This window comes from Diadema antillarum, unplaced genomic scaffold (genome assembly GCF_040938485.1).
Source record: "Diadema antillarum isolate AM-2024a unplaced genomic scaffold, OU_Dant_1.0 seq00000636_RagTag, whole genome shotgun sequence".
Taxonomy (NCBI): Eukaryota; Metazoa; Echinodermata; class Echinoidea; order Diadematoida; family Diadematidae; genus Diadema; species Diadema antillarum.
Window position 1 is genome coordinate 289,924 of NW_027271553.1, and position 72,089 is coordinate 362,012.

Sequence of the window (72,089 nt, forward strand, 5' to 3'; positions counted from 1 at the left end):
AATACTGCCATTTCCCCGATGGTATAATCATGACAAACAGGATGTTATTTCAAAGAAAATTTTACAGTTTTTCTGATGGTGATAAACATGCATTGATCATTACTAATAGAAGGGAAGCATAATAGAGGAGATTCAGATTTCCCGGTTTTTATAAGGAGTTAATGTATGATATAGTCATATATTTATGAATTTTTGAGAATGCTTGGAAAATTTTGGGACTGATTGGCAGGGATGAAATCTAGACATATAGTCAACTTTCTTTGTGTCTCCTTCTCTTTAACATCTCTTCACATCACAGAGGAATATGATGAAACAAATCATCGCGTTGATACTATGCGTTGTGATGGCGACAGTCACGTCAATGTCGCTTGAGCACGCAGAGCGCACAACAACCTTTCCTCGGCGCTTTGTCGCCTTCCAGAAAATCAACGCTACCACCAACCTGACAGAAATATCTTACGCCAGCTCCAGCTCTGAGGCGGCGCGCGAGCGTCTCGAAGGGCTGATATCCGCCGAACATGACCTTAGCCGGTGCCCTACCGGTCCGGCGCCAGTACACTGGGTGAATCAGGACGCCATCAGTCTCTGTCCGTGGTTCTTCGTTGCAGAGGAAGACCTAAACCGCTTTCCCACGATCATCCACCATGCTGTTTGCAAGTGTGAAAACTGCCATTTGCAGCGGCTTGACATGGGTGCCAGCGCACCTAGTCTCTCCATTACCTCTCGCTGCCGAGAGGTCTACCAAAAGCGTTACGTTCTCCGGCGTTCACGCCCTGGGGCAGTCTACGTTTCTGATATAGCCTGGGTCTCTGTTGGGTGTGTCTGTCAGCGTTTATCCATTTATGACGCCATGTATTAATCTGTAAATAGGCCTATGAAAAGAAATTAGATTTCAAGAACAGGGTATGTAGTTTCATTGTGAGGAACGTAACTGTATTTCATATTGAAACACGTCGTATTCAGTGACAGGGATTTAGTTAATCTCCCTCTCCTTTTTTTTCTCACGAACCAAATGTTATATTTTGGTAAGTGTTAGTAAGTTATACAGTTAGTAAGTCTCAGAAAGTCATGGTCATGTTATACACTCAGCTTTCGTGAATTAGAATGGATGGCATATCAGCCAGGTAAACCGGTTGTTAACATGTGTTTTCAAGTTTGTGTTGGAATGTAATTCATGCCAGAAGAGGGTAAGAGTAAGGAATGCACAAAACATACATTTCAACATTAAAAAGGAACAGAGCTCTATGTATTTCTTCTTCTGGTCACTTGGAAAGATCTTAAAATCCCCTTTTTCGTCTTACATTGTATTTCCTGTCTCCATTCAAAAAGTGTATTTCGATTGAAATTGCAATGTCATGGTAACATGATCCTTTTTTTATGTGTGGAATTCCTTCACCATTTACCAGTTTTCCATTGTTTATCTACAACAAAATTGTATATACCCATATCTCTGTGTCCACAGGAACACATGGGAGCCTAACAGTGACAAAAAAAATCAATTTCTTGTAACACGTAAATAAACAAAATAACCAAACGAGTGCATAAACTAACAACTTTACAAATAAATTGTAAATGAACAAAACAAGAAAGGAATAATGAACAATTAAATGAACGAATAGATAGATTAGAAAAAGGTGGCAACTTTCCAGCTGTTGTGATTCATGTGGAAAAGATCGTGGATTTCAGTCATGAGGTCCATTATTCATACCTCTTGGCATGGCAGCGGTACAGTAAATGGAACGTCAAGGAACATTATCGCTACCACCATAGCTCTAGATAAATTCACAATAAATTACATATGAATGATTATATGTCTTTACCAATGTAAATGGAATTGAAATAAGAAAAAAAAATATTGCACTATACACTGATATATGTGGCACTAAAACTCTTAATGAAGAAACCATATGTGTATAACGTGCCCACGCGCATCGACGTCCCTATAACTTTATCACCATTCTGTTGTCGAGATTATGGCTCTTGGGATGAACTTGAAAAAAAACCTTAGCATACACTGTCTCAGTCTGCACGAAAGTTGAAACAATTAAAGATATTATTTTTATGGGTATATAGAATGCAGTTACAAATATTTCTCCGTTTCTCCCATCCCCTCCACCCCCCCCCCCCCCCCCTCTCTCTCTCTCTCTCGTTACAACTTGACATTTTAACCATAACCATGTTCGTTTAAAATGCTAAGACAGGATGAAATATCTTATTTTACATAAGTGTGGAATTTGCTTGTGGTCACGTTGGAAAGATGAACAAAATAACCACGTGAAGTGTTTGAAGTTTGAAGTTTTCAGGGTATAATTCCACAACTTATGTTAATACCGAAATCTAATACATTGTATTTAATTGCTTTTGCTAAAACCTTGTGGAATTAATGTTTGTGAAATCGTTTATAAAGACAGTCCCAAAAGCAGCTGATTTAATTTCTTATATAATCGTGTACTAATGTCGCATAAATTTCAATCTTAATTTCACTTAGGTTTATTTTCTAGAATGAAACAACAACATACAAGAAAGAGAAGCATATATTGACATATAGATACAGAGAGTTAACCGGTGAAAAGAAAGTATCAATATAATATTATATTCTCAATTTTATGATTTATGTCAAAATATCAAAACCAAGAAAATGTAAAATGTTTTGTTTCGTTCACTGTGATGTTGTTCTGTTAATTCATGCTTACATTACGTGTATGTATAAGGATTTTAGAATACTATGAGTGTATCGTAGATAAACAATAAATGTATACCCGATATAACACATATCTTACTGGGAGTCCTTGAGATTTCAATTTTGCATTAGCAGGAAATTAAAGAGCATCAATAAAATAGGAAAGAAAGAGACACTTGATGTTATCCTCACTGTATATTTTTTCATATCATTCGCGAGGATTTTAGGAATATACTTAAATGTTTCCTTTCCTTTTGTAGTTGGGTAACCTTCACTTGGCTTTGTATGACGCGTGTGAAATTCTGTTTTGTTATTAATTAATATGTTATACATACAGCTACATTTGTAACATTTGGTTGTTGTTGTTTTTTTTTTTAAATTTTAGTACGATTACTTGTGTTACAATGTGTTATCACAGCACACAACGAAAAAGGAAATTATGGTGTTAATTCGTTAAGTCATATCGGTGTCTTTTGTGACATTACGATGTGCTTGGTTTATACCTAACGCGATGAATTGTTTGGTCATAATGAGTCCAAGCCATATTACCTTTTACATAGCAAATTGCTTTTTTTTTTTTGTTTCAGTTCTACATTATTCTTAGATAAATTAAAATGAATCAACCGGAATTGTCTGGTTTGTAAAGAGTGCGTTCATTTCATCAACTACCATGAGCTTAAGGCATTCATGGACCTGTGGTTATATTTTGAGACTTTATTGTTTGAAACTTAATATTGATATATTCCCCTTTAAACGTTGTAAAACTTTATTCTAGGCAAAGCAAAAAAAAATTCACTGAATACAAACACAGTGCAAACAAACAGATTAAAGGGAAATGAAATCCAAATACACATATCAATTGAGTGAATGCAGCGATGTTAGTAGAACACATCAGTGAAGTTTGAAGAAAATCAGACAATCATTTAATATGGTACGAATTTCAGTGAAGCCTTCACTGGATGGCATGACTACTACCAGACTACAGTTCGTGAAGTCATGTATGTACAACGATATAAACATAACAAATAGAATTCCGCAAAATTGCATAAGTTCAATAAAAAGTACACATTCATTTGACTTGGTAACGACATAATGTTTTAAGGGTAATTTATCATTCTCTCTGCTTTCTGAAAGAGATAAGTCCAGTAATCTGTCATTGCGCTTTAAAAGTGAAAATATGCTAAATTTTCTTTATATTGTCTTACATCGTTGTCCATAATGACGGTACAAATTTTGAATTCTTCTCACCAGCGATGTCTGCAATAAAATTCTCGAACATCCTGGATGTGTTCTTCTAATACTGTTTCATTTCCTCGATTCAAGTAATTTATATTTACGTTTCATTCTCCTTAAGGTCGTATTTACAAACGTCACGAATTTTTGCATGGTTGAAGAATAATGTATCCCAACATCATTGTGTGAAATCTTACGGTAATGTGCCTCAAAGTAAAGAGAGAGAAAGAAAGAGAGAGAGAGAGAGAGAGAGAGCAAATAACCCATTATCATTCGAGAATACGCTCCCCTTTTGTACCGAGAAGACCGGCTTGATTTTTTTTTTCAGCGTCCGAATAAGTTCACTGAAAATCTACCGTATTGTATCCTCCTCCATCATAAAGAAGTTTCAATTTTCATTATTGCGAGAAAAGGTCTGATTTAACGCTGTATACAATATACCAGCTTGTGAAAGTAATCTAATTTTTACTGTTGTAAACGGAACACACGCACTTTAAAATGCGACTGTCACATCTTTAACAAAAGCGCTCAATGTAATACACGTTTAACAAGACAAAAATATATAATTAAACAAAAGGACAACAGCAGTAATTTTCCTTTTCCTCAGTCATCGCCCATGCTGCTTCTCTTCCCAACCAATACCAGAAGATGGTTAATGAATTCAAGTTTACTGTTTTATAAATGTTCGAATTTAAGTAACTCACATGACGTCTCATCACATTAACGCTGCCTCCAAGACGCATTATCTTTATCTAAATATATCTCCTGCTCATGGTAGTGAAGTTTTAAATGAAATTCAGTATACGTCAAATAAGACTCAATTGCTGTTAACTGGATCTCAGTGGAAGTCAGAAATGAAGCCATTAGCCTAATCAATCATAATGCCTGGTAGTTCCGCAAAAATGCAAAGTTTAAATCCTTCAAATGCGAAAAATTTGATACATCTATACATAACCGCTGTAGGTCAATACACTTTGCTATCCTTATGGTTTATCAAAGTTCTCTAAGAGTGTATTTCTACAACTGTTGGTTTAGTACGCAATTATGAGATTACTCCCAGGAGAAATAAATGTTGATCTGAGTCACAGATTTCATCAAGTATAGCATGAGAGATGAGTCGTTTCAATCGCCGCGGCACGGCCAGGGCGCAGATAAAGAGGGAGGGGAAGGGGAATCTGGGGGCCATCCCCTTTTTTGCTTTGATATAAGAATGTGTGTGGTTTTACGTTTTGCCTTTGTGTTTATCCATTTGCCTTTATTGTGACAGAAATAAAACTGACAATACAATATATGGATTTCTTGTTTTCACGTGATTCAAAAGATACAGTACCAGGTACTACTTCATTTCCTTAGATAGACATTCCCAATTTGGTAGCAAACCACGAAGCTGAAACACTTTCACTAACTGTAGAGCCTTATCTGCCCGACATGACCGTAATCTTGATATGAAGCAGCAGCATTAATAAATCATCCTACTGAGGCACTGAATACATGCACACACAACAGAGAAGTCAGATTGTTCACACAGGTTTATATTTAGTTCTGCTGCCTTTACTCTTTGAAAGATGGCGCTATAACATTTTTTGATCTGAGACATTGAATCCAGTTGATACTCAAAGACACACATGGGGCTTTAGAAATAGCAAAATTCTAACAACAGGTATGTAACTTTCGGTACCAACTGGTGAAGGCAAAAAAAAAAGAGAGAATATTTCACACATAAGACATGTCAATGATAATGAAAAGACATTAAATCCAAATCAATCAACATGGGATATCTTAAGAAAACTTTATAGTGTAATCAATGCAAAATGATGAGGACCATGTAATCATAATATAATTGTAACTAGGATGACGGGAAGTAGTTTAGGTTTATAAAATCTTCAAATTTGACAAGAAATGAAAGCGAAAGATATTGTATTATGGGTGAAGATTTCCACAGTGTCTGCTGTATTTTGTATTTATCATGCAATATCAACTCAATGCATTAACAAAGATTTTTTTTTCATTTATATTGTTGTAATATATGCGTCCATCTAGTCAAGCCGTAAAAACACTATTGCTTGTCAGGGGCGCACACTCCCCCCCCCCCCCCCCCCTCATTTTGTTTTCTTTTCATTTCTTTTGTTTTAACAAATATTACAGGGGGTGCGCGCCCGGTGCCCTCCCCCCACCCCCGCGTGGATCCGCCACTGCACCACTTTGTATAATTATTATTATGTAATTTTGCGTATATTTCATTATACTCATGAAAGGATTGTGACTAGCGAATTGAATTGAAATGTTCTCCTTCAACACAGGGACATTTTGAATTCCACACATACGTTGGCTTATACATGCATACATATGGCAAGTTAACTTCTTATTATAATGTTTATGGCAATGTCCTATATTTTCCGCCAAAGTCCTTTTGTTCTCTATCAAGGTTTTCAGCTACAATATGAAAATAATGGGATTCAATCGAAAAGAATAAAAAAAAATAGTGTAGATTTGATTTCCTCTAATGTCACAAGTCGTCATCAAGTCTAAGAAAATTATTTAGTCACTGGCACTGTTTATCATCACTCAAATCTGACCGTCAAATCAAGTACAGGGGACAAAATAAGTTCAAGTAAAAACAGAGGATTTGTTTTATTTGACAAAAAACAGCAATCACTTCTTACAAATTAATTATCCAATTCAATCTGGACATATGCATTCTACAGCAGAATGAATACCTTCAATGGCTGAGTTCATTCCACATGTTTGAAAACTTGAAAATCATTACAAAGAAAATAAAACAAATATTACCTTTTTTATTGTAATTATCCATCAATTACCTTCCACGCATTTGTTTATAGGGCAATAATGTGAGAAAAGAGAATTCGCCGATTATTCTTTGAAACTACGATGATAACAGTTGTGAGTTTCTTCAATTTTTCTCCCTCTACAAATGAAATAAAAAAAAAGATCGCAATTGCTGATCTGTAATTTGACAACCATGTCGGAGAATTGAAGATACTAACAACTGAACCTTTACCCCTTTGAATAATATCTTGCTTTCATTTACGATGATAACAATTGCAAACAATATTCATTCTATCAGCTATCACAATTACCAAGTAAATGGTGCAGTCACGTAAAGCATTGTTGACCTATTCTCGACCTAAGCCAAAAGCAAAAAGTTTCTAACCAGAGAAGAAGCATCTACGCAAGAAAACTCGTCCTTCCATTCACTTATCAAGCACATCAGACATGATATAATAAAGAGATAATGACACAGTGAAAGCAAACTTGTAAAGATGTCTATGACAGTGACTTTCACTGGCCGGTATCCCAACTGCAAAGTTGTGTAAGTTTGTAAATTAAATATAATCTGAACTAAACTATGCTCCTGCATATTATGTATTACTTCTAAAAACAATTTCCATAGTATCTCTACAATCTGGAATAAACTATGATGTAATTACAGATAACGACCCAGCGTCTCTTTTTGATCTCACCTTATCTCCTGGGCTCTAGTATCAACAGAATTGAATTCGACAGAGATGAATAAGTAACTACTGATGGTAATGTGCTTCTTTGTTGATGAAGAACACTTCTTACAATACCGACTATTTGAAAGGTCATTAATGACTATACTATGCACGCACGTTTCATCCAATATCAAATAGGCTAAATACCGCCTATTAGGCGTACATAATAATCTTGACTTTATTCAACATGCTTTTTACAATTTATGTGCAATTTTGCCACTTGAACGTGGCTTACTATTTCGTCCATAACTCTGGAGTTTCTTTTTCATGTATGTATATAGTATGTCTGAGACAGACATGACTGCGCGTTAAGATACATATAATAAATTATGAGACATAAGTTTTACACAACAAAAAATAGCTGCACAGACAACGAATACAGAATACTATATCAAATTTGACTTAAAATGTTGAAAATTCTTCAATTCATAGACTATGTTCTTTCATTCTCCTTTGGTATCTCAAAGATATCTGCGCAATCTACGCATCCTAGCAGGATATTCCTACGCTTCTTTGTGTTGATATTTGCTGCAAAACGAATCGACTGTAATGTGATTTCAACAGGATCTATGGCGTCTTTGAGTGATATTCCATTAACCTTGCAACTTTGAACGTATTCTACATATTAATTCAAGGTACTAATATTCTTCACAACTACACATCTATATCAGATATCTAACAAGATTGAGTTTTAGCGTCAGTACGCTTATCTATAATAGTCAAGTTCTGATTTGCAACTGGATCTGTTCGTGTTTCAACGGAGTTTGCACACACTCTTTTAACGTTGTCTAAACATGTCAATAGAACTGATTACCAAGAGTTCAACTCCAGGGCTAATGCCTGTTTGTGCAGTACCATTGAGAGACTGAATACTAATGTTGACATGAATACAATTTTGAACCTTCTTATTGCAAGGCAACAGTAAATTACAAGGAATGTAACACATTTCACTACATGAAAATATTTCTTTCTGTTGGTCCCATCCACTTTTTCTCGATTTTCACATACCCACACAAGCACACACACACACACACTGACTCACACACACACATTTATACAAAGAAACACGTTCGAATAAGTTAAATAGATACATTGAATAACAGAATACGAGCTGAACCGAATCCCAATATGAGACATGGTTTTCAAGATGTTATAGTACTGATAAATATCCCTAGAGCAAGCAGTGTTTGGAACACAGAGAACACAACGAGACATCTCCCCCTTCATCCCCATGGGACGTTAAGTTCACATGCGCAGCCCACAGAGACGCGCACCTCGTCCCAAACGTAGTGGTACATGCCATCGACGCACCCATCAGCAGCGCGGCGCAACACTGGCATAGTTCTCATTATCCGTTGACAAGTGCCATACGGCACAGTGTCCTCCTCTGCAGTGGGGCACTGCCGGTCCCTGGCAGGAAGCGGGTCAAGTGAACAACTATTACATGCACAGTCGTACTCTTTGATATGCTTTGGAATTCTGTAGGGGTCGCTGTTAATGAAATATCTGTGCAAAGAAGAAAGGGAAGAAAAGGCAAAGACAATCAATAGCAACGCTGACACGGTTCATTATTATAGGCCTATAAATAATCACAAAAATGTCATACTCAATACTGCATAATTACAACGTTACAGGTAACGTTGTACCGCTGAATGTCATTCAGTTGTCCCCCCCCCCCCCCCTAATAGAAGTACTACACGTTCCCATTTGGTATCACACATTCAATTGAATCCCCAACTGATGAAAGCAAAGGGGAAAAGTCAAACTGGAAGAAAAGTTAATGCAATGCTTTTCTCCTGCCTTGCGACATCTCCCCTCTCCCCTCTTTCTCTCTCTCTCTGAACAAACTGGCCTGGGGTTTTCCCTTTTTTGTACAACCGCAACAAAGCGAGGGGCGCAGTTTAACTAAAGAGCATGGTTGAGTGCACACTCTATTGTGAGTTCAATACTGTAGTTGCAAATCAGGAAGTCACGGTGACAAAAGATTTACTTCAAACCATTCACGGGCTATCGACCTCTTCTTATCACGAACGAGCACACAGAGCCTCTACATACTTGCAACCCTTTCCGTAGTAAGTGAGATCACTACCAAAAATCCCTTTGCTGTCCCGGAGATAATACGTGTATGATGCATTACACTAAACACAAAAAACATTCAGCTCAAAAAAGTACTCACTGTTGGTCATCTAAAATTTAGGTGATGTTCCTTGTGATATAGCCCTCCCCCCAAAGGATTTAATCATTTTTTATGTAGAGAAACTTGAAAGCATTAGTTTATTTCGTTTGTCCAGCCAAGACAGATGCTCATGGATAATTTTGATAAATTGGCTCCTTGCCAAGCAATACGAAGGTGGTTCATACCAAAGAAAATAATGTGTTTGGAACAAACAATGGTTATGCTGTTGATGAATACCGGGTGCATTTTTTTTCCTTCTCTTAATGGGGGGGGGGGGGGCAAACTGAGACGTTGAGATGTTCCATGATACTGATTTCGAATCAACGGCAATGACACACATTAGACAACATTTACCAAGACAAGATTTAAACAAAAAAAAATTATTTTGACCCATCTGTTACAATTAGTATGGTAAGGTTTAAGCTTATAGAAAAAACGTTATCACGCACATTTTTTTTCCTGAATTTCCGAATATTTACTTAAAGGAGACCTCCGGGTGATTTTCAGATTTTTACATTTGAACAACTGTAAATTAGTTATGCTGAGGACAGAGCTTCAGAATTTGTGATAGTTGGGATGAAGAATAAGAATATTGTCAAAATTTAGAACATATTGCAATGAACAAGGATGATGACATGGCAGAGTCACCATAAGAATGCATGAGTTGGGGCTCAAGGAAGCAGGACAAAAGAAGAAGGCATGCATAGATTATACACAGGTGAACTCGCAAGCAAGCGGTATTGTAATGGAATTGCACTGCTACATTTCTGAAATATGTGAACCTCCTATGTCATCATGCTTGTTCAGTGTAATTTGTTTAAGGTTTTTCAAACTATTTTTTCTCTGCTCAAGAATCACAATAAATTCCACAAATCTATACATGGTGTTGTCGATTTATGTACTACATGATGTGAAATTATGAAAATCGTCTGGAATGTCCCTTTAAGGCAACAGAGTGGATCCACTTCATGAATCCGTGGAGCAAACATCAGCCCAGGATCGGAATGCTTGTCGAGAGTAAACTTTACGTTTATTCTTGTCTGTCCTCATGAAACCATTGGTAAATAAAATGCACCCATGGTAACCAATTATCTAAATACCAAATGATCTGTCTCGTGCCTTCATGCTTAACTCACTACGTATACGATCGCCATGATTCTCTCGAATCATGACAGTCGTTAATAAAGGGAGTAAGGGGAAGGACGAAGACAATACTAAGTAGTCATGATGTGGTCATGTTGCTTTCTTCAAGAACGAAAGCCACTGACGAAGGACGCAACCATCAGAAATTGCTAACGGGTGCGATGTGTAAAGGTATAGGTAGTAGGTGATATGTACTTACGTATGTGGGCAGCTGAATTTGCCGTTTCGAGGCTCTGGGGTGTTTGGGACTGCCATCGACACTCGTGAATCCTGTTCGTTGTATTGGTCCTTGAATGGAACCATGGCATACCCAGTGAGGTTTTGACGTTGCCATCGCCTGTAGTGGAGGGTTAACTTTCTCATCGGTGGGTCGTGGCATCTTTCCTGAGCATCTTCCAGAGTTGTACTTCTCATCCTCTTTCCTTGCCTGCCTGCCTCGCAACCAGACATTACCAGTAGCACTATGACAACGACTAAGGCCTCGACACCCATCGAAGTTAAACTCTTCGGTGTCTGTAAGTGCACAACAAGTAAGAAAGCGGGGTTATCAATGCATGTATCACTAAATGCCCACTCGGGCTGAACGTCATTCGCCAGTTTACGAGGAGAATTATAGCTACAGAGATTGCTGTTTGTCACTGCCGAGATGCAGATAGTACAGATGACAACTCCGTTTGTTGATGCCTGATATTCCTTGACAAAGCAAACTTTATTTGTCCCTTTACAATGCTAGCAGATCGGACAAAAAGTCTATCGTTTATTTCCATCTGAGAGGATGGCAAGATTGCCCATATTTAGCTACAATAGTTGGTCTTCCATCAGGTCCAGTTATATGTAAGACAGGTCCACTTCTCCGCCTTAAACACACTGCTCATTGCGATGAATAAATGAAGTGAGATCTTTTACGGGCATGAGTTGTGACTCTCTCATACACGGGACCTCCATTTTATGTCCTATCCAAGGGACAGTGTTTATCTCTTACTAGAGGGGACGGTATGATTACACACAACATTGCTCGGTGGGCATGGTGGGACCCGGGAATCGAACCGGGGTCCCTTGGATCGTGGTGCAGACGCGCTAAAGACTGAACTAACTCACCGCCCTGATTCTGATCATGATTATGTTGATTTATCGCAAGTGAGAAATATACACTGTATATCTACAAGAAAATGTTTTACAACGACTGTGTCCACACCTTTTACGTGTCTGTGCCCACCCTTTTTACGTGTCTGTGCAAACGGAATGAATATTGACACTAGGTAGCATGAAACGAAGAGCTGAAGATTATAGCGCTCTGAGACTATAACATCTTGAAAGCGACTCAAATGTCTTAGAGGATAGTAATGACATGACAATTCAATTTGCTTTTGGCAAATATATCTCAATAGTTTCTAAACGCTTGCCAACCATTTCAAAAGTAAAGTGCTCCGTATTAAAAAAAAAAAATCCTCAACCAAAAATACAAAATATATGTAGGAATGATCAGATAATGAGAAAACAATGCAAACTTTGAAATGGTGACGAAAGAAAAGAATGATAGTAAAGGAAAGGGGTGATCTACTGAAAAAAAAACCCCAACAACGATAGTATCTAGATGGAATACTGAATGTCAAGCTTCAACAGACTGTGGATAATACTATGTATAGGATGTAAAAACTCTGTAGTGTAAAATCTACGTGAATCATGATCAACTGGCTACTAGGAGGAGAACACTTATGAGACATAACATACCAGCAAAGACACCATCTTCTCGTTTCAGTGCAAAAGGACTGTGCTGCTCTCTTGAATACCAAAGCGCTAGTAACGAGATCCCTCGTGCAGGTTGCCTTTTGGTCATAGAGGTTGCATTTTTATTCCCTATAGGCGTAAGGAACTCTATTTTTGGTCGATGTCGTCATGAAAATAATCCCCTAGATAACCAGGTACAACAGGGCAGAGGTATAGGCGAATACCCTTCCCTTCCGGCAGGCTCTACTTGTTCAGAGGGGAAAATCCCTCGACTAGACGTGTCCACAGGCGTTCGGCATTGTAAATTAAAGCACTGTATGCGCTTCATGGGTTCTTAGATAGGCAAAAGGTTGTCAGTCACGAAGTTCACGCATCATTGCAAGAATAGCGTAAAACGTCATACTCGCAAGTGTGGACTACTGTTAGCATAGCTCCAATGGAGCCGATACAGTTATGAAGTCTAAAAATAAAATGATAAAACCTGTAATTCACGTAATAGCTGGACTTGTGCATGAACTTCTGTTTATCTTATTATGTAAAATCTGCCCTTGAGAGTGGATAATGGAAATGCAGTTTATTCTCAGCTGCACTTTATTCGGATCATCATGCACATTTGTCTACGATGCATGGGGCTCACTATTGGCTACGCTGAAATTGTGATTATGCAGTCTAATATACCCATTGCCTTCATCAGTCCAAGGAAAAAAAACCCAAACTAATGATGATGATAATGATAATGATAATAATAATATTGATGATAATAATATGATAAGGATAATAATAATGATAATAATAATGATATTGATAATAATGATAAAAATAATGATCAGAAGAAGAAGAAGAAGTAGAAGCTCGACAGCTTTCACTGATAATATTTTGACACACAGCCGCGAGTATAGGTCTATACAGAGAAGCCGTTGTGGCTCAGTGGATAAAGCAACGGATTGTCAATCGATGTTCGTGGTTCGAGTTCCCTTTTAGCGCAGTTGTGCCCCTAGGCAATGCATTTTATCATTCAATTCAATTCAATTCAATTCAATCCAATTCAATTCAGTTCAATTCAATTCGATTCAATTCAATTCAATTCAATTCAATTCATTATTGTTTGGTCCTTTGACACCGTCGGTCCTGTGCACGTTGCTTACTAACAAACAAACATACTATCATGGCCTCATTAGCAGCCATGTATAATAAACCATGATACAAATAGTTACTTTAAAAGGATAAATATGGAATTCGGATCTTCGAGTATACTGGTTATTTTTGCATGAACTTTTTTTTTTGCACCCTTTGCAGTCGCTCCTCATAGTTTTCATAATATTTCGACATCTTTCTTCTCCAGTCGTGGAAAATAGAAAAAAAAAATCATCTGCAGTGGAAGCATAGAGGAAACATTATCGCATCTCACATTTCACATAGTAATAGCCCATGTCTTAATATTGGTGTGTAATTAATATCCTCAGTATAATTACGAGCTCTATTAATATTTGATCACATTTCTCAGTTGGTGATGGGTGAAGGTTTGACAACTTGCATAAAAAGTCATGAACTATGCTCGCTCGGGCCATTGTCGGGCCATTGTCACTGCAACTTAAGTCACAATACATTCGAGAGATACTTTATTCGATCTAAATATGTATACCAAACAAACAGAGGCTATGATAAAAGCACAAGTCTACAGGTTTTTATCATTTCCAAGAAGACGACATTTACCTCCCAGTAAATGTTAAAGTAACCTTATCAATGATGACTTATCACATCAAAATGACTTTCCGGTATTATCATTAATTAAAGAATTGCAAAATTTACCCTCTTTTTTGTTACTTGCCACTTCATCCCTCGCGAGGTAAATGTATCTGTTTGTATCTTTCCTCCGTCTGTATGGCTAGATATGAATAATGCTCATCTTTTATACCTTATTCATCGCCTTTAGGTTTGAAAGGTTCAGCAATATGTCACAGATATCACCAATAATGCAACGGCCAGCTGCTCTATCCTGAATAAAGCTAACCCCACAAACGAAGAGAAGGGTAGATTCGTTAAGTCTGTCGTTGAAATGTCACATTTAGATTTGAAGGCTGCTCTGAATTGCCCCCCAAAAAGCAAAAATATTCGAGGTTTTCAATTTGAATGAAGGCCTTGATCGCAAACATGTCGATTCAATTAGAAAGAGTATCTAAGCAAAGTCTTTATCTTTCTATATCTATCTATCTATCTATCTATCTATCTATCTATCTATCTATTTCTCTATCTATCTATCTTTCTATCTATCTATCCATCCATCTATATTTTCTATCTATTTATCTATCAGTTATTATTACATCATGAGTGGTATTCCTAATAAGTCATAAATATTGTTGTTCGGTAGACCACGAATCAATCACAAAACTGCAGTGTCATTGCTGCCAAAGCTGCTCTGCCCGTTCACATTGACCACAGAGTAAAACACACAATGTTTTGACGACAAGATAATTAGTTATGGTTTGCAACCTGTCAATGTCCTACCTTGGGAGATAGTTCGTACAGAGGAGCTGGAAAATTACCGACGCTAAGGAACTATTAAAAAGGCCACGGAAATTTACTGCGTCCACTGCCGACACGTGTCAAAATATTCCAAGTAAAACATTGTGCATAACTTTATGAAGTGCCCAGGGAAGTGCCTGGCTTTTTCCTATCTGTGCGCGTACGTATGTATACCATGCATACCCATTATTGTTACGCATCTTTGAAACGACTACTAGTAATCTAGCATGAACAAGGGACTTCCCCAGCCGGTCAGATATTCACTCACAGACACTGCGATTTCTTAATGCTAATGCTATGGATGCCAAAAAGGTACTCTTTGGGGATTGTGCCAATTTTATGGCAGACCTGGAAAGGGAAGCACAGGGCGACTTTGCTGCCTACCTTACATCATATATCCATGCTTACATGGAACCAGCTACATGCCGGTTGCCCACGGTGTTTAATATTACATAATGTACATGCAGGTCTGAATTCTCATAGAGCCCATTCATTCTGAAAACACAAAACACAAAATCCTGTTGACGCTTTTTAAAGATATTCGCATGGCGGAAAAGTTGATTTCTGTGGCAGTAACGCAGGAAACAAAAGAGTATGCTCATCTGCCACCTATATAAGACCACACTTTTTACTTGAAAAGGAAGAATGATAAAAAGAAAGTGGCGCTATAAAAATAGAGATTGACAAGTGTGGTCAGAAAACTGTGAATAAATGAATGTTGGACCACATCGAGCACTAATGGAGTACTGGCACGTGGTTGCAGACACTCTAAAACTATTTCATATGAATGATAAAATTCTTGCGTCAATTTGTTTGTAATTGTGAGTATTTGACGAGCTTTGACGAATTATTCACGTCGATGAAGGACAAATGTTTGTCAATCACTACAAAAAATAAAATGATTCAGATGTTGATGTCATTGTCCGGTCGGCGAACACTTGGTAAATTGTTAGCTTTATCAATCTTTATCAGTCTATATCCGGATTTGTCAGTTGCCAACTGAAAATCTTCATACCAATTACTAGCTGGAAATCTCTGTAGACTATCCCTAAAGAGGTAAGAGACAGTCGGCAGACTTTTTCAGGACCAATTAAAGACCCTTCTGCCGACCAGTTTTCCATGCAGCATCGAAAATCGATCTAAACCGGTCGTCGACTAGCTGGCAACCATTTGCCAACTTCTACACACACACACACACACACACACACGAATACATTGTAGGACCATTGACAGCCAACTGCTGACCATTGATATCCGATTGACCTGGGTTAACATGAGCTTACATTTGCTTTTCTTCTTTTCTTTTTTTTTGGTAAGGTCGATTTTTATTAGATCTTCAACCATTGCAAATCCCCCGGTGGAATTGGAATAATAATAGTAATAATAATAATGTCAATGATAATAATAATAATAATAATAATAATAATAATATTAATAATAATAATAATAATAATAATAATAATAATAATAATAGCAATAATTTATTCATATTATTATTATTATTATTATTATTATTGTTATTATTATTATTATTATTATTATTATTATTATTATTATTATTATTTTTATCATTATCATTATTATTAAAGGGACTGTACAGTTCTGGTTGAGGTGAGGATTTAGCTTTTAACGTTTTGCGAGATATTCAGAAACCACTCTATGAGATGTCAAAGAGCATGCAATTCTAAGGGGTATATCAAAAGCTTATTTGATGAAAATCGGTTTTGAAATGGCTGAGATATCAAAAGACGAGGTGAAACAAGAGATCATGCCTGTCGCCTTTCATTATTATCACTTTTTTGGATATCTCAGCCATTTGAAAACCAATTTTCATCAAAATAAACGTTGAATCCTTCTTAAAATTACATGATCTTTCATATTTCAGAAGAGGTTTCTCATTATCTCACTTAGAAATGTTATAAACCTTAATCCCCACCTCAACCAGTACTGTACAGTCCCTTTAATATTATTATTATCATCATCATTATGACGGAGGAGAGGAAAAGGTGATGGTAACTCAACATGTCAAAGGTATCATTATTGACACAAAACAGATCACCCCCATACCAAACTTTCTTAGAATGAATATCAACCAAAACAACAAAAAACAACAAAAACAAAACAAGCAGCTGCAATTAATGAGTTTAAGGTCAGGTTATAAAGTCATCTCTTGAAGTATGTTTGAATTATGCATGTTATTTTGTAATGCGCAGTAGAGTATATTATTATAGTAGTTGCGCAATGTAAATGTCCTTTATTGTTATCTTTATTATTCCTCCCCTCGAGCGCCATATCGTGGTCCCAAGAGTCACGATTCTTCTTCTGCCCCACGTGGGCTGCAGAGGTACTAGTATAGTTCCTTACAGAAATCAGGGGGAGGTGAGACGAACCTCCCTGCATAAATGCATATTCATGACAATATATATATATTATATTACATATATATATATATATATATATATATATATATATATATATATATATATATACATATATACATGTGTGTGTGTGCGTGTGTGTGTGCGTTTTTTGTGTGTGGTGTATTTTAGGTTTTTATCACATAATATTATATATTTATACATCATGTCATTGTGATGGCTTCGGTTTTAGAGCTAACCATTTGATGTGATTACCTCACTTTTATTTCGCAACAAAACTCACACCTCATTATAGTGTTTGTTTCTGCCACGGTTGCTGTTTACGTTGCTTTCATCAATATGTTGGAAACCATCCGTGATTATTTCTGCTTGGATACAGGTTCCATCTGCTTAGCAGGTTCTCCACCTGCCTACGAGGTCACCAGCTCCCATGACAACACATGACTCATGTTGTGTCATACAGCCGTACATGCACTGAACCCACGAATATGACTTAATTTTGTACCGATCAAAGATTCAGTGTTCGTTCGTTCACATTCTATGCGCCAATAATTATAAGACAAAGAATTTAGGGACAACGTTTGTTTGTTTGTTTGTTTGTTTGTTTGTTTGTTTTTGTTCAGGTTACTTCTGGAAAATAGCGCAGTAACATTTGGTTAAGGAGCATAAGAGCAATTCTGCTTTACCAAGTTAAAGGTGTGTCCTACGTAATCATTCACGTTTTACCATCATTAGTACTTAACGCTTTTTCTAATTATATTACTCAAGCCCAAAGAGGACTTTTATTGTTAAAATCGTAATATTCATAACTTATTAATTTGTTGTTTTTTTATTGTGTGATTCTTGAGAGGTCAAAGACCCCACGACTTGTCTTCAACTGTGGTTGAATCAACTTTGCAATTTGAGCTGCTTTAAACTTCCTCTACAATTTCTGGCGAATGACGTCACATGGCTTGATTGTTAAAGAATTGCAATGAGCAATGTGAAATAAGTTTGGCTTGCTCTACTGGTCAAAAATGATTGTTACTTTCAAACTTTGAATTTTAGTCACCAAAAAGTGAAATTTGTAATTATCGTCTCATCACTGCGAAGAAATCTCATTAAGTCGTTAACAACGTAACAAAACACCACGCACGCATTTTTCCTCTCGATGGCTCACTCCCGTATTATAAAGTGGAATAGGTGTGTTTTGTTTACGTACAAGAAGGAATCAGGATAGCTGCTGTGTATAATACTTTGGACCCGGATCTTTATCCCACTACCTTTGCATTCCCAAACACAAAGCAGATAAGTCTCCCTCCAATATAGGTAAACACACAGCTACCTAATTCGAAGACAGTCTTTCCTCCAGGCATCTGTTACTATCTTGTAAGTGTTCTTGCGGAATCAGAATGAAACCTAGTCAAAAGATTTATCAAAGTTGAGTGTTTTTAAATGGAACTTAATGTGATCCCAAACCCTAAAGAGGACAGATGACCTTACGGATTATGACCATGCGAATTTTAGACAACGATTCATGACAGCCTTGAACATAGACTATCAAACACGCAGTCGGTGACTTGGACTGTTCCCCAACCCCTCCCCGTCTAGTCTTGATCGGAGTACTCGCTTTAGCATCGTTTCGTCATGCATGTGCGACCCTAATGTTTAATTCTTTTTTGAGTACACAAACAAGAGGGCAGCCTCTGAAAATTATCGGGAAAGCCCATCCTGGTTGTTGAGTCATCTTGTGTCATAGATTAGTGGTGACATCATAAACTGAATGGTCTCCCAATATACCGGCGGAAAACACATGGTTTTGCAGGGTCGTTTCTAGCCTTGTATTTCTCGATGTAACTTACCCGTCACCTTCGATACATGGTAATCAACACTCGCTGTATCCATGACAATGACACTTACGATTCAGAAAAACAGCGCGAATAGAGTCACATCATACAACATAAAACAAAAGCAATACAGTTAAGCCTGCCTTAACAACCACCTGTCTATAGTGGCCACTTGCTTGAAGTGGCCACTTAAAAATTCCCACAAGAAATTTCTTTATCATCTAGACTCTTTACATAGCTGTCACCTGCCTAACGCGGCCACTGGCCAGTCATTTTGTATCCCGTGGTGAATATCTAACTGCGTATAGCGGCTACAAAAATTTAGCTTGAATTTAGTCCTGAATACGTTAACTTTTATGTTCATTGCGTGAATTCTACGGAGTCCTATCAAAAGAACAGAAGTAAGCTAAATGAAAATCCGAAATGAAGTATATTGTACAAAAAAAATCCCATACCACATCTGCTCATGCAAACTTATTTGCTGATTTTGTTTTTTTTTGTTTTTTTTTTAAAGAATAACGTGCCGTATTTCATGCTAAAATACAATGAAGTGCTGAAATTCAAAATGGTCGCCGACTTGTCTATCGTGGCCACCTGTCTATAGTGGCCACTTTTGTCGTTTTCCTTGGGTGGCCGCAATAGACAGGTTTGTCTATATACATATCCTGATTGATTTTTTAAAACATTTACCTAAAAGGGTCTGCCATGTGACATTTTATTGAGAAGAAAATAATGATACAATTTGATAAGGTTCCGAAGCAGAACCAAAAAATTACAGATGAATGTGAAGGGCTTCTTTCACTTTATATTGTTCGAGCTGAAATTCAATTGTTTAGTAAGATCCATTTTGTGCAATGCATTTCACGAAGGACAGTTAGAAGGTCTGCTGTAGGAGTATAACTGATTATGCTCGTAACTTGTTTCTTTTCTTTCTTTTTTTTTTTTTTGGGGGGGGGTAAATTTTGTATTCATTTATTTTGTTTGAGACACATATTTTCCTCGTTCGCTCATTCAGAGATGACTTCCTATCAATAAAGACAATACTTTCATATATTCGTATTTTTTCTTTCTTACGGGACTTTTCAAGCCTACATTTGTGGATACAACACCATCATAAAAAATACTGTAGCCTTTTTTAGTTTTTGGCGATTATCTAATCCCTTTCAAGATAAACGTTAGTGAATCATAATTTTTGAATGATTTGATGCAAAGGATGATTATTATGTGTCTTGTGTAACTTCACACACAAAAAAAGGAAAAGATATGGGAGATTTCTGTGCACAAACCCACTGAGCACATGGGAAGCGATGACATAGCGTTCGTGAAGATTCAGTTCCTATTCCAATTCCGATTCCTATGAAATGTTAACAATGTGGCAGGTTCGTCTATTTTTGTCACCCGTCTACATAGAAAACTTTCCCTTACTTCCACTTACAGTTTTACCTGATCAATAATGGATACTTCCGAGCCATAAGCCTAACAATTGGGAGAATGATAAACGAACGAGGGACCCCGCAGGTTCCCCAAACTCCCCTTTCTTCGGGAGGGGATGGAATCTTTTACGTCAAGCCGAAAGAATGCGTGCTCAAAAAGAAAAAGAAAAAGAGAAATCACGCTGCACATGGTTCGATAGTTGTTAACAGTTGAAATTTACGGCACATGCCAACGCCTAAACTCCAAAGGATACCATAATCGACACAAAACGTAATATCTTCGGAACGCGTTCTTCTCATGCATGAGGGACGAAAGTCGGTGAACCGTGAGGATCCTTTCATTTCACCGCTTGCCTCGAACAAAAACGAGGAAAAACTTCAATGGGACGTCGATGCAAATATTTGAGAAACAAGGAAATCAAAAACAATAAACATGGGACTTGATTTCTCGCTCTCTCTGTCTCCCTCTCTATATGTCTGTCTGTGTGTATAATGCATATCTTTCTTCTCATAACTTAAAACAAAGACAAGGTGGGTATACGGAGGGATAAATTTGCTTGAGCAAAATTATTTGTTCACATAATTATCTGTCATACTCTGCATATGAGAAAATAAAGCCAGCTAATATACTTTAACCTGTGAAGCGTAGAATCTTGGGGTAAATATCTCTCAGCGAAAACGTATATTTTAGATTATTTTTAAGTCAGCTATGTTTTAATCATGACGTACATAGGGAGGTAGTCCGTCCCGGCGAGGCAGAACACTTTGTTCTTCTCATAGGACTGTATTTCACTTTGAAGTGCTTTAAATGCATCTGGTAGTGATATAAAATGTAGCCGATACCTTTTTTAAACTTACTCCCTTTCAGTATCAGAATGTTTTCTAAGACACAAATTGACGTGTTTAGCTTAGCCTCATCTAAAGCTTGCCAAACTGTGATAATAATAATAATAATAATAATAATAACAATCATCATCATCATCATCATCATCATCGTAGTAGTAGTAATAATAATAATAATAATAATAATAATCATAATCATAATCATAATCATGATAATAATCATAATCATAATAATCATCATCATCATCATAATAATAATAATAATAATAATAATAATAATAATAATAATAATAATGTGACTTATAAGGCGAAAATCCATCTAATAATCAAATGCTCTAGGGGCAACCATGTGCAAGATACATTTACAAACTATATGTATGAGAGGAAGAAAACGACAAAGTAAAAGAATATAGGACACACATGAAATTAAACAAATACGTCTTTAGATTATTCTTGAATATCTCAACGGAATTACTATTCTTAATGAATTGAGGGAGTGAATTCAGTAAAGAAGACTTGCGTAAGCAAATGTTTGTCCTTCTCTCTCCCCCCCCCCCCCCACTTTACTGCACCTGGTACATTATTGAGTAATACCAGGGAGGTGATACAGTATTGCGCAAGCAATGTTAATTGGGAATGCACACAAGAGCTCGAAGAACTCCCGTGCATGACAGCAACTCGGAGCACAGTACCTTTACCCCACGATAAGGACTGAGACGTCATAATGCCTGTGCAATGCAAATTTCTATTTGTGTTTTTACTTGCTTTTCTAATAATGTAGGCATCACAATCAGCTACAAACAAATGATTTTCCTTTCGGACAACTCACCAAAAATCATATCAGTCGAATGGAACTAATTAATGACATAAAAATACTAGCCAGTACAAATGAAAGTTAAATTCATTCGTTTCTGTGTGTATGTGTTTCGTTCATTCAGTTAAAAATAAGAGAGAACAGTAAAAAACCGTAGGCCTAATATCCAGAGACCGTTGTCCAAGTCAAGCGAATTGCTTATCGATAACTGCCTCCTCCACCTGTATGCTTTAAGATATACCATGAAATGATATAATAATATAATATATGTAATATATGTATATATGTATTTACATAATCATATACACGTATTTATCTACTTGTACTCTACTTATTTAAATTGTCATGTTTTCATATGAAAATGTGTATTTTGTCATTCTGATTTCTTTCATACAAGTGGAGAAATAAAATACACGCAAAGTTCATCTGCAAATGGGACGGCACATGGCAAATACATGTGTGTGTTATTTTTTTAATTTGGGGAGGAGGGAGGGGAAGCTTTGTAATTGTGATGCAAATTTGCCCTCTTCGTTTATGAATGTTGGCACACAAAAGTCTTTTTCCCCCAACAACTTCATTACAGCTTTGTCTTGTACACATTGTACTAACAGCCCAAGAAAGCGTAGGCAAATTTCCTGGAGGGACAATGTTTTCTGCCACTATAGCAGCTACGGGCAAGTGGTAAAATACAGAACAAAAATAGTAATTAACAAAAGTAATAGAAGTTCTGCAAACCTAACTATCTATTGTATGTGTTGCAACGAATCATGCATGGGAGGGCGTGGGAAAAGCGAGCTTCGGATGTTTTTGTGGTACTGTATTTTGAATCCTTTTTATGAGGGTGTGGCGGTGGTTTAAAGACAGGATGTCGCTGCCATGCATGTCTAAGAGCTATTGATATTGTCTGGGCAGAGTCGGAATAAAATGACCTCTTTAACGCACCTGCGTAACTCTGCTCGATGACGTATGTATGTATGTGTGTGTGTGTGTGTGTGTGTGTGTGTGTGTGTGTGTGTGTGCGTGCGTGCGTATGTGTGTGTGTGTGTGTGTGTGTGTGTAGGGGTGTGATTTCTATTTGCAATATCATTGTGCCTGTTTTTCTAACCTACCCACCTACACCATTTCATCAGTATACAAGTATTTATCTAGCTGTACCCATCCCTTTATCTAGTCATCTATTGCATTTCCCGTATACACGTATTAACGACATATCCTATCAAACCATGTACTGTATCCTGCGACTGGGTATAAACGCTTGTTCAGATCGGATAGAGGTACATGTTTAGGCACAAATTAGTACGATGATGTAGACTGCAGCATATTTTGCAAAAGGCAATTCATACGTTCAACCACATTTTCCAGTCTCTTCCGGTATTTTAAGCTTGAAAACTGAAAAACATGAAAACATGAACCTAAACCTTAAATGCCATTACAACTTTAACCCTAAGTCCTTGAAGAAAATCGGACAGAAGCACTTGTCCTAAGAGCAAATATCGGGTAGTTACCCATTGCACCACATTCAAACAGCGAATGTTATAAGCCATTTTGGGGTTCCATTTTGCGTATGAGCATAAAGGGGTCATTTGTAACAACAGGGCGTGTTGGCTTTTAAAATTTACAGAGATATACATCTGTGATTATTATCATTATTATTATTATCATTATTATTATTATTTATTTATTCGGCAATTCAACATACAATACAAGCGGAAATAAAATACAAACAGAAAATCATATTACATGATATAAAAATTGTGGTGATTCCAGGTGCATGCTGGTGGTTGCCAGGGGAGGAAAAGGCAAATCACCGAATGATTACATAATGATTATTCAAGTAATCCTTGTAAAAGGTCCTTGCCAATATATTCGGTCATCTGACAGCAAAAGTGGTATTGTATTTTGCAATAATCAGTAGCAAAGTGTAAAATAATCACATGTATGTGGATGCTCCCCCCCCCCCCCCCTTGTCCATTGACGGACCATTCTGGTCACCTGATGTACGCAAGTTATGAATTCCATAAATTGTAAGAGCCTTTGTCGGCGAAACCTATGCATTAAGTCTCTGTAAACGAGTTTAACGCCTAAACGACTGAGAGAGAGAGAGAGAGAGAGAAAATAAAAAAATAAAAGGTCATTACTATACCTATGGAAGCATACAAGTGCAAAAGGGCTAACTCCGGACTGGCTTACTCATTTATTCTGACACGACCCACTACCTTTCCAGACGAATTCCGGAAAAAGAAAGAGTACCATTTGCACAAGCACAACTACAGTGAAAATTTGATGCTAATTTTTGCAGAACAGTTATCGTTTTTAAGATTGCTGATCATATCACAATTTTACACTGATCAATGAAAAAAAAAGACGATAATTCAAGTTTTCTTCCATAAAAATGTACAACATTATGCTATTTATGGCCGAATAATTTTGTTATTAATGATAAGTGAGATCGTACAATTACATCAGGATATGAGACTGGACCAAAATTGCGTTTAAACAAGAAAATTAGAAATAGAATGACAAGTTGTACGATGATGACATCACCAGCTCACTATTTGTACATACATGTATGTATACATTGTATTCATTTCGACTCCTTCATGAAATTAGAGAAACCTCAAAGTTGTACAACTTCCCAAATCTTATCTGAGTTTTATCATACATGTATTTTCACTGTTATGTTTGGAAGAATTTACTTTGTCTTTTTAGACTAATATAACTTCAGATGGGTCAATCCGGAATTCCACTTTGAATAGCTGCATGTATTGGTTGTTGGAACTCAATAGAGGGCGCAATATCATGTAAACATCAACACTTTTAGAGCTTACAATGAGAAAGCGGGTTCTCAGCAAAAAGATGTTTTTTCTTTCTTTCTTTCTTTTTGGTTGGCTCACAACAAGTTCTCAAACAAGAAAATGCACTTGTACAAATGTGTGCATATGAAGAAACACAATTCCCCTGAGAGACAGAAATAAATCAAGATTGTGGCTAGCATCTTCCCACTTCTTTTTAATTTATTGAAAGCATAAATGAACAAGAAGACAACTAATGCAATGCTTTTTCAGAGCATGATAGACCAAAGTGTACTACTAGTATCTTACAAAAGGCATATTATTACAGTTGTTTTTTCCAAAGTAAGGCAGTCTACAATGGGTAAAACAACTACAAAATACGATGTACGGCATGTACACTGTATACAATTTATTGCACTTGGTGACTCAATCACTTACATGACAAAGAAAACCATAAGACCCCTCACTATATACTAAGTAATCTATTCCTCCTCTGCAGCCACCAGGTGTTTCTCAATAAAAATTCATATCAATAAATACACTGTACCTCAAGACTCGCATCTATGAAAGGCATTGATTGAGGTTCTATATAAAAATCACTTGTATGAGCGACGTGCACACATAGGCCTACAGCGTAAACAGAGATTCTAAAGATCTCACGTACAAGTCCAAAGGACAGTGTCAGTCACACGTTTGCATAATCATTCTTATTCAGCACGGAGTGTCATGTTAATCATCTGCAAACATCAAGTTCAAAGACAGCACAGGATGATGATGTTACAAGGGGGAAAAGAGTTCAGAATGGATCAGTGATGAGTCAGATTAATGTTGTTCAAGCACATATTCATCTCATGACGGGTTTGCTGCATAATAACTTACCATATTAGGCAGGGATCTCCTGTCTTTATCTTCTATTGACATGGTTATTTTGTCTGCTTCTGTCAGAACACAGGAATGGGGTAGCGTACAAATGTACTTTGTCTTCTAGCAAACTTGACACGAGTTAGACTGAATAAATCTGAGCAATAAACTTCTCATGATGTTTCGACAAGACATTGCACAAAAGGATCCAAGCCAAAATTGGGTATACTCTACGCTACATGGTTCAAATAACTTCAGCATGACATCAGACCTGAACTACTTATGACAAAATATAAACTTGATTGACTGCAATTGTACCTGCAAGGATATTCCAGAAAGGGCTGTTCATCACATTCTTCAAATGATAAAGGAAAGAAGAGGAAAATGAGAGATTCCTGCCAGCACCCAAGGTTGAATATTGTCACAATAAAGCATGAAAACAATACAGCTGCAAAGAAATTCATGAAGTCTTGTTCTTTTTGTCATGTTTAATTCACATTTGAGTCAGGCTATTTGAATTTTACTTCCTTGACACCTTCAAGATGTCAATACATTGTACTTGTATAATCTAAATTCAGCTTCTGCCAAAATAAGATAAAAAGCACCTCAACATATTGAGATCGCTAGCATCCAGAAGATGAGAAAGTAGACTAAACACCTCCGCTTGATGAATATTGTATACTGTAATTTCCTTCTATGTCAGTCATTACTGTATATGAACACCTATATTTCACAGGGGAATGAAACCCAAATATAAAGTCGTTGGGGTGACAAGACCTTGTATATATATATATTTTTTTTACTTTTTTGGATTAATGGTCAAATTCTAAGTGATGTCCTGTCCAAATCCTAGCAGTCTTTCCCCCAAAATGACGCCACAACGGCATGTCACAGAATCAAATTTGATATACATGTAGTGCTTTGGCTGCCTTTTTTTTTTTTTAGTTTTGTTTCTGCTCTCCTGAACATTTAACATTTTGAGATACATGGTCTTGTCTTGTCCCCCTCCCCCATCCCCCCCCCCCCCCCCCCCCCCCCCCCAGTAATGCTATGTCTACATGGATTGGGGGATGCAGGTCATTAGTAGAACACATGAAGTGTGAGGAAAATCGGACAATCTGTTCAAAAATGTTATGAACTATTAATTCAAAAAGTTATGAATTTCTAAAGTTTCAGCACTTTTACCGCTGGACTAGAAGACTGTAATAATTTGTAGTGTTGCTCTAAGACAAAAATATAAAGAAAATTATAAACAGAATTCGATAAAATCTTATTTTTTATGACAACTATGTATTCCTTCCACTTCTTACTGACATAAGTTGAGGGTAACACTATTTCCCCTGCCTTCTGTAGATCTAAACCAGGTGCTCTATTATTGTGCAAGAAAATGATAACATTTCTCATTCTCTTTTATTTTTTATATTGTTGTCTTACCATGGAATCATGAATGTTTATAGTCTTCTTGTCCAGCTATGGCTGTACCAAAACTTAAAATTCACAGTATTTGATCAGATTGTTTGATTTTCCTGAAATTTCACTGAGATGTTCTACTACAGTAGTATGTCTGCATTCACTAAATCACACTATATACAAATATGTATAGAATATAAAAATGTATATGAAAGTATCATTCACTTTTAAAGAAAATAAGAACAATGTAGATAGACAACAAGATATACCAGGGAGGTGTGAGACAAGGAGAAGAAACAAGAATCTCTCCTTTGTACCCATGCTCCATGCCACAGAGAAGTTATGTGCTCTATCGCAGGTGTTAACCCTTTGAGGACGAGTCCCGAGTATACTCGGGCAAGCGTCTATAAGAAATGGGTGTTGTGACAAAATCAAACCTTCCTCAACGGGTTTAAATTGCTGTGACAAAAGACAGCATTTCTGTTTAAGTATGCACCATTCATCTTTCACAACAAACCCAGTGAGCAGCAGTTTGCTGTCCCTTTCAACATTATTGGCAAAAATTGTTAAGTGTGTTGAAAACAGGAAACACTAAAAGTTGTTTTAAAATGTAGTTCTTCACTGTGAAATTATACTAAACACGTAGAAACTGGCATTAGCAAATCACATAACTAGAAAGATTTCACATTGAGGTACCTAACTTGGCAAACAAATAGTATACACAAATGTGCGCAAGATGGTTAAATGTTAACTTTTTATAACATACTGTCCTGGGTTATATATAACAAGAGGATTTAAAGAATAACTGACATGATTTATTCCATAACATATTACTGGAAAATTCCCTACAGGATTTTAACAATTCCTCTTAGACTGAAATACAGCTTAGAATTGTTAAAATCAGGAACCTCTTCTTTGGTCTCCATGTTAGAAAATCTATGAAAGAGTGGCTTATAGCATGGAACATAACAGCCAGTGAAACGCTAAGCATTCAATTGCCTTTCCGTAGAACAGATGCATAAATTTGAACAAATTGCAAAGAGATTGCACTTCTTCTCTAATACCTCCTTGGATATACAGTGTAGTGTACAAAGTATAGATTTATAGCAATATAGTTGAACTGTGTTTGTTAATACAATGAAAACTGTACTTCATATTGGATTTCATGGCATATAGGATAAAAGGCATCAAACCCATAACCTATTACATCGGGCATTCTTCAAAACATCACACACAAAAAGGGGGGAAAAAGGTAAGATATTAGACAAGACATACTTCAACAACACACATAAAAGATTCTATATTATGACAAAAGTTTGTACCATTTACATTTGTATATTTGGTACTTCTAAAAAAATTCAGGTGATGTGATCATCCTGCCTCGTTTTGTCTTGTTTTGTTTTGTTTTGTTTTTTTCTAGAAATTGTCTGCATGGTTTGTAAAGTGACAGGACTTTTGTCATGGTACCAAAGGCATCTGGGCACTTGACAGTCTGATTAGCAACTTGCATCTCTGCATGAAAGGTACATCCTAATTATAATTTTCCAGGTGTAGATGAGTGGGTTTGAAAAAAAGATTTGTGTTCTTTTTTTTTTTCACAGCAAGAATAGCATTTTGAACTAATGTAGCTAAATCAAAGAAGTTGACTGAAATGTGCTATAGAATCATGCAAATATATAGAATATAAGTCACTAAGTAAGCAAAATAAATTCATAAGCATATCAAAATAAAGTCCACAGTGAAAATAGGATGATGTCCCATTATGGTACACTTCATTTGTCTGTACAAAATGTCTTTAATTTGAACTTCCTTATGGAAACTATTTCCTTCATGATTTGACATTTTACTGCCACTTATCTTTTAATTCTTTAATTGATAAAGATCTTTGTTTCTACAGAAATGACTTCTGAAGCGACCATCCAGATAACTTTAATACATTTTTTTTTTGGGGGGGGGGGGGCAGGATGGATATTTGCTGGCTAGGAGATATTATGTACATCTTCATCTTATCATCAAATTACAAAATACGTAAAAATCTTAATATAAAATGCTGAAGGAAATCACGTCCAATGAATAACATTTAGTGGTGTAGATATGTACAATTTATACAAGAAATTAAGTGTTAAGTCTTGCCCTTGTCTTTTCCAATCTTAGCTGCCACCCACTCATATAAAATAAAGTCACATATCTAACAATAAAGATTATAAACACATGTACAAGAAACAAATCAAGAATTTTACAGATGCTACAATATCACGCAATTCTGCTAAAATATACCATTAAACATTAGATTCTCTCCTCTTTACAAATTACATTTTTAAGCAAGTCAATGTACACTTTAAGCAATCACATCAACCACTTGTAAATCAGAAATGGAAAGATATTGCACAATAACATCACCTAAAAAAATGTGTCAATGTCCTTTGCCCCTTTCCAAGTGGAATGTCCTTTTTTTTCCTTGGCTTTTCAGACACACATTTTTTCACCTTCTTTGCAGGCTTTGTTACTTCTGAACTGGTGTCATGTGGCACAAGTCTTTTCTTCGGCAGCTGTCTGTTCAGTTTATTCTTACTCTTGGTGGCAAGCTTCTCCAAATAGTCACGATCATTTTCCTGGTCCAGAGCTGACTCCATGATGAAGTTGGTCTTGCGTTTAGGTGTTGTTGCAATGCTGTCAATCACTTTGCTTGTCAAGGGGCAAGCCACGCCTCCCTCACTTCTGCTTTTCTGAGCCAGTGTTCTGTCTTCAGGGGAGACAGCCCACAGTCCTTTGTTGTGATTGGCTCTGACTTGAATTCCTGCCTCTTCTGCAGTTGGCTTCTCAGGAGTGAAACTGGATTTGATATTGACAACAGGCTCCGCCCACAACATAAATGACTTGGATTCATCCCCTATGAGAGATGTACCAGTGGAATCGTTCCTTCCCTAAATGAATAAACAAATGAAGCAAAGTTTTGGGAGATGTGCTGTGCCTTCTTTAGTTTAGGAAATTCACTTTATTCCCAAAGAACACCAACAATTTGACATAAGACTCTAGTTATATATCTGCAATTTAATGTATTGGCTTCTAAGATTAACTCAGCTTGTAGAAAACATATTATTAAAAGTAAGTTCTGACAAAATATTTCATTAAATCCAGTTTTACAGAGAGAAAACAGTATGTCCAAAGTTTAGTCACAACTCTTTGAAATGATTCCTTCATTTGTTGCCTTTTTTAAGTCATGAGATTTTCAACTTTTACATGCAGTTTGTGTCATGACTGGAAAAATCAGCTAAATATTTTGCAACTTGAAAACTTGAAATACCTGGACTTAAATGTAAGCATGACTCTGTAAAAGCTGGCAATATCTACAGTTTGTTGGATTCAAAGTTCTCACCAAGCTGTGTCTCAGTCTCTCCTTAAGTGAAACATTTTCAGGGGAATCTGGATCACTCTCGATGTCAGGTGATCTGTGAAAAGAAACAGATATATCACGTTTGCATAAGACAAGAATACATTCTACAATGACTCCTGTTATAATGGAGTCCTCGGGGCCAGTAGTTTTCTTAAGATATATTGAAATTTTGTTATAACCATACAAATACAGTACTATGATGAAAAGTCAATGCGTATATTGTATGTTGTTTATTAAATGTGACCCGCTACAACAAAATGGTCCTAAAGTCGCGCACGGTCGAAGCCGTGAAAATCGAGTTTGAAGTTAGAGCATCAAAATTGGTCAAAACTTACGATTTTCTGAATTTGACATATTATTAGAGTCTGACATGTCTTCTATCATCTGTCGAAATTTTGAAGCAAAATGATCAAAGGAAAGACCAAAAAAAAGCGTTTTTCTGGGCGATGTTTTTTTGGCGTTTCAAAGAAGCAGAAACTGGTTCGAACATTTGGATTGAGCGCCACACATAGGCTCCGCCCCTAACAATGACCTGAGTGATCTCATTGGTCAGTTTGCTACTTGCCGCTAACCGAAGCGTGAAGCTCGCACACTGCCCAGTCGACTGGTGCGTGCGGGCGGGTTGCGCTATGCCTAGCCGCTTCTCCTGACATCCTGGTCACTGATTGGTCGGTGAGGAGACCGCCGACGCTGTGCTTGAATAAGCATTTCGGGGGTTGCTAGGGCTTAACTTCTATTGTCCGGAGGTGAATACTGACTTGCGTGTCTCTGGATTGTGATTGCGTTGCAAGGAGAACTTTTAGGGCGCTTTTCTCGAAACAGTGATTTCCCAGACGTCTTGACATGCTCTCTTTTAAACATCGATATCTCCGCAGCCGATTATTTTTATAAGACGTGTTATATATCAATTTAAAGCAGAAAGATTAGGGAATTGTGTCATGCAATTTTCAAATAATCGACCTCGCCCGACTTTAGGATCATTTTGTTGTAGCGGGTCACAAATACTCATCATTATACACTGAAAAGCTCTGTTATGTGGGATGCTTTTTCATTAATTTCATCTAAAGTTTACATTTAAGAAAGAGAATATAGTTGTTTGTATTCTTACGATGGTTTAGGATTCTTGTTACAGTTTATTATTCCAAAGGTTGGTTATTACAAAGGTTCAATTGTTCCGATCGAAGGTTTGTTTAACTTTGAACAGTTTGCTATCAATTTCTAGGATTTCTTAATCTTTTAAAAAAAAAAGGTTGTTATTTGGTAGGTTCGCTGTTCCGAATGTTTTTCATTCTGTAGTTATTCCGTAGTTCATAATTCTATAAGTGAAATCGGGTTTGCTCTTCCAAAGGTTTGTAAATCCAAAAATGAAAAAAGGTTTGTTATTCTGGAAATTGAAAAGGCTGGTTATTCCACTGGTTGGTTTATCCCTAAGACAATGTAAGGTTTGTAACTCCAAAGTTTGTTAATAATCCTACTTGTACACTCACCTTTCTTTGTTCACTTTTGGATTATTGAATCTTATTTCATGTTCTCATTAACAAACCTTCCGAATAATGAAGGTTCTTATCATTATTGGATTAACGAACATTTGTGGTAACGCATCATGTTTCATTTTTGGACTAACAAACCCTAGGAATAACAAACCTTCGAAATAATGCCACAAAATATTTTCAATATCAATAACATACCCTATTTCATTTTGGAATTAATCAACACCTAGGTCTATACAGATTGTGTGTGTTTCATAATAACAAACCCTCAGAATAATAAACCTTCATTTTGGATTAACATATAATAGTGCATGTTCTCTTTTGAAATGGTGTGTGACACATATCTTGCAAAATCAAATCTTGGTATTTAGTTTCAATTTGTGGCATCTCAACAAATATCAAAGTGTTCTAGTGATAACTGAAAGAATAGAAACATGAAACGAAATGGATGAATGACTAAGTGGGGGACTTAATGATTTTTATTTATTTATTTATTTATTTATTCATTCAAGATTTTATGCGTGTTCACAAAATAGGAATGCATACAAATGCATGCAAGTACATCTCATATAGCCAAGACAGAATATATACAATAAGTATAATAAGAAGCAGTTACAGGATAGTATACAACTCCACTAAGAGAGCTACATTATTCAAGGTAACGAACACGCAAAGGAATTGCAACATAAGCTTAAAGCTTGAAAATCGTTGCAACCCCCGTGCACACAATCTATATATGCTTGCAAATAGTTTAAATGATACTTGATAGGAGTTGGGGGGGGGGGGGGGGTATTTACAAAGAGAGCATGGGAACATGAGGGGGAAAGAAGAAATGCATGTGTGGTGCCTATTTGTCCTGTCGGACATTGACAAGAGAGAGCAAGAAAAAGTCATTATAAGCAAATTATACTGATTGAATTGATTAAATTTCTCATGAATCCCATTCAAATGTTGATTTAGTACCTGAAAAGTGAAGTGTCTGTAGATATGGAATTTGACCCAACTTTGATACAATTTTCATAACAAATAAATGATGATAGAATGCAAGAATGAAAGGCTTAATGCATGAGGCATAATTGAAAGTGCTGTGGAACAAAAATAAAGCTTACCTGAATTGGGACACCACAGATGGCAGTCTGATTGGTGTCTTCTGGCTGGTCAGTACATCAGTTAACAGCTGTGTCTGGCCAAGCCTGGACATGAAGACACCACTCTCCCTATCAACCAGGTCTCTTAGCATGCAGATAGTGGACTGGCCATAGATGACCCTTCCTTGACCAATGATCTGTTGACAATCATGTAAAATATGAGTCATTAAGCACTTAGGTTTCCAATGTTCAAGTAGAGGTCCCACTTGATTCATATTTGAGTTCAATATATATATATATATATATATATATATATATATATATATATATATATGTGACCCGCTACAACAAAAGGATCCTTAAGTCACTGATGGCTGAGCTGAGAAAATTGAGTTTGAAGTCAGATCATCAAAATCGGTCAAAACGATTGGATTTCTGTTTTTCGCAAAATTTTGTAGTTTAATGTATCGTCTATCATCTGAAGAAATTTCGAAGCCAAATGATCAAAGGAAAGGCAAGAAATTGGCGTGTTTCTAAGCCATGATTTTCTGGCTTTCAACGGAACAGAAACATGTCCGAAGATTTGGATTTAGCGCCACAGATAGACTCCGCCCCTAGCATCGAGCAATTTATCATATTGCTTAGTGCGTGGCACCCTAATTACTGATTGGTCGTGCGTAGATCACTGGCGCTAAGCTTGAATGAACATTGCGGAGATTGCTATAAGCAGACTTTCTATTGGCAAGAGGTGAAAACTGTCTTACCTCCCCTTGATCACGATGGAAAGAAAACTTTGAAGGCGGTTTTCTCGAAAGGCTGATTTCATAGACCACTCGACATGGTCTCATAAAATCACCAATAGCTCCGCAACCAAGTACTTTTACGAGTCGTGTTATATACGAAATTAAAGCGGAAAAGTAAGGGATAATGCCATGTCATTTTCAGAAAATCTTCCTCCCCCGACTTTCGGATCCTTTTGTTGTAGTGGGTCACAATATATATATGTATATATATATATATATATATATATATATATATATATATATATAAATATATATATATATACACACACATGAAATACAATAATTCTTTGCTTGAGAATGTTTCTGCACTGATCCTGTTTTCGTATTCTATACAAATGATTGACTATACAATTTATTATTTTGAGATGACCTGTGTCATACCATCTTTGACAGTTCATTGATGAATGCTCTATTGAAAGCCTTAGTGTTACAACCAACATGAAAAGAAACCTTGGTGTGTTCTCACCTTCTTGGGTGTAGCTTCCTTCTGTTTCTGCCACATGACTGCGAGGGTCTCTGCCTCCTCAATGAGTCCAGTGATGACTGTCTCCACACTGCTTGGCCTCAACACATTCCCCTGAGACTTCAGAATAGACAGCTTGATGGTGGTTAGGACCTTCCTTGTTGCTTCCCTGTCAGCAAATTATGCAATATTCCACAGTATATAAAGAATATTGGAAACATTTCATTTCACACTACAATCACTGTTTAAAACAAATGTATCGTCCAAGGCCAACATAAATTCTAAAATGTAGGGGAATGAACCCCAAACATACATGTGGATTGAGTGCATGCAGAAGTGCCAGTAAAACCCATCAGTGAGGTTTGAGGAAAACCAAACAATCCATTCAAAAGATATGAATTTTCAAAATGTTGGTGCCACCAATGCTGGATGAGAAGACTTTCTACAGATCATGAGGTCATATATTACAAATGATCATTCCCTTGACTTGTTACTAAAATGCGTCAATTGTAATAACATTCCCCCTGTTTCCTGAAAGAGGTGGTCTAGTGCTCTTTCTTTATGCTAGAAAAGTGAAAAAATGCTGAATTTTCTTTATATTTTCATTATATCGCTTTCCACACATGACATCATGATATGTAGTACGTAGTCTTCTTATCCAGCAGTGGCAGCACCAAAACTTCAAAAATTCATAATTTTTGAAAGATGTCTGATTTTCCTCAAACTCCACATGCTTATTTGGGTTGAACATGATAGCAGAGATATAGAACACAATTGGCATCATTAGTGACGGGTTGTTAAGGGCCCCGTTAAAGACTATTCAAGAAGTGCAGCACCACTAAACCTTTCCATGCCTTCACTCACCAATAGTTCTTCTCTACAAGAAATTTGAATTTGCTGGACTGTATTTGTAACTCACATAGAATCTTTGGTCTCTTCAGCTGCCGTCTGCATCTTCTGGATGAGGTTGACAAATTCGCCCATCGGCTTAACATACGCCCCCAGTGGTGATGAGGAGTCGGGCTGGTAACTCTTTCCTCCCAGTCTCAATCTCATGACGAAGGACACCATTGTCTGGAAGGAAGATGTCACATGTCAGGGGAACTCATCTCTTTTAACGGCAATTGAAGCTAAGAATCATCGCCATCTCTCTTTGGGGGAAACAAAGGTAGTTGCCCTATGTTGCAGGTCTAGTCATTTCTACCAATTTTAAGTTTACTCAAACAGATCTCAGTAATGAAGGTGACACTTTTGATATTTTGGCTCCTGGGGCTTAAAAGTAAAACATAATTTCTATAATGTGGAAATTGTGATTGTGGAAACTATGGATATTTGCTCTAATATGGAGACAAATGTATACAAAATGTGTGAAAAATGCTGTCGTAACACAATTTCAGTTGGGTAACAACAAAAATGTGAAATATTACCAAAAAAATTATGCTGCAAGTAATGTAATCTCAGAGCATACCCAATCATGACTGCTATGTGATGTCTTATAATTGATTACATTGATCACAATATCTTGCGCCACAGCAGTATCCCTTGTGCCATGGTGAATTGCATGCTGCTAGTTTTAACTGCATGCAATTCAATATTACTGCTATAAAGGCAGGATTACGATCATCGTGCACAAATTCTAGACTGCAAATAATGCAGATCACTCATATTGGGTGGAGAGGGTGCATATTACAGACTGGACTGTGAAGTATCCAGTGTCCAGGAGAAGTCATCAGAGATGGTATGCAGTACCATTAAAGGCCATTCATTTCGTAAATGATTTAATCTTTCTCCCTTAAATGTGAACATTATTTCAATGTGCTTGCATTTGGGCAATAATGCATCTCTTGTGCATCTCACCCATTCATCTGCTTTAATACAATGTTTTTTCTCCTATACAGACACACACTGGTTTCATTGTTGATATTACCACAGCCGGCGCCAGATTTTCAAAAGTGGGGGATCCAGTTTATATTTTTGGTGCCACTTCCGGGTTTCATCAGCTAACAAGCCCCCCTCCCCCTCCCGCCCCCAATAAAAAAGGCCTTCAACATGCAACTTTTTGATTAACTTCTCTGGGTTTCATCAGCTGACAAGCAAAAAAACAAAACAAAAACAAAAATAGGCCTTTGACCAACAAAGAATCGCTCTGGTACAACTTGCAAAAGCTTAACCACATTCTATTTATTTTTGGGGTGCCACATCTGGTGTCAAAAAAGTGGGGGCCCAAAGTGGTAACACCCTATATGCTCCTATGTATTATGCAAAAAAGTGTGTGTGTATGTGTGTGTGTGTGTGGGGGGGGGGGGGGGGGGGGGAGGCAAGCCCCCTCAGCACCTGTCGGTCCTGATTACTGCCCAGAGGGATTTCACCTCCATACTATGACCCTCAAACCCAGCTCCTTGGGTCATAGCATGGAGTTGAGATCCAAACAGACAATAATATCCACAATGCCCTAAACAAAAGCAGCCCACATCTGTATTATATACCAAATTTAAACAAAATTTTCTTTTATACATTCCTTTTATATCCCCAATCTTTGCAGCTTCACATCAACATCAGGAATCTACTCATAGTGATGCTAAAATTTTAGTATAGACATTTTCATGAATTTTTTGCTTACAGAAACCATTACAAAACATATTGTGCATGAATACTTTTGAGATACTTATGTCCATAAATTATCTCATCCACAAGATTATAGTCAAACTTCACTGAAATTGGATGAAAGCATAAGATTGTGTAAAAATCTTCACTTACATTACTGTGACATGCAAGCCACAAATACTGATACATTGTATAAGTGGAAAGTTACATCAATTAATGAGTAAGAAACGAGAGCATTTGCTTGTCCTTTTTTCTTTTCCATGATTTCAAAATTACAGTAGGGCAAATGCCTTATGAAAAAAGGACAAATTATATAAAAAGTTTCGAGTACCCGTATCGTTATCGTCAATGCGCAGAAAACCTCTGCGCACGCTGAAGAGCTCTGCCACAGATTCGCTTCTGGTTGTCTCAAGCGAGTCGCAGTTCCCATACAATTCAATGGAGTTCTTTGTCTGCTTTTCCATTGTTACCCCCTTTTTTGCTTGGCTATAATTCAGCTTTACAAAAGAGTTGAAAGTTTCTAAGTTTTACTGATTTGTGGTCACTACAGTCATGGTTCACTACTGCAAGGCTTCAATGTGCTGGTCACATGATGGAAAGCGAAGAAACCTTCAACAAAAAATACCTCTGGATAAAGACAGAGCGTGATCTGAGTGCATGTGCAGCCAAAACCAGGGCAAGTTTGTCTCCTGAGCTATCCCATAATGCATCTAAAACGCTGCTCTGCGCACAGCTCCTAGGTATTGGCGATACCAAGAATTCTCTGTGTACTGTCTGACTTACTGGATACAGGGGCATCTTCTTCTCTCGGGCAACCTTTCTGAGTGCTGTGAAGCCCTCCAGCCCTAGACCCTTGTCAGGTAGACTTAGGCACTGGGCAAGTGACAATTCATCCCGTGAGTTGATCAGCAGGCGGAGGTGGGAGGCAACAAGCTGGCGTGTAAACCACTGCACAGAAAGTAAGAGAATATCAGTGTGCAGATAGGTATCTGGTACACAAACCATACACATACAATAATCCTCTCAGTTACCTGACAGGGCTGTCAGTTAATCCCTGTGAAAATACTCATTTCTGTAGCTCTCCACAAAACATGGAGCAAAATGTTTCCTGATATAATTTCTGTGAGTTTAAGGGGATACATGTACCAGGAATAAGAGAGAGAGAGAGCTGCAAAATGGAATTTTCATTGTGAGCATCATGCACAACCGTCATCATTTACAATTTTTATGGGGAAGAACACAGCTCACTACATTGGTAATCACGTTGTAAGCTTTTCTACTTGGGTAAAGAAAGATTTAAGTTTTGCAGATCGAGCATTATCATGATGATAAAATGAGATTTGACTCAGAGACAAAGTGCCACTGAAGATCACACTTCCACTGATGCCAATACTAGGTACTCTGATAACTTGGTATGGCCACATGAGCTCCTGAGCATATCCATGCATATGTAGATGTGGTTTACAGAAAGTGGTTGGTGAAACTCAGAGATTTCATCTTGAATCTACAATCCTCCCTTGACTTATATCACAGAACACCTTGTGGTTAATCTCTAGATAGATTGAAGCTCTAAGGGAGTTCAAATAACCACGGGAATGGGTGTGTAACAGCCTACAGACAAACTACCTCAGTTGTATTTCTTCCTCCTGGTGTTTTTGGAGTTCTGCAGTACTGAGATAATGCACCATCTCTCATCAAGGAGGTCAAGTTTTCAGTTTCCACGGACACTGAGATTATCTTCTCCTCAACTCCTGTAGTGTCTCTGTCACCATCCTGATGAGGAGACGCCTGGATGTTCAAGACTGTGACAGCAGATGACGATGACCTGTCCAAGCCAGATAGAACTTCTAGCATAGCTTCCTATACAGTCAGAAGATAATCCACACACTATCAATATCTGGAGTACTTTGTTTCATTATCCTTTTCTTACACAAGCTTATGAGATATGGAGACTGAATAAATGTTCTATTTGCATATTTAAAGGGATAATACAGTTTTGGTCAAGATGGGGCTTCCGGTTTCCAATTTCTTTTGATGATTGAGATAATTAGAAACCTCTTATGAAATATGAAAGAGCATATAACTCCAAGAGGATTTCAAAATTTATTTGATGAAAATTGGTTTTGAAAGGGCCGAGATATCCAAAACAAAGCAATCTTAATAAGAGGTGGGACCCACCTTTTATTAGGGTTGCTTTTTTTTCACTTTGTTTGTGGATATCTCAGCCATTTCAAAACTGATTTTCATCCGGTAAACTTCAAATTCCTCTTAGAATTATATGCTCTTTAACATATCATTAAGTGGTTTCTTACTATCTCTCAAAAAGTTAAAAGTTGAATCCTCCCCTCAACCAATACTATTCCACCCCTTTAAACATGTTTAATTTAAGAACCCCCCCCCCCAAAAAAAAAAAAGACAAAGGCAAAAAAAGAAGAAGATATAAATGTGAGTCCTGTACGCAAGAAGACTGAACAAATCTAATAAGGATTGGTAAAGTTTGTACAACATAATGTCATTTAAGCAAAACCCATAACACAAAGAATCACCCAAGCTGTCCACTGGAAAGGAGCTTTCTTGACTCTGGTTGATTTATGCACAATGCATGGATGAAGTCATTTTGGTAGACACCAATTACTTAGCTGTTTTGTTTCATTGTGTTTTCATCTACCTCTCTGTTTATTCTGACAGTATACTTGCATCAGGCCACAAGACTTACTAATTTCTATTCACTCCAATCATGAGGGAAGTTAAATCATTCTTGTCACCATTTATGCATGGGTTACGTACAGTAGCACCATTGCGAGTAAAAGATACTGTACGTCAGCTCACCTCAACTTTGTTTTCTGGTGGTTCTAGCAGGACATACTTCTTCCCTTCCTTTTCCATCTCATCTGACTGACCACTGCTGGTATCATCCTTCTCCTTGGCTCCTCCCATCATCCATCCCCTCACTTTCCCTAGAACATCCACAAGATCAACCATGTTACATCGCTTCAGCATGGCCTGATACAGGGTAACAATATGGCGTACTTCTTCTGCAGCCTGACTGGGTAGTTCATTCCGGGTGTCTTCATTACCTGCAGACAGGGCACTTGGCTCATGGGTGGACTCGGTGCTGGTGGCTGAGAAGAGCTTCCACTGCAGAACTTTTCCTGACATCATAAGGACCTCACTGATGTCCACCTCAAACATGCCATGTTTCTATTATTGAAAACAAAGAAAACGACTCTATCAGTTTAAAGAGAGAAAAGAGCCCATGGCCCAGCGACCACATTCTCAATTTGAATAGGTCGGGATTCCATGAATAACAACTGCTGCCAAAGTTGAATAAATCCATGTCATGTGCAATTTTGGAAGAAAAACAAGATATATGATTTACACTGTATATCATTTCATGGTACCATCCCTCCCCATGTACCCCCCCCCCCCCCCACTACATTCATTTTTTTAAAATCAAACATGCTAAACCACTGGATAACTTGCCAAGTTTGTAATGCCTAATTTGGGGTTTATGAGGGGGTTGGATTTCCATGGAGAATTTACATCTCCCCCCCCCCCCATATAAAAAAGTATAATCATATATATCATATGTGACCCGCTACAACAAAATGATCCTAAAATCGGGTGAGGCCTATTATTTGAAAATTGCATGACACAATTCCCTAATCTTTCTGCTTTAAATTGATATATAACACATCTTATAAAAATAATCGGCTGTGGAGATATCGATGTTTAAAAGAGAGCATGTCGTGACGTCTGGGAAATCACTGTTTCGAGAAAAGCGCCCTAAAAGATCTCCTTGCGACGCAATCACGATCAAGGGACACGCAAGTCAGTATTCACCTCCGGACAATAGAAGGTAAGCCCTAGCAACCCCCGAAATGCTCATTCAAACACAGCGTCGGCGGTCTCCTCACCGACCAATCAGTGACCAGGATGCCAGGAGAAGCGGCTGGGCATAGCGCACCCTGCCAGCACGCACCAGTCGACTAGGCAGTGAGCGAGCTTCACGCTTCAGTTAGCGGCAAGCAGCAAACTGACCAATGAGATCACTCTGGTCGTTGTTAGGGGTGGAGCCTATCTGTGGCGCTCAATCCAAATGTTCGAACCAGTTTCTGCTTCGTTGAAACGCCAAAACACATGGCCCAGAAAAACGCTATTTTTTGGTCTTTCCTTTCATCATTTTGCTTCAAAATTTCGACAGACGATAGAAGCTATGTCAGACTCTAATAATATGTCAAATTCAGAAAATCGTAAGTTTTGACCAATGTTGATGCTCTGACTTCAAACTCGATTTTCACAGCTTTGACCGTGCTCGACTTTAGGACCATTTTGTTGTAGCGGGTCACATATATATACAGCGTACTTGAACAATTAACAGCTTTGTTCAAGACAAATCACTAATACCTACACACAATTAGACAAATAATAAGTGGTAGAGTAAAGAGAGCCAAAATGTTTTAGGTACAGTTCAAGAGAAGTTGTAGGCACAAGCAAGCCATAATATTATATAATAATATGTATATTTTTGTTTCCATCCCTGTATGTTGTACAGTATGTGCTTTACAAAATCAGATAACAATGAATGGTTTTAGTTACAGTGATACATGTGTGTATATTACCTATTGGTACTAAGAGCAAATACAATGTCAATAGCAATGGCTATGACAGTCTTCTTTATTTCGTATCTAAATTAACCTTTTCACTGTTAACACTTCTTTTCCACAGGGCTCTGGTATATTGGTCATTAAAACCTGTACATGACTTGCTAACAGTGAAACCTTCCACACCTTCCTGTTACACACAAACCTGCTTCTGGTCCTCTGACAGGCAAAGTTGAATGACCTGTAAGTGACCACCCATTGAGAGCACTGTCTGTCGTTCATTGGCTGCTAGACCATGCTGGCGATACAGGCTGATGAAGTGCTGAGACAGAGTTTGAAGGGTTTGGTCCCCACTGGGTCTGTTCCCAAGGAGGACAATATCAGTGCTGTCAGCTGCAAAACAATGTGACAGGCAAAGGCAATTAGAGCATTTTTTCTGTCAGTAGGTAACTGCTATTTACAAGCCACACTGTACTTATCAATGTTAATGAATTTTCAGGGCTCCACACTAACGGTGGGCCGGTGGCCCAGGGCCACCAAAAATGCACGTTGGGCCACCAAAATTTCAGAAATGAAGAATTTGGTGGCCTGATCAGGCCACCAAAAAAGGTCGGATGTTTGCCTTTGGGCTACCAAAATAAAAATTAGTGTGGAGCCCTGATTTTACAATGTATTCCAGTGAGTGCACACTTTACTGGGCAATCTTCTGCAACTGAAGTTCCCATCCCTGTATTTATGATGGAACACATTAGCACACTGCTATGGTAAAAGCAAATCTGTACAAGCTCTAGAATTGTAATGAATAATCTTGTATGGAAATATGCTGCATGTAACTGTAAAAATGTCAACATGTGCTGGTTCTTCCTTGTACATCAGTACTTTGCAAAGTATTCAGCTAATCAGCCCACATTAGTATCTCAAAACAATGGCAGACAAAACATTCATGTTTCATGTAATTACACTAGGGAGGTGTTATAAAAGGTGTTACAGAATCTCTTTGCAATTTGTGTAAATTTAAGCATAAGATATAGCATAAAAATGTATGCTCTCATTTAAGTGGTTTTTATGTGGCCATGCTCAAAGTTATTCTTCCATAAAGTTTGCCTATGGTGGCTCAAAGAAGTGATTTTTAATTTTTACAATTTCAAGCTACATTTCAGAGGAAATGTTGAAACCCTAGATATGGAATTTGGTGGTTATAATATTAGATACGAAACAAATCCTTCAAGTTTTCTTCAAATCTCCTTTTTTTTACCAGCAGGGTGTTTCATTACGAAATCATTTAGTCACTGTGACAAATTGTGCCTGTGACAGAATTTCATTGTCACCGGTGACAAATTTCCATATTGTAACATGCGTGACAGTTTGTCATAGAAAAAAAAAAATGATTGCAAGACCACAGATGAACTAAGTTTTGCAACAGAAGCTGACTGAAGACAAAAAACAAAGTACCTAACAATGGATGCTGCTATGACAGTAAGTTTTGGGTGTTTTTTTTCCAGAGTATTTCATTTTGCCAAATTCAATCTGTAGCAATTCACACTATTCAGAATAGTGAATAAATGTGCCAGGGCAAAGGGCTGTGACAAAATTTCACCAGATTTGTCATTGATTATATATCAGAAAGTTCTCGCTCACAGCCTTCTAGCAACAACTTCTTTATGAAGTGGAAATTTGTTGCTGCACTGAGGTTTGTTGATAAAAGCCATATTTGTCGCTGAAATGGCCATTTGTCGCTGCGACAAGTGCTTAGTTAAACACCCTTAACTAGTAATGGCCCAGAACTGATAAAAAAGAATATTAGCATCTCATGAAATGGGAACGTATAGCCTGTTGAGGACGAGTCCCGCGTATAATTGGGCAGGGGTATTGACACGAGAAACGCGTGCAGTAGCAAAAGCAGTCTGTCCTCAACGGGTTAACCTTCGTGCTTGAATTTGTGCATAAATTTGTTCACCGTGTTTAGTACCGTACTTGAATATTAAATCTTTCGGAGCAAGTAATTGGCAAATGTATATTTCAGCATGATAGTATTTTGCAGTTAAAGAAGCACACTTGATTTTTGCTATTTTTTTCTTGGTATGTGTGTGATCTGTTCTTTGCAAACTAAATAACTGCTGTCTAAAATATTGAAGGGACTGCAAACTGCTCACTGTAGGATTGTTGTGATTGAAGAATGATGCACACTAAAACAGGGGTGCTCCTTTTTGTCAGAATCAATTATTCACACCTGCAATGGAGCTCACATACCCTCTGCAACACAGAGCATGGGTACAAAGGAGAGATTCTGGTTTCTTCTTCTACAATACCTTCCTGATTTCACAAATACCTTTCTCACAGAGCCTGACACGTAAGCTGATTAGCTCTGCTAGGAGATCGTCTGGGGCTGGTCTGCTCTTGTTGTCCACAATAACCACTGGAGTGGTGGCAGTCAAAATGGCTGTCTCCAGATCCATGACCTACAATGTTGATGATACAATATATTGCCTAGAGGAAAAAACACACTGTCATGGCAATGTTAAAATGCAATTTTTATGGTACCTCCACTTTGATGGGGATAGCACTTAGGATTTACAGTTTTGTATCACCAGATGGAGTAATTTGGATGATATCAGCTGTTCGCAGTTCCATATACACTGTAGTGAAGTATCTGCAAAAACTGAATTTTGGTCACGAGCGTCATGAATGTGTATTGTGTGTGTGTTTGTGCATGTCTGTGTATTAGCAGTGGCGGCAAAAGTCCTTTATAATGCACATGTTGGGAATAGTATTACCTAAAGATTCTCGTTGGGTATTATGCTTCAAACTACAATTATGAATGAAGCAAAAATACTTTGATAAACACTATGTCAGACCTACCTTTCATTTTGCCTAACATTAGTTTTTACCATTGACCACATGATAATGACTGATATATATGTAACGATCGCTCTGAGATATGCCTGTGACTGCATGTGGCTTGCCGTAATCAGGCTCACTGACATCAAAATTGCATACTTTAGCAGTGCACTCTCACTCGGTCACAAGTGCGCACTCAGTCACTATTTACTAAAAACAATCCCAGTTATAATTTAGAGTGCAGAACATTTGGAACATTTTTTTCAGACACCCTTACAATTGTACAGCTTATGACTCTATATGAGAAAGTTCCACATGTAGCTGACTGATATCTATGCATGAATTAAATGAAAAATAGTTCTAGATCTTAACCATTTCATAAGACAAATATTGCAGTACTGGATCGAGGGGGGAGCGCGCCCGGTTCGCTCCCCCCTCGATCCGGCACTGCAATATTTGTCTTATGAAATGGTTAAAGGGATCGTACAGTTTAGGTGGAGACCTAATTTCAGGTTTCTAACATTTTTTGGTGAGATAATGAGAAACCTCTTAAGAAATAGGAAAGATCATGTAATTCTATGAGGAATTTAATGTTTATTTGATGATAATTGGTTTTGAAATGGCTGAGATATCCAAAAATGAGCGATTCTAATTAAGTGTGGGACCCATACTTTATTACGATCACTTTGATTTACTTTGTTTTTGGATGTTTCAGTCATTCCAAACCCGATTTTCATCAAATGAACTTTAAATTCCTCTTTAAATGATATGCTCTGTACTATATCATAAGTGTTTTCTTGATATCTTGCAAAAGTTCAAAGCCCAATTCTCATCTCCACCAATACTGTACCACCCCTTTAAGATCTAGAACTAACAAAAGAAATAAAAAGAAAAAAGGGAGCGTGCCCTCCCCTGTAATTTGTAAAGGTGTCCCCTCTGACCAGAGTCAGACAGACCGGACCTTGCCATTAAAGTGGGGAACGACAACACAACTACAAAACTTACAACTGTCTATACACAGTCCAGTCGCTGTGACGCTATTGTAGCGGGATTTGGTTTTTGGGGATGGTTGGTTTTAACTTCCCCTCCTATCCACTGTACCTCACGACCTTAACCAGACCCCCGGACAGTGACTTTAACCTGACTAGGGGGGTCTCCTGACTGACACATCCAACTCTATCAGGTGACAATTGACCCCCATGACCTTGACTGATAGCTTGATGACTTGGACTGGAACTTCATGGATGGAAACCTCACAAACCTTATGAAATATCCTGTGAAATCAAGCGCATCAGGCCGATGGCGTAGTTGTTAAGTATATTACGCTGTGAAGTGGACACTACTCCCACTTTACTGTACTTCGCACAGCGTCTGGTCGGGCTATTTGAAGAGTTAGCCTGTTTGATCTCCACCCAGGGATGTCTGTCTTTCTTGTGAAAAGTACTGGAAGTCGGTACTTAATAGGGCAAGTCCAAGATAACACGCACGTTACGTATGGGACATTCAGAGACTTTTATGACCTGAAAAATAGTGTTAATGGCTTTTGATCATATTAAACTTTATCATGGTGATTGATATCTAGGAGAAGTATAATCATGCAAAAAATGGAGAAAAATGACCTTCACAATTATATTCTAGAAGAGAAAATATGTGCCGTTACGTATGGGACCAGAAAAATTTTGTTTTTTTGAACATTTTTTTCAACCTCAAAACTCTCTGAAAGTATTTCATTCTACAACTTGTAACTCACTGTGATGAAAGTCACAACACTCAAGATTATCACAGGTAAGTTTCGTGTCATTAGGCAAAAAGCTCTAATTACAGGTTCTAATTAAAGACAGACATGACGTGTTACGTATGGGACAGTTACGTATGGGACAGTTTGTCCCCCATTCATTTAGTGTGTGAAGAACCATGTTTATGGGTATTTTGCATAATTATTGAAGTAAAATCAGTTGAAACTACTCAAATACTGATCCAGATTGTCAAGGAAACAATATTCCCCAAATATTCACCATCATAATCATATTCAATCATATTTTTATATTTTTATGACCAACCTGAGTATGCATGCCCTTTGTCCCCCATTCGTTTAGTGTGTGGAGAGACATGTTTATGGGTATTTTGCAAAGTAATTTTGCAAAATACCCATAAACAAATTTTTGCATAATTATTGAAATGAATCAGTTGAAACTACTCAAATACTGATCCAGTAAAGGGAACAATATTCCCCAAAGATTTACCATCATAATCATATTTAATCATATTCTATATTTTTATGACCAACCTGAGTGTGTATGCCCTATTTTTATCAGGATAGTTACTACTGAAAAATTGACTAGTTTAAAGTGTTTACTTCCATTGATGAAGGGCAGTTTGCCATTTCGTTTCAATAAAACACAATTTGACACAAGAAATATTAATTTTTATAAATAAGCAATACCTGCTGCGTGGAACCCCAGTGATCGAGTAGATATGATGTCTGTCTAGCAGTCAGGTCATTGATTCGAGTCACACCTCAGTATGTATACCCATGAACTATTATTGAAACCTGAATAAGGACAATTTGTGTATCACTTGCAATTAAAAAAAAATCATTTTACTTTATATTTTTTTTAAATATTTATATTACAAGCATTTCAAATTGGATCTCCATCACTAAACTCTGAATTCCTCTAGTCTTAGGATTGTATGCTCTTTAGTAATTCATATAATTGGTTTCCAATCATCTCATTAAATGTTGAAAACTGAATCCCCATTTCTGCAAAAAAACTATACCATCCCTTTAATGCTGATTTTTCATTCTGTATTTTGCCATTTTCCCCTCCCCCTTTCTGAAAATTGTTCAGTCAAGTACATGTATTGTTTAAAGTGTCTATAACTCAAAAAGTAGCCACAATGTTGGGATGCTTTCTTCAGGATGATTGACCATTTGTGTACTGAGAGACCTTCCCAGCTAGCTACATGCATTCACATGCATTATGTATGAGGATGTCCCATACGTAACGCATTTGTCCCATACGTAACATTATTTCAATGCCTAATAAAAAATATTCCTTTTACTGTTTTTTCTTTTTTCTATGGTATTTAATTTCTCTAAACAATAAATTAGAACTTTCCAAAAGGGCATTAATATAACCTTAGCAATTTCAGAAAAAACCTAAAAAAATGACCTCAATTTGTTACGTATGGGACATCTCATGATAGGACACGAGCTAATTTGCATATTCATTTGCATAATCCCTAAATTTTCATACCAAGTTAAACTATTTGATGAACTTCTTATGTCCACATATTAATCAAATATCATTTGCTTTCCTTTGAATTAATATGAATTTTTATAAATGTCCCATACGTAACGCTGTGTTTCACATTTATGCAAATGAAGCCCTTGAAATTTGCATAAATTTACAAAATATATTTTTTTCCTCCATGGAAATCAAAACTTCAAATCATAAGCTTCAAAATGATACCAAACATGTCAATATTAAGCAAAGATGAAATTTTGCCTTCTGAGGGGACCTTATCTTGGACTTGCCCAATAAATGTTCATGTCTGTACTTCATGTAGTACGTGGTAGTCTGACCTCCATTATACAGATCTTCTACCATTTCTTTTTCTTCTGTGAGTGAGAGAGTGACCACAATCACCTTGCTGATTACTGTATTCTATCACTTTCTGGGAGATGCTGAGCTGATTGGCCTATCAGTATTATTAGTAATAGAAGTCTGGATAACCAGGGAGGTCCACTTCCCTGCTTTATTATACAGCTCATTAGTCATACAGTTTAGTAGTCTGTAGACTGCAGCTGTAAGTTGACCGAACCTGAAAGATCGGTTTTATGTTTATCTCAGTGATCATGTCGTCGGAGATAGTTACTGCAGCATGAGGGCCATCTCGAGCGAACGTTTACAGCTGAAGCTACGCTGTCGGTGGGGTAACTCGAAATATCGAGGAGGCCTAACTGCGACCAGCCGGCCCGAACGCTACTGTGTAACTTTACAAGGAGCGCCCACGGGTTAGCGGAGGCCGAGCTGTACGTACCGTTGTTACCTGGCCTTGGTTGTTGTCTGCCGCGTTTTTACTTGCTAATGTAGCAAAATACAGTGAACTTCAAATTTTCTGTTGAAACGACAATGAGAACAGTTACATCTATCCCCCCTTAGCCCTCCCCCTCACCCCCCCCCCCCCCCCCAAAAAAAAAGGTTTATTCGAAACTTACCGAATCGTCTGTGCGCTGCTGCTAGCTGTTCCTTGTAACCACCATTTGTCGCATTGGCTTCCGTAGTGCTTTTGTTTACGATGCGTTTAAAGGTAAGCGCTGCTTCAACGACTGCCCAATGGCCATTGTCCGATTCGGCCTAGTCTCTGTTCAGTCGCTTTGTGTTAAGGATAACTTGGTGCACCCGTTTTTTAACCGTAAAAAAATATCGTCAGCCCTAATACCGTCATGTATCTTCTTCCCTCTTCTTCTTCTTCATTATCGTCAGTTATTACATCGAAATAGCTCATTGGCATAAAAGGTTACGCTAATGAAATATTCTCATGTGCAGTGGTAGACCGATGGTATCTGTCTCTTCACGTTGTCATGTTTGAACATGGAAACACGAGTCTATCTTTTCATTTTTGAAGCGCCATTCATGAGCAGCACTGAAAGGTGGACCTGTACGCTATACAAGTAGCCGCTACCATTATTATTATCATTATTATTATTATTAGTAGTAGTAGTAGTAGTAGTATCAATTCGTCGGGGGATTGTGTACTTTCATTACAATAAAAATGAAATCTTGTATAAGTATTAATACTCAGCATATTTTCTGTATATCGTTATAACTTTTGAAATTCAAAACTCTTAAATTTAACGAACTTCACCGATGTGGTCATATCTGTTGCCGATGTTTTCTTTGCATCTATTCTCCGTTATATTGTTGCATTATTATTATCCAGGGGCGGATCCAGGAATTCCGTAAAGAGGGGGCGCGTTTACAAAATTGAATGGGGGGCGCACGCACCCCTCCCCCCATTTTTTTCTTTTTATTTCTTTTGTTTCAACAAAAAATAAAGGGGGGGGGGCGTGCGCCGGTTGCAGTCCTCCCTGGATCCGCTCCTGATTCTCTATCGATTTTAATGACTACTTCAGCAGCTATTCATCTCCCCTTTTATCTTCCCTTTCTCCTTTACTTCTTTTCTATCTTTCTCTCTATATCACACTCCTCCAGACCTTTTAATTGCCATTTTGTTTCCCCTATAACATAAACGCGTCCGTTCAGAGGTGCGTCATTCAAGTTTGAATATTTGCGCTATAATCTCAATCTCAATTAAATATACAATAGCCCCAAACAACTTTGTAAATCTTTTTTTTTTCCCTCGAAGAGTAATCTGCAATATCCTATTACAGTTGAGGCAGAAAAAAGGCGAAATATGATGGTCATCCTGCGTTCGTGTAAATAGGACCCTCCCTACGTGTTGGCCTGAGCATGGTTCTCGGCCGCCGCATAGGGGCGCTCTGCCCGTACGCTCAGCCTATACATAAATAAAATACAAAATGGAGTCAAACGTTCGGAAAATAAATGAAAATAGATTGAAGAATGCTTCTTCAAGCAAACATCGATGGTAAGGATGACATGAGGGAAAAGTGAAAGTTCAAGACAGCGAAAGTACAGAACGAGATAATGGAGGTGGCACAGCTTGTGATAATGGAGATTATGATGGAATTATTATATCCTGAACAAATTTATGAAGTTTTCTCTGTAGTTTCATTCAGTTCCTGTACACGAACTCTGAACTCATTAACTCATAGCCATTATCATAGTCAAATGGATTGTTCTTTTTAATTGTTTTTTAGATATCATGAAATATGAGTAAACTATGATACTTGCTGAAAATTGTTCATTTCCTTTTGGAAGTTCGAAATTAGCCTATTGCATAGCTACGATTTTTTCTTTCTTTTACTGGACACGCTTCGGTGGAGTCGTTCCAAGAAAAGGGTGAATACGAATGACAAGAATTTGTCGCATTCTCATCAGACGTCAAAGTACACCAAACAGGGTATTCGCCCTACATCTTTCACTGAAAGAATACTATCATTGTCCTTCTCTGCCAAGCGTGAAGTTTCCGCATGAAGTTCTTATTAATTATTCTTTGAAGATTTATATTTTTTAAACCATAGTGTTCTATTCAAGAAATTCTCAGAATGTCTCATTTGCAAAGTCTATTTTGACAGGATCATTGTTTGAGTACCCCCTCCCCCCCCCCCCCTCTCTCTCTCTCTCTCTCTCCCCCCCCCCCCCCCATCACTCTTTATCTGCATGGGACTATCTTGCCATACAGGGAGTGCCATTGAAGTAATGCATCTGCGTTCGTCTGGGCATTGTGACGTATAATGTCAAGTATTCATTATTCATGTAACTCATAATCATTAATTCGCAATAAACTGCGCCTGATGACGAAAGCAAATTCTGCTTTTGACGTCGATCGTTACATCAGTGCCGGGTAAGATGATAAGGTATACGTACTAATATGGAGTTTTGAGACTGCTGGTCGCCTAGTGGACTTTCGTGGAGATAATTTTAATTGTATCATATATATATATATATATATATATATATATATATATATATATATATATATATATATATTATATGAATTAATCAGTGAGGATTCGCTGTTTTCGAAGAATGCCGGATTGGGCTGGGCGCAGTCTGACGCTTTCAACTGCTTCATGGGTGGAGAGGCTTTATGAACACGCGTTTTTGTTCTTTGCTTTCTCTCATTTCTGAGTTCGTCAATACAAAATCATGTAATTTCCCATTACCTTTCATGGACACGAATCAGTCGATAATATGTTGACTTATTATTTCTTACATCTTTTTCTTTTATACATGGGTGAGACATTTTTCTAAGTTTGCACTTATAAAAAATGACATCTATTTTGTTAAACCAGTCATGAACGAAAGGTTATCATACATGTTCTGAAAGAGTGGTTTGTCCCAAATCATTCTGTATAATATTTGTGTGATTACATGTTCACGCTTGGATGAGTAGGCAACATTTAACTTTGATAAAGTGCAAAATCGACTTGCGCCATGATGCAGTTCTAGAGCAGATAAGGCGAAAAAATTGTGCGAAATTTGACTAAAGCATGAAACTTTTACCATTGCTAGCACATGCCATAAGATTCCTTTTAAGATCGGGATTTAAGTCTGAATTGACCTCTGATGACCTCCAGAGGTCAATGACCGCAAACTTTCAGAATACTGATGACCGATTGTTTTGCGTCATTGGTAATGGTAAACACGGTAATGATGTACTAAAACTCATTTTTGTTACAGGAATTGTCTTCATATTCCACAGAGCCTTGACAGGTTTCTACCTTTGAGCTCTGATGACCTCAAAATATCAAAATATTGATATTTGGTGCGATTGGTTGATGATAAACATAATAATGATGTACTAAGCATCATTTGCGTTACAATTGAATCGTTTTCCTATTCCACAGAGCATAAGGAATTATAAACATGTCTCTACCTTTGACTTTGATGTTTGGCTTTATGTTTTTATCATGAGGGACCTACAAATCGTGACTCTTACGTTATAATCAAAGTATAAACATATTCCATAGACCATTGGTTCATAGTAACAGGTCTCAGGAATGTGAAACGTCAATTACTTCAGAAATAAAACTTAAGTGTCTTCACTGACGGCAGGGACCTCAAAATATCAAATTTATGTTTGGGTTTGTTACGCAGACTAGCTTGATTAAAATTATATTGTATAATCATTTGAGCAACGTTATCCAATTTACACTGGACAAAGTTTATACGCTTGAAAAAATTACGGAAGATGGGGGGGGGGGGGGTAGGAGCGAGGAGCACCATTTTTTAGGTTTATGCTGGTGACTAGTTTGTAAATGGGCATATGGCAAAGTCCCTTGAACTGGATGAAAGGGTGAAAGATGCAAACCATAAAACAATGGGCCCATCTCATTGGATGTACGTCACAAGTCATAAGCTACGAGTCACACAGCCCACAAGTTTTTCTATATACACAAACATCACACACACGTACACACACCACACACACACACACACCCACACATACAAGTGTATATTATCATCTCTCTCTCTCTATATATATATATGTACATACATATATATCGAGAGCAACGTCCGCCTCAAGTCTAATTTCTTTCAGTATATCTATATATATATATATATATATATATATATATATATATATATATATACACACACTTGGTGATTCTATCCTTCTATGAAGAGTGCACGATATCCTCAAAGGAAGAGCTTTAGACAGAAGTATTGGAACAAGTTCACTCGGTTGACAGCAGGTTCATCCGTATTTATTGCTACTCGGAGTTTCATGCCACCTCTATGAGGCGCAATCATCAGGCAATATCACACGCACACACACACGCACACACACACACACATACTTAGCTGATCTTCGACGTCTGGGATGTCCTTTGGGTGAAGTTGTGGCTCGTTCCCGTTTTTATACTCACTTTGCCTTCAAGAACATAACTGACGTTTGTTAAACATTGTCGAAAGCGTCTCAAGATGTCTGTCACATTGCCTTAACACCGTGCAATTTCTGTCCACAAAAAAAGAGCGATGCCTGCCAAGTCAGGCAAGTCTTTGAAGCGCAAGCTTACACAAAAGAACAAGAGCATATTGATAGCTTAATCATCGTGAATAATTTGCCCTATTCATTGCTTACGTGATGCCGGCTAAGTCAGGCAAGGTTTTGATTCACAAGCTAAAGAGGACAAAAGCCTATCAAAAGCTGCCTTTTTTTGGGAATAAAAGAGGCAATCACTGAGGAATCTCTCTTACTGTCTTGTCTGACGGTACATGCGCGATGACTACATTTTTTTTTGTTACATATATTTTGAAGCCAAGATATAACCAAGTAATTGATATTTCTGTAAAATCACAAATTTCCTTTTTAATGTAAAATGGAATGTGAAATGGTTTGGTGCACTAACATCACATTGAATATTGTGTCTCCCAAAGGACTCGCCAGTCTGCATATCAAAGGTCCTGTTTACCTTTCTGAGCAGTGATTTAAATAATGTTTAAGATATCACTTTTGATGCATATGTGTAGGTCAGTTGTATCACAAAACATCCTACCATGTAAAATTTTTGCAATAATGCCTAGAATATAGGGAGATATCACTATTTTTCCTATTAAACCATAAGTGGACGGTTTAGTCTGGAAACATTTCTATTATAACTATCGTTCACATTTCGTATATCCAACAATACTTGACATCGATTATACTGGTTCAAATTTTTGCATTGGTTGTTTTTATCCCTAACTCACATTTTAGAACTATTTTGAAGCACTAATGCGGTTTTTTTTTCATCTGCAAATGGTAAATTATGCCTTTAATGTGATGTGACAGTGTGTATGTGTGCGTGTTCCTTATGCCTTATATGAAAAAGAAAGAAAAATAAAAGATTGACAATAAGATATGCCTGTGTGTATATGTGTGTGTGCTTTGTGTGAGGGTGTGTGTGTTTATGTGCGTGCGTCTTTTTTCTAAAAAAAAAGCATACTACATTACATTAGATAGGATGCCTATTTCCAATTCGTTTCCTCACTTTAATATGTTTGCGCAGGTCGATTTTTACATTCTCGCAGGCAATGCCTTCTGTTCATGTACATGCGTGAACATAACACACAAAATGATACAACAAATGTAAATGATTCGGGATAAAACACACTTTCATATCATATGATAGCCTTTCGTCCATGGCTGGTTTTAGAACAAATGACATTTTCTGAGAGTATTTTTTTTTTCACTCACTTTATATAACAATCCATATAGTCTGTTTCAACACTGATGTGTGTTTGTTTAACCATAAAGCTCCTTGGTTTAACATTGTATGTTAATTCGAGTTATTTTCTTCGCTTGTTCGTTCACTTTAGAATAATGCATATTGCCTTAATTGTTGAAATAAAGAAACAAAACCGATGAAACAAAAAAAAAATGTGGCACAGGAAAAATAAGGAGACTTCAGACAGGAACATGATAATTATAGACATTTTAGGAAGATCGTCTTTAAAAAAAAACACACAAAACTGTCACTTATCATGATGTCGATTAGGCATAGAAATGACATTAATTATTATTGACACAATGTCTATTTGACATGGTTTTAACCTACCCTGATTGGAATTCGAAAAAAATTGAGCAGGATTATAGACAGTACCTCCGTGAACGGCGTTTAGAATCGACGTTTTGAATCAGCGTTTCAAAAACGGTGATTCTGCCTTCGCACCTCTCCTTTCTCTTTCTTTAAAGCTCTCTCTATCTTCTTCATATTGTCTCCCTGCACACCTTCATCTTTTGCTGCTTCTTTCTTCCATGTTTTCTCAACCATCTTAAACTTTTGTTAAGTCTAGAGTAGGTTGAGTCATGCCTGCAGGAAAAAAAAATTAATCTCATCTGTACTTAATACTAAGGTATGAGTTTTCTTGAATTTGTTTGCCCTCTGTACAAATGAAATTTGTAAGATCGCAACTGCTGATCTACATTTTAACAAAACAAACTAAAGAAAATCGCACATCATACACATCTTCATTGTCTTGCTTTCATATACTTCTGTCGGAAGAGTTTAAGCCCTGCACAAAATCAACAAGAAAAGGCGATGTCTTCACTTCATGTCTAGAATAACTTCCCCGTTTACTGAGTATAGGCGGTTACTGTAGTATCCACACATCCATGACTCTTCCAGCATTTACGGTGGACAAAAAAAAAAGTTTTTCTATAAAGAAACATCTTGAATGTGCCATTACACATATGCACGCATAAACGATAATAAACGAATTAAGCCGAGAAACATTAAGGGCCAACATGCAATTTCTCTTCTCACCATTACTTTGTGTTGAATTAAACACGACAAGATTTGGTTCACAAGACGTCATGAGAATGTTCTGTTCTTAATAGCCATCCATCAATCCTGATACAAGGTCATGTAAAATTAGAAACCATGAAGATATATACAATTATGAACATTTTGTTCAACGTACTTATCAATAAAGAAACCATCATTGTTGACCAATTCTTTTCTCCTCTTTGGATCCTCAACACCGGTTTATATGCAGTGTATTAAAGTATATATTGTATACACAAAAAAGGAAATGATATCGTCATTTTGGTCAAATTCACATCTTACATGTAGTCATGAAGGTTTGAAGATGAGCACAGTGGTAAGGATTATTACAGTGTAGGATTTAGGTGATTATTGTTACCGTTTGTGGATAGTATCTTCCATATTTTATATCATAATGCCGATATCTTAGTTGAGTTATTTCCCTTTTCCTCTCCCTTTATGTAATGAGACGCGTACAGGAGGTCATACTAGACAAAAAGCATTGAAGTATGTCACAAAACTGAAATCGGAAATGCTGATAACAATTATGACGTGATCACAGGCATTTCTTTTGCAGATTCCACACAGTAGCGAACAATAACAATGTTCATTGCAACTGAAAAATTGCCCTACCATGACCATTACTTTTTCTTCCTCAAATCTGTGTAACGTGAATTAACATTTCGCAGACCCGCAACCATGCAGAATGTTTTAGTTTTCACAAGTTTATTCCCCCCCCCCCTCTATTTGTATTTGTGGTCGTCCTTTTTGATATAGTTGACTAGCTAATGTCAAGAACCGACACAATGCCATTCACAATTAAATGATTAAAAAAAGTCCCGACCACAGACATAGCTATCTTTTTTTTCTTTCCGTTTGCATTCGTGCTTGAATCTATCTCTCTAAAAAAATCGAGTGAAAATATTCACTCTTAAAGGAGTGAATACAAAAAAAGAGTGAATTTAGAGTGAAATTGGAGTGAATTTTGAGTGAAAAATGTTCATTTTCACTCGTTTTGGAGTGACCTCAGGGATCACTCCTAAATCTTCGAGTGATCCCTGAGGTCACTCCAAAATGAGTGAAAATGAATATTTTCACTCAAAATTCACTCCAATTTCACTCTAAATTCACTCATTTTTGTATTCACTCCTTTAAGAGTGAATATTTTCATTCGATTTTCTTTTTTTTAGAGAGTCAGTAACATAAAAATGATCCTTTTTTATTGAGCCAACGGTTTGCTTGCACTGACTACAGAGCATAAAAATGTGAACTTATGATTGTTAACTCTTCTTTTACCTGACCACCAAATCTTGGTTGGACGTGTATGTTCTTCTTTTATGCATTATTCGACAGGGAGGGGGAGGGGAGTTACGTCATGGATCTTTTCTTCATAAATGGTGATGGACCAATCGATAGGTTTTGATGTCAGATATTTAAATTTACGGTTGACAACTCAAGGAGGGGGTTTCCCGAGTTGTATGAGAGCACTCACAGGTGTTGACACAACGTATACGTCCTAAAAACCAATATCAGTTTGTTGATTAATTAGTGTGTATTTGAGTAATTGTGTAATCCAGTAAGTGCTGCTATCATAGATATCGGCTTAATTGATGCTTTAACATTCATGACGTTTTCAAGACGGAAATGGGAGCTACTTCAGTAAATATTAGTTATGATAGAGAATGACGTTTGGAATCGCCCTCCGCGTCTGAGAAGTCATCTTGAAAGAGCTGGTTACACCCGTGAACCTAATCACTACACGTCTACGAGTAGTTGTCATCAAATTTACACAAAGTCCTTATTGCTTTCTTCAATACGTATAAAAAAAAAGAAAAGTTAAACGCAAACACATACACAAAACCACATTGACATGCTTGTCACATAACAAAGAAATATATCAGTTATTCAAGTTGACACGTATTTATGAACTCAGTCATTTTCGTGAACCTTTTAACTCTGTGTTCAGTCATAAGAAAATTTGCTCTCCTATCTCCGTCATATACTAACAAACTGGACCGAACATTACTTGGAAAATACGAATGATTGCGTGTTTATAATGCATGAATTATTAATAGGATCCGAATGATTTCAGGGGACAGAATACAGTGCGATCTTAAAGTCAAAAGTGATAAGAGCATATTATACAGTAAACATAATTATAATTGTAATTGAATTTAATCTGATCCTGTAAAAAGGTGACACGACATTCTCCCGGGACAATTGCTCCGGTTTTATTTTCTTCAAGGACTTAGGGTCAGGGTTAGGGTTGTGATAGGGTTTTAGGCTTAGTTTGATGTGAGGATTAGGATTAGGGTTAGGGTTATGTGTGTTGGTATGATCTACGCTTGGCCTAGCGTGCAGATATTTCATGGGAACAATTGTCGCAGGAGCAAATGGCATGGAACCGAAAAAAAAAAACGCTATCATTTTTTTTTCTTCATGGTACTGTAAATTGGAATTTTGTTTATTAAGCTTATACAAAAAGTTGTCGCTTCATTCTCTCTCATTTATTTAAAAAAAAAAATCAAGAAACCAATAGACTGGGTCTGTAATGTATTGAGATTTTATGCATGCATTATTTACAAAAGTAGCCCTTTACAACCGAAGGCTTGCCCTATCTAGCAATAACTAAGTGAATTCTTGTCTATATGGAACTTAATCTGAGCAGGTAAATTAAATGCTTAGTTACTAATAGGTCGTAGGAAGAAAAACATACATAAATATTGCAACACATTACAAAACGGTATAGCGTGGCAATGCAACACGGCAGTAATCAGCCATTTTGCCATGGTACCTGTGTGTGTTTGTTTGTTTGTGTGTGTGTACTATTTCATATGTGTTTGTGTGTGTGCGCGCGTTGTATGTACCATAGATATCATACTTCTGCTAATATGTCTATTCATTTAGGAAAAGAATTTTAATTATCTGCTTGCGTGTCTCATCTGTTTCAATGACTCTTCGTTTGTCCTTTTTTGTCTACAATTATGGGGAAAAATAAAAATTTATACAATTTTTCAAGTCGAAGATATTGTTGTCACTTGAAGATTACAATCCCTTCCTTTCCTCTCCCCTTCCTCTTTTTGTATCTTTCTCTCTCCCAGCCTTCCACTGTCTCTCTCTCTCTCTCTCTCTTACTCCGTCTTTTCCACGTCATCTCTCCCATCTTCATATTCAACGATTCCCTTTTTGTTTCATTTTGTTTTGTTTTATTTTGTTTTATTTTGGTGGGTTTTATAATAATGATGATGACAATAATAATAATAATAGTAGTAGTAGTAGTAATAATGATAATAGTAGTAGTAATAATAATAATTTAAATTTTTACTGCGCTTACTACAGAGTTTCTAAGCGCCTTATATATATACCATAACATACATAATTTTACACTAGTAAACATAACTACAATGATTTACTTTACTCAATGTACTTAACAAAAAATTGCACATAATCAAATACCTAACAATTAGATATTATAGCGATCACATATATATTATTAATAATCAAATGTTTTAATTAGCATGCTTAAGTACAAAAAAGATAACAAACATATAGACATAACAATTATATAGTTTTTGGTGTTGTTTTATTTTTGATAGTCTGTGGTTCTTTTGAGGTTCTGTAAAATTGTTTTCAATATATATAGTAGGCATTATCAACTTCCATGTGTGCCTGCAAACCTTAACCCTATTACTAATAGTAGAAAATGCAGATTTCTGTAAATTCTCGAGGAAAGCATATTGTCGTTCAATTACGTCATAATATTATGCATATCAAACATTTTCTCCTATACTGTCATCGCGTTCAAAAACAGACACATTGAAAAATATACACACGTTATAAAGGCCTAACAACTTTAACCAACAGAGTAGAAAGGAAGCCCGAAGCCGGAAGATGCATATTATACATACATGCATTAATACATTTAACAATGCATGCATGATAACAGATATACAATAACACACAGGTAAAAATACATATAGAGAGGACAGTGCACCATGGGAGAAAAGAAGAAGGAAAATAACCCCTCAAAAAAATAGAATAATGAAGAAGATCCCCTTATGACTATCTGTGTCAAATAAATTGAATATCTCATATTCGTTAAGGTTTAACGGGAAAATCCCTGGTATTATATCACGTGACGGAAATGTCTCGTTTTTTTCCCACAGTGAACATAATCACCATTTCCCGTTATTTTTTGCTTAAATCACCCTTCCAATTTTAAAATCTGGGAAAGTTTGTATACTTATTTAAGAAAACAGTAATCAAGTGTTTCATGGATGATTATTAATTTATGGCAGTAAGCAGTCAACTTGAAAAGTTATATTTTCCAAACATGAATTAACACTTTTCACAAATCTTGCTTCAAATCATGTTTCAGATGTTGGTGTCTACTATTCTTATATCTGTTCAAGAGTAAACACATCCCGATAAAAGTTTCGAAAAAATTCGAGCATGAAGCTTCCAATACGTTGAAGACATCTTATTTCAATGCAAGATAAATTCTTCTTGTCTTTGTGTCATTCATGCAGCTAGCCCTTTAACCCCTCTCCTCCTCCCCCATTGATCCAGGCAGAGCTGGTACATTGTAAAATAAATCGTGGCGTATAGGCAGTCTCCATAGTGCAGGTATTCACTTCCGGTCCTTTGCTTTCACGGAGGACACATGTCAACATGTGCGCCACCGGCATTCATTCACAGTGCGTATAAGCACGTGTCTGCAAACACCCACGCACACACGCACACACACACCACAAAATAGGGAAAACCCCTTTCATTGTTGATGGAACATAACAATCATTGACAACAGCGAAGCATGTGTGCCTTTGAGACCATTCGCAGCGGCAGACTGGCAGATGTCCCAGTTGAGTGGGCTTCATTAACCGCCTTGCCCACACCCTTAAAGGGAATGTGTATAGTTTTGGTTGAGATGGGGATTCAGATTTAAATTTTTGTGAGATAATTAGAAACCACTAATTTGAGATATTGAAGAGCACACATTTAAAACGCATCTGTTCCTCTCACACGGAGGACTATAATCGCTATCTATAATGTTCGGAACAATTGTATTCTTTATCTGGTGTTTGTGTTTGTTTGTTGTTTGCCATTTTCATCTCTGTTGTCATGTTTGAACATGTGTCATAATATCTTTCATTTTTGAAGCCCCAATGAGCACTGAAAGGTGAACCTGTGTGCTATACAAGTAACCACTGTTATTATTATTATTATTATTATTATTATTATTATTATTATTATCATAATCATCATCATCATCATCATTTTAAGATGAATTAAAAGTTTATTTGATGAAAACTGATTTTAAGATGGCTGAGATATCCAAAAACAAAGAGTCCTAATAAAAGGTGGGACCCATGCACCTTTTATTAGGACCACTTTGTTTTGCTTTGTTTTTTATGCTTAACGTCGTCTGAGAAAAGTTAAGAAATAATCTCTTACATCATTCATTAATTCATTATATCTTTATATGTACAACAAAACCAGTTAGACGGATAGAGTGGGAATAAAATCTAGTAAATCCTAGAAATGCCCGGTTTGCCTGGGTTATCTCATCGCACACATAAAGCTGATATGCACCCAATTCACACAGTTGAGATATAATTATGATCAATGGTTTACAGGCATAGTTTGTTTTCGAAGCTTGTTAAACTGCTTCGAGTTGATTTCATTATTTCATCAGAAATACAGCTTGAAACTCAAGAACGTGAAGAGCTTAAAACTCAAGAACGTTAAAATAAAAAAAACGTCTTCTTTGGTCTTCATGTCCAAACTCCCTTGAAGAGCGGCTTGGAACATGGAGCATCAAAGCATTCAGTTGTCATGCTATAGAACCTACGCATAAAATTGCATCATTGCGAAGAGATTCCACTCCTTCTCTAACACCTTCCTACTTGTACGTTGGCGTAGCGTCAGAAACATTACGTTGGTCCAACATCAGTTTGGCCGGCGGTGCCCAGCAGTGAAAGTTTGATGTTAGACCAACGTTGTTACAACGTTTACCCAACTTCAGAAACATGACATTGGCCAGCAGGCCAACATTGGCTCGTGGCAAAACCTAACGTTGGACCAACGGTGGTACAATGTCAGACCAATACTGTATCAGCTATTTCCATTCAAAAGAACACGGAATTTGCAAAACCAGATCGTCAATATTGACTCCAACTGGCTGCACCTGTCGGCTATTATGAATTTAATTACACGAATCCGCCTGATTAACGCAGTAAAATCCTCAATCAAGGCTAAACGTCATTAATTAATGTCATGAGATTTATTTGCCTATTATGTACCGCATATAATACGTGATAAATTTGCTGTTTTGACATGAAAGAATTACTTGATTGAAAAAAAAAATATGTACTCTATTTTTGACGTTATTAAATGGCAAACTTCTCGGGATTCTGTGCATGGAAGTACATGTATTTTACATAATCATCATTACACCTCTTGCATATGAAATATCCCCAAACCTGACACACGGATTTCTTTGTATAACCAATCATCTGTCTTTTGACCAAGGACCGTTTGCAGTAGTAATATTGTATCTGTCTGCTACTATATCTTCCAAACATTTACAAAACACTGACTTCCAGAAAAAGAAACAGGAAAGGAAATCATTTCTTATCCATGCATCGTTACTATCCATTATGTATAGACATAGTGTCCCATAGTGTGAACCACAGTGTGAACACATTGTAAGCACAGTATAAAATCACTTCAATTAAAGTATAATCATTGATAGGAAGGGAATTTATTGATTACGACTCTATGATATGAAAGGACACTCTTGTACACAATTCCTTTTGCTTCAGGTAACATATATGTATACATCTTGGATTTTTCCACGTGTTGGACTTCGAATGTTATGATTATAAGAATAATGAGTCTCAAATACGCCATCTGTAGATCCAACAAGAAGGTTCTTATTTACAAAATTTTCAACCCACCTCGGGCCTTCGTCAGTGTAGCGTACACTGGGACATTTGAAACTTTTGTGAATAAAAACCTTCTTGTTGGATCTACAGATGGCGTATTTGAGACTCATTCTTCTTATATAATATATGTATATATATATATATATATATATATATATATATATTTATTTATTTATTTATTTATGAAAAAATGCAGAAATAAAATCAATCAATCAATTTATCAATATCGGCTGGAACCCTCGAAAATTCATGAGGTTTCTTACGTTTATTTTTATTATCCTTTTGGAATTTATTTTTATCTTTTCTTTGTAAGAGCCAAAAGTATGTGTGTGTGTGTGTGGGGGGGGGGGGGGGGGGCTGCCAATCCCATCCACCACCCCCTATCCCCGATTCCGCCGCCTCTGTTATGGATGAAAAGCAGCATAATCATTTTAGTGCAAAATGAACACAAACATTGACGCCAATTGGTATTCTAAGGTACATGAGAGATAAATATTTTGAATAGGATATAGACAAGAATCTTCTCTTGATGTCACGAAAATGACTCAGAAGCAAACTCAAAATGCTACCATCGACTTCTGACAGAGAGGAAGAAACGGCAATTAGGCATGTGTATATGTATAGGGCTAGTCATCAGACCTAACAGTGGCCAGAAGTGTCTGTTATCCGGTGTACGATAAAGTTTCAAAAGTGTTATCAGATGTATTGATACATCCGTTACGCTGCGAACTGTTCCCGCAATTCATGGAAATTTAATTTGTTCTTCGTTCATTGTTTTTTGTTTCAATGCATCAAGATTTTTATCGCAATTAACAAGTAACACGATTCAAATTAACATGCATCTAATACCGGTTTATCGCGTGATATTTAGCGTGCTGTGTGATGTTGTTGGTATAATTATTTGATTGCAGACATGCAACATTATTGTTTCTTCGTCAATTTGATCTTCGCAACAAGATATACCATGCATTGATGTTTGTTCGTTGTCTTTATGATTATCAACCTGTTTCGGTTACGAGTTGAATTCTGGTAAGTTCCTAAAGTGTATATAGGGTATAATGAGCAGTGGAATTTGGTAAACAGCAATGCCCCTAGATATCTAAGACTTTTTTGTTGGATACCATAGATAATTTGTGATGAATATTTGTCTCACAAAATGTTCAACTGGAAATTGAGGAATATCATTACCTAAGGCTATCAGGACATCACGAGAGGCCCTGTGATGTCGTCTTGACTAGCTGCTCTGCGATTCTATCATTAAGTCTCTTGAGATAAATGATTGCATCTAAATATATTCAACAACATCATTTGATTTTAAAAGAGGATTTGTAGCTCCAATACAGACTTATAAATAATTGAATTTCAAAATGTTTCACTGTAAGTATTACATATCACGGTAAGTAAACCAATTCACAATTATCTTTCAAAGAGGTCCTCCATTTGTTTGATTTGTTTGATCTGTTTCTGCATGAAATGAATAATTTCGATACATGATATATTAATCAGACAGTTACACATCAAAAATTTATACTATACACTAACCGTGTCACCGCAAGAAATACATTAAAATTGGTAAACAATTCAATGCACCGTAAATGGAGAAATCAGAAATTTTAAGCAATAACATTGTTCTGATTTACAATCTGCAGTAAAAAACAAAAAAACAAAAAAACAAACCAAACAAAGAGAGAAAATATATAACGCCATATGATGCGGAAGAATGAAAAGAAGAAAGAGGATGCAGACAGATGGTGTAGGAGAGAGGTGAATATATAGGCAGCAGAATTAACGGGTATAAGTTGGAAAAGAAGAGTTTTAAAGAGAGGAAGAGAGAAGAGAGAAGTGGATACAGATAAAAAAATATATATATAGAAGAGGAAAGGAGAACATATAACAGAGAGGGGGAGAGGGGAGAGGGAGGAAAATATACGGACGCGAAATCACGATCATAACAAACTAGAAATATTGTCTTTTGTTAATGCTTTATCACTATCCATACACTGAATAAAACAGAGAATACATAGAAAATAACAAACAATAATGATTTTATTCCTCACAACAAAAATTTTAAATCTACAATTTCCTAAATAGCATGGCATAAAATACGTAATAGACTGTCATGATTTTGTCACAACATGGGTGTACATTGCAAAATCTCGATTTACTTCTCTTAAAGACGTCAAGACATGATATATACTCCATTAATCATCATTGCAACCTGAAAAACAAAAAACAAATAAACAATATACAACTTTGGGAGAAAATTGAATATAATACCGACTCTAGAAGAGTTGATTTTTTTTTCAAGTAAGACAGGATTTACATATTCCCAACCTATCGATGATCTCTGGGTGGACCAATTCAGTATCATCGTTAAAGCACTGCTTTGATCATCTTTAAAAAAAAAAATCCCCGCTGCGCTTCTTATAGATATGCATTTCTGGTTTTCAAGAAACCATCAATTATCGACAAGCATTTGAACTGTTGTCATATGTATTTAAGATTTTACGAGTCATCAATTTGTTGGGCAGATTTATTTCAAGCCATCTCTGCAATGCAAACAAGCATTCATTGTGTGTGCATAGCCATTAATTAGTCTAATAACATCACGGATTTTCGCTGCTGACTGCGTCAAAATAACAACGACGACAAACATATTAGACTATAAGATATGGTTTCGCTCTGATAATACAGAGCTTGATGATGAAGGAAGTCCATTCACTTAAAATTGAGCAAGTCTCTTGCTCATAACGATGGGGAATATGTTACCCTCAGGTGACGACTAGATTTGGAAACCTGGAGCTCAGAATGCTATCGTGTGTGTGTGTGTTTTTTTTTTTTTTCTATGATCGCGCAAACAAAGGATTAACCGGAGAACAACGTGATTAGAGATAAAATGCGCCACCAACGAAAAGACTCAACGCAGAACGCAGCGAGCCTTCGAGTCGTGAACATCCTGGTCTGAACGTATTCAAAGATATGTCCAAATTTTCCCTAGTTTTCGGGGGGTTATTTTTACCCTCAATGAGTCATGACACCCATCCACCTTCAGGTATAAAGATGGAACAGGTCTTTGGTCCAGATCAAAGCCAATTCCAAGGTGCCATCAGCTTAAAACTAGTCGTCCAACCATCGTTCGATCCAGTCCGAGAATCTAAGCCACCTAGGAAAGACATCATAATCAGAACTATACCAAGTCCTTGGAGGCAATTCATTTTCATCTCGTAATCAAAATGGTAAGTTTTTTAAAGCTTTTTCACAACATCCTGTGAGTTGGGTTTCATATTGCATACTGCATGTATAGTCAATCTCATCAATCACCAATATTACATTCGTGAATTTCCTCGCTTTCCTTGTGTAGGCTGGGAATTCAATCAAGAGTTACAAGCCTCCTGACAAGCCCCATCCCAAAGCATCTATAATGTTTCATTTCATATGAAGTCTTTGTTTGATTGTTTATTTGCAGTTTATACATCTTTCATTCAAATTTTCTTCCAATATGAGTTAGTTTCTTTTGAGATGAGTAAAGATGCATAGATTTCGCATTGAAGATACTTGAATTAGATTAAATTCAATCTAATTGTGCTCTATCTACATCAAATAAAAGGTAATGCCAATATATTGTATACATTTGAATAAATCATATCGTTATCAATATTTTTGTAAGAAATACAAATCATAAGGTTTGACAATTTAACAAAATAAGATAATATTATATGAACGAATAAATAGAAACAATGCATACTTTTCAATGGTGACAATATGGACGAGGGAATCGCATAAGGACAAGGAAAGGCTGGAGTATAAAAAAAAAACTGTATGCTCAGTTGATAATACTATCATTTTATCTAATATTTGTTTTAATTCACAAGCTCGGAAAAAATACTTTATCTTATAATGCTCCATCAGGATAGCTAGAGGATGATCATACCAGTATACTGCTCAAACTCAAAAGCATGTAACTGTTTTATCAGTTGGAGAAAATGATTTGTCATGTTTGTACAGTACCTTGAAATATACTCCTTGGGTAAAGATTAGGATGAGTACCATAAAGACAGGAAAGAAAATGGGAATAATCTGAACCAAAAAATCATTGGCAAACTATTTCAGATTGTAAGCCTTTCATGATGGACGTTCTAGGTTGCTAACCTATACTTTTAAGTAAGCTATATTCGTGCTTACTTTAATTTGAAAACAAGTATAATAAATTTCAGAATCTCAAATGTAAAGCGATGTATTACTGCTTGGTGTGTAAGTGAATTTAAATGGATTTTAAATGGATGTCGTTTATCAATGAGTATTGGCAAAATGACCAAGAACGGTTACAATTTTGCAGCCTGAACGAGCCGTATTTCCAAGCCACCAGTGAACACAGGTTTTAAAAAATTTGATGGGCCTTGTGTGTTCTATACTGACTAAATGCAATAGCACAACTGAATGGAGACTTTTGAATACAATTGAATTTACGTATATTTCAATGGTTTGAGATCGTTGTGCTACGAGTTGTTAGATCAGGTATACCAGAGGCATGACCGGTGTTGGGTTCCGAGGAGTAAGTCCTTTTTTAATACGTTTCTGGAACTGGGTCACTCGCTGACATTCATGACCATCCATTAACAGAATAGGTTTTATAATGTATAGGTCCAAAAGCGCGGTCGTCTATATTATAAGCACTTGTCAACTGTCGACAGTGCATAGCCATTTTCGAGTTCATGTGTGCAGTTTACATATTCTCTCAGTACAGTAGCAAACAGTCTTGCGTCATTCATTCTTTTGTGACTGTTCAGCTATATGATTGCGTGTAGTACGCATAGTACGCTTTATGAAAGGATGGCTTTTCATATTGATATTTGCATAAAAAATGGGGCGCCTACCAAAGACGGTAGGCAAAAAAAAACCCCAAAACAAAACAACCACCGCACACACACACACACACACACACACACAGAACGACAGAAATACTACTTCATATCTAACGAGCAAACACCAAGGCAGTCGAATCTGGAACACTCAACCACAACAACTCCGCCAATGTGTTGCAGAAGAAACTTTCAAAAGGAATCTCAAGAATAAAATGTTGGATTCATAACTGAGTTGCATCTCAGTGTAGACCGATAATACTGTCAGGCTATATAACTACGGCGCTTTGATCAAATTTATGTAAAAGCGCTTAATGAGAAACAGTAATCATTATCTAAATATTATTTTTATTTTTATGATCATTATCATTATTGCCATCATTATCATCATTGTTATCATCATAAAAAAACCCTCAGCAGCAGTCTGTTCACGCAATAGGATATTTACCCACGTTAATCATGCTGCATGAGAGAAGGCAGACAAGGCCCATTTAATTTTCAACACATATCAAGATTGACTATAGTGTGACATGAGTAGGTGTTTCCTGTGTTTTTTTAGGTTTTTGGGGTTAGGCATGGTACATACCACAAATCAAACAAAGACAAAGAGCGTGAGAAGGTCGAATAACATAGCAAGAGTAAAAGGGAACAAAAATGGAACCCTATAACTCTTCGGCCTGTAGTGGAAATTCACAAAACCCTGCAAAGTTTTCTCAATGTCACACCCTGAACGAAATGTCCTATAATGTTTTGCACTCGTGATCTGTTTTAACGTTTAGCTGTCATGTCATCTCTTCTCTCTCTCTCTCTCTCTCTCTCTCTCCCTCACTAGATGAAATCGACTGTACATTTACTCGTAGGAGTCCTTGGCACTTTATTCGTGCTTACCAGGGGTGCACCTCTTTTGAATACCACGCAAGATAGCAATGACTGCCACGCCCCTTCCGATGCCTTCCTCAGAAGATATTTGGTCGAGTTAAATACTCGGGATATGGTAGATGGTGAGGACGGTTTGTCAGAGGTCACTGCCGAGAGCACCGACATTACAGATGAGGCGGACAGCTCCCCACAAACGACCATCTCGCCCGTGTGTCCGAGGGACACCACCCCTTTCGAGGTCACACCCACTCCTATCAGCAGATACCTGTGTCCATGGGAGGAATATGTTGTGGAAGACGTCACGAGGTATCCTACCAAACTGAAAACTGTGCGCTGCGTATGCAACGAGTGCAGGCATGCCCACAACAAGGTTGGCACTTGCAGGCTGGTCAAAAAGAAGATCCATGTGCTCAAGATGGCGGGCTGTAGGAGCGGGATGAAAGTGTATGTTCCCGCCGTCGCTGAAGTGGGTGTGGCTTGCGCATGTTCTTACAAACATAGCAGGCAAACCGCGAATGTGCAGCATGTTAGTGAACCTGCTACGCACTAGAACCACCAAGATTGCTGTTGAGGAAATCCTCTACAGATAAAACGTTGATAAGAATGTCTTTTAAGTAGGCCTAATCTGCACAATATCAGTGTTAGCGCCCTACAGCATCACCTTTCAGTAGTTTGATTCTTGAAAAAAAGATTGTCATGATAGAATCGATTTACCAGTGCCGCGTGGCCCTCACAGTTTCGGACCAATTCAAGTATAATATGACATGCGGATACCATACCGCCGTAATTGCAAAAGTGCTCAGAGTAGTTTGTTTGGTCATATCAAAATGGCTGCAGTGTCTGCCAGTAGAATGTATCTGTTTTCCATGAAAACGGAATCAAGATGTATACCATGCAAGGGCATGTGTGCAGATATACCGCAAATACTTTCAGCCCTATAGCAAATTACCTATAGCAATTACACTAATTCGCGTTTTTTTTTTTACAGACAATGAAGTTAGTTGACACTACATAACATTGATGTGTTTGTAAAATATGACATAATAAAATCACCAACGTCTTTCTTTGTACTGTGACAGAACAACATAATGAGTCCTAAAATATTATTTATTAGCATATATTCAACTTATTTATTTACCTTTTCTAACGCGTATCTTTTTTGTGTTGGAGTCTGCATAATTATGAACTATCCAAGACGAATTTCAGTTACAGTAGTTCTTTCCAAACGTCTCTCAATCCCCAGATTATTCTTGGGCTTATTTTTCCACATATTGCGAAAATGAAAAAAAAAACAAAACGTGAAATGGGGTTGTAAACAAAAATGTGTTGCGACTAAGGGACAGACGGACAGACAGACCCCCCCCCACACACACACACACACGCACACACATGAAATAACTGCGATCATGCATACCTCATTTAGATTCTGTCCATGCGCAAAGAATCGTATGTAATAGGCCAGTTTATGTTTATTAGTTCCAATTAGTTAATAGTTTACCATGACGATCTGACAAGTCGCTAAAGCCGCTAATCGTTTAAACACCATAGCCTTCAGATCACGTTTTGCATTAGTTATTAATTTGTCACTATGAAATTTGGCAAGCCTGTGGCAAGTTTTCTACATGTCAGGAACTTTCTTGTTATGAACAATCATGATGAATGCATGCCTTAAACTTGAACTTGCTCATCCAAAGTTTGCTGTAAGTGAAGGCGCATTGTGGCGCCACTATATAGTGTTTTATGTAATCATTAATCTTGTTTTGCACTGCAGTCCAGCATACATGCAACGCAATGCAAGCACACGTTGTAAAATGAGAGTAAAATGTATATTGTGTTCAGTATTTATTTATAATTCACGAATAAAAAGCAATGTTAAAGTAGGGGGATTGCTCTCTAATGTGATGACGTAGTATGCGTCGAGAATGTTGTTACTGTGTAACACTGATAATTATACACTGATCCAGGTAACCATTGTATACTCCTGGTTATTTATTACTGTCCTATCAGAACAACCGATTACGAATTGATCACTATGTGATATGCTTTTTTTAAGGTGGTGGGAGATTTCACAACTATGTATTAGGGTTGTTCTCACTTTCGTCGAGTAATAACTATGTGGGGCTTTCTTCAAACACATTTGTCATAATAGATTATCATGTCGTTCATGAAATCAGTACTTCTGAACTTTCACACTATTTTCTATTCGTGTATTTCAGACAATTCTGTTTCTAATTTAGCAAACATGTCTCATTCCTTCCTTTTCTAATATGCCGACACACAAAACCGCTGTTGTAATATTGCTACTTTTATATTGAACATCTCTCTGTGGCATTCTAAATCATTATTTATTGTACTCAGTGATACATTTTAAAGGACTTTCATAATAATTTATGCCCACCGAGTGTGCTTCTCAGTAAGATGATGTCCTACCATTTTAGCTTGTTTATCATTATGTCTATACCATTAAGTATGTTGTAAGGAGTACCATCCAGAGTGGCATGTGATTTACGTAAACATACGTCTGTTGTCTCGTAGAGACCTTGTCTCGTATAGAGAAGCCAGTGTTTTCAAAACAACCCGTTTGTGTGATTATAAGCTATTGTTTTCTGTATGATTATGACATATGAATTGAGGCATATCCTCTTGTCAATGTTTGGCATGGATGGTCAATCAGTACAGTGTATACCAATCCGGTGCTTTTTTCCATGTACAGTACAATATCGCCACTCTAGATCTTTCATCCTCTGTAAAGAGGTATAGTGGAAGTATGTCACTGTCGCAATATCAGAATTCATGTTTCATTAAATTATTATAGTGGTAACGTACTATTACATGACTTCGTGTTTGCATTCTTTGACATCGCTGCTGGGCCTCCTTATAGACCCGGCTCATAGAGTGAATGTATACAAAGTTCTATGTACATGTATGGTGAATTTTTGCATAGTATAGTGCATTTGCATACATCTTTGCATAGATATATAAAGCATGTGTGTGGGTTGGGTGCGTTTGTGTGTATGTGTGTGTGTGTTTTTCTGCTATATACGGCAAGTAAAGCTTATTTTCTACTTATTATGTGCATGTTCGTTTTGCTAACAATGTATGGTTATGCTAACAAACCAGCATGCACTATGTACATGCACTGTTTGGCGCACATCATTTCTATCGCCTGTTTACCACTATAGAGGAGTTACAGGGAGGCAGACATCCCCATCTAATCATACGTACACGCATATCATCCTTCATAGATTACTAAAGTACGTGTAACAGCGCATGTAAATCATTTACTAGTACAATATTGTACCTGATTGTACCAAGACGGCCAACACAAGCACACATTACAATGTACATGTACACTAAGGTACTGTTGCTTACAGCTATAAATTCCCATTGCCACGACCACATAGGAAATGCAGCATGGATATTATATGAACTGTTTTTCGTCACTTGCCGTGTGAGTATATACATATATATGTATATATATATATATATATATATATATATATATATATATATATATATATATATATATACACTCGCAGCAACAACAAAAAAAGAAGAAAGTAAACACCTTTTCAAGTTTATATTTCTCATAGAATTTTTGGCTAATGTTAATGTATTATATATCATATGAAAGGTAATTTAATTGGCTATCAACTTTGTAACTCAATAAAAAGAGAAACTTTATGCAGGTTTTTATCTTCCAAGGCACAAAAGTAATACACTGTAATTGCAAAAGTGAACAAGTTGTCATTCATGCGCAAATGCTCTTCCAAGTAACAATAAGAACAAAAGACAAATTTAGCACAATAAAAAAAGAATGAATTCAGTTGCAAGAATATGTACCTATGACCTCTATAATATCTTT

General features: G+C 37.0%; 1 protein-coding gene across 1 annotated transcript; it reads right to left on the reverse strand.

Moving 5' to 3' along the window:
- Window positions 1-29,639: 29,639 nt before the first annotated feature.
- LOC139736302 (PCNA-interacting partner-like) lies at window positions 29,640-44,070 on the reverse strand. The gene is made up of 11 exons (XM_071647030.1): window positions 44,052-44,070; window positions 42,007-42,194; window positions 40,290-40,398; window positions 40,027-40,232; window positions 38,824-39,057; window positions 37,981-38,145; window positions 35,513-35,667; window positions 34,597-34,762; window positions 33,349-33,524; window positions 30,732-30,804; window positions 29,640-30,279 (listed from the first exon to the last, which is right to left on the reverse strand). Exons 1-11 carry the CDS (start codon window positions 44,068-44,070, stop codon window positions 29,752-29,754), a joined length of 2,019 nt encoding a protein of 672 aa, XP_071503131.1. The 3' UTR covers window positions 29,640-29,751.
- Window positions 44,071-72,089: the final 28,019 nt, after the last annotated feature.

What these genes read in the sequence shown, in the direction of transcription:
- LOC139736302 (XM_071647030.1), bottom strand. An exon ending in AGGAAGCTACACCCAAGAAG is followed by an intron (nt 33,525 to 34,596) that starts GTGAGAACACAC and finishes GATTGTCAACAG; the next exon opens with ATCATTGGTCAAGGAAGGGT. An exon ending in AGAGACTGAGACACAGCTTG is followed by an intron (nt 30,280 to 30,731) that starts GTGAGAACTTTG and finishes TTATTCATTTAG; the next exon opens with GGAAGGAACGATTCCACTGG.